The sequence below is a fragment of the Protopterus annectens genome, chromosome 13.part0 (assembly GCF_019279795.1).
Source record: "Protopterus annectens isolate FY-2018-M chromosome 13.part0, PAN1.0, whole genome shotgun sequence".
NCBI classification, from domain to species: domain Eukaryota; kingdom Metazoa; phylum Chordata; order Ceratodontiformes; family Protopteridae; genus Protopterus; species Protopterus annectens.
The window spans coordinates 1316775920-1316848008 of record NC_056747.1 but is presented as its reverse complement, the minus strand read 5'-3'; the positions used below and the strand labels follow the sequence as shown (position 1 = coordinate 1316848008).

At 38.6% G+C, this 72089-nt stretch overlaps 1 protein-coding gene across 1 annotated transcript; it reads right to left on the bottom strand.

Moving 5' to 3' along the window:
* Positions 1–60369: 60369 nt before the first annotated feature.
* LOC122788059 (paired mesoderm homeobox protein 2-like) lies at positions 60370–68694 on the bottom strand. Its single transcript, XM_044054980.1, has 2 exons — positions 68480–68694; positions 60370–60981 (listed from the first exon to the last, which is right to left on the bottom strand). Exons 1-2 carry the CDS (start codon positions 68692–68694, stop codon positions 60477–60479), a joined length of 720 nt encoding a protein of 239 aa, XP_043910915.1. The 3' UTR covers positions 60370–60476.
* Positions 68695–72089: the final 3395 nt, after the last annotated feature.

Sequence of the window (72089 nt, the reverse complement as noted above, 5' to 3'; positions counted from 1 at the left end):
GTGTATCTCAGTTGCAATCATGTACTTACTCCACATCTGTTTACCCAGCTTGTCATGTGTCTTTTTATAGTGTTCTTTTTATAATGGAGTACATCAATAATTGATTGCATGTGTCCTACTCTGTGCTTCAGAGATGCTAATTACAACATACACAGCTGAACTGCATGGTAATTGTCCAGTTCTGCAGAGCTACTCCACAAGATATAAATGCAGTCATACTGTCTCCATTTCCTCTCTTTGTTTTTTTTTTATTTTTTTTGTGGATTGAGATAATACAGCAGTACAGACACAAAGTAGGCACAAATAGATTGTCATTACCTGCTTTTTTTTGAATACATCTGTCTGTAATAGAGACTGAAGACACTGCTGCTGCTGGCAATAGCCATACACAGAGAAGGTAAACATTTGTTAGGGTGCATAGACCCTGGATGAACCAAGCCAGCTCTTTCAGCATTGACTCACACACACAGACAAGTTCAGGAAACCATCCCAGTGGAAAGTAAGGTATGTGTTTAAATCATATTTGTAGTCACTGGTATATTTCACAGAGTTGGAAGGGGGTATGTTTGGTGTCTTACAGACATCACCATCCATGATGATTAAAACATCACTGAATGATATGTTACAACATAACAAATGTAAACATTATTTCTGAGTATGTATTCAGAGGAATGCTAGAATTATATCATGTATTACAGTATCCTGTTAATGTGTACCTTACATTGGAGTCATGTACGCATGACAGCAAGAAATAGGGAACAGGATAGGATGTACAATAACCATGAGGTGTACAACTCTAACTGTCAAGGTATGTTGAACAGCATGTGTATCATCTGCTACGTGTGCTGGCAAAGCTGCCAGTTAACATGAATCCCATATGTGGCCCATCTACCAAATGCTCAAGATGTGTGCTTGGTGCATATCTCACAGGTTCACATAGGGGTGGATGCCTTGGATTCACACCTACAAAATAACAGTCAATGCTTGTTCATGCTAACCAACATGGCTTTACTTATGTGATGACTGAATAACACTTAATATTCTTAAACATTGTAAAGGCAATACTACAGAATTGTTTTACACATGCTCAGTACAGCAGTACTGTTCAGATGATTACTAACTGACCAAGGAACACACAATGGACAGTGTCGTATATTTGAAAACAAGAATCATAACAGCCTGTGTAAGGAGAAAGTGAATTTTATTCAATGTTGAACGTTAAACTATGTGTACATCTAACATGAACTACTTCAAAATAAATTTACATTCCTGGCTGAAACTGCTTGTGTGCTGAATGACTGCTACTACAGTGGTATATGTGAGAACAACAGCTTTAAGGCAATCATGCATTATTCTGATCTACATTGCATGTTGTTCTGGATAGCACATATATGTAGGTATATTCCCTGTGTGCTGACAAACTGGACTGTATATATCACAAATTATAATTATTTTATGCATGTTATCACTTCATTGTCTTATATTGAGCCTGTACAAACCTTACAATAAATAGAAATGTAGCCACAGCCTATGTAATTTCTGCTGTGCTGCAAGGGGTTAAGTGTCACTTAGAAGTTCAGCGGGTCCTAGATTCGAATACAAGTAATGCAGCCTTGTTGTTTTGTAATGTGTCTTCATTATAGCTAGCAATGCAATGACTCCAAGGCATATATATACATATATATATATATATATATATATATATATATATATATATATATATCTACATTCTTGTTGTGGGAACACCTGTGATTATAGGACTGTCATAGATAAGATTCAGGGTTGTAAGACATCAGTATCCTGTCCTTTTTAATGGTGTCCCACTTCACATGATAAATGTTAGTAGTTGAGCTAGTATGTCCTATATAATACATTGTCATGATGGATGAGGCAGTTTTCATAATAATATCTGTATTATTTCACATATTGTGTGTAATTAGGTTTGCGCAAGCACGTTGCCTGTTTTTGCGTAAAGGTAAGCAGCTTGCATAATTTTCAAATGTTGGAGACCGCAACATTATGCATGTGAATAGTGGGTAAAGATAGATGAAGACTGCCAGCCTAGCCAGATAGAGTTTTGCACATAATTCTGTCATTTGTAAATATGAATGTGAACTACAGGTTTGTTCTCTTAAATGTAAAGAAATAGTGTTACATGTGGAACTGGGACAACAGTGCACTCTACTGACCAAAGTAAAGTGGGTGGTGACCCTTTGATGTAGACAGTGGTGCCGAAAGGTCTAGATGAAGAAATTCTTTCTATTGTTTTAACCAAGAGTTAAATTGCTAGATTTAAACATGCAAATATATTTTTATTGTTCTGCTTCCTGACCAGCTGTAAGATAACAAAAGGAGATGTTAAGAATATAAATGCAGTTTCTGTTAACCTGGAAACACAGGGAAATGTGAAGAATGATGTAATGTGTAGCCTGGGAACCCCAGGAAAGTGTGAAAAATGATGTAATGTGAATCAGAACTGCAATTTCAATTTAAACAGAGAGAACCAGAGATTATTAAGCATTTTTGTCTTGATCATCCAACTCATTATCACTCTGCTTGTGTTCTATATATAAGTTATTTTAGAAGTGTGTTTTTTCTTAGAAATAGCTAGAAACTAGAAAGATTAGACTAAGTGTTTTTCTGTGATGTCAGAACTGTACTACTGAATTATTTAAGTATTTCTCTGTGATCTCTGAACTCTAGACAAGTACTGTGTAGTAAACAGTATTGTCTTGTATTTTTAATTATTTATTATTAAATATTTGAAAACCTTTCAACTGTGGCTGTTTTGTGTAGAGATAATTTAAGGTCTTAAGAGTACTTGCATGCCTTTGTTAAAATTGTACAAAGCCACTCCAATAGCTTTAGCCCTGGACGATACTACCAATTGGTTAATAATATTGCACAGTAATAATTGGACACCCTTTTAAGGGCCTTTGGGTAGCTGATAAATATTAGCTGGGTGGTGGCAGTGATTACTACCGTATAGTCTGGGTAAAAGGGGCACAGCTGGAGAACCTGTGCCAGCCTTCCCCAGAAGTGTCTGTGTGGTTGTATAAACTCTTATCTCAAAGCGTGTTTGTCAGCTACTTCGGCAGGGACACAAAGCACTGGTTGAACAGAGAGGGTGCTGAAGATTTTAGCTTGCCCAGCTGGCTGAGATCTGGACATTATAGCTGTGTCAGTGGGGAGTCTTACTGGGGACCTGGAGAGCAAGGGAGCGACCAGCCACGGACTGACTGTGATATCTGTGTGCTCTTAAGGGAAATTGTACTTTACTGTGTGCATTTGTTATCCTTTCCTCCTATATAAGAAGCCCCTCACTGGTGTTAGTGGTGAGAATTGAGGTTCCTTGATTGCTGGGCCAGGGCATGGGCATCACACTGCATTCTCAGTATCTGTTATAACTGTAATTGGCAGAAAAACACACTGTACATTGGTGTTCATCTGGTTTCACTTTATAATCCCAAAATACTGAACTATCAAAACTCAGTATCTTGATACTGTAAAGCCTAAAACTTCAAAGCCAGAAACCTCAAAAGTGGGAAATTTGAAATTGCGACTCCCCACATACATACTCCACACACAATCACCTTCCTCCCTACACTACAAACCAACATAACAAAACAACCACATGTCTGGACCCTACATATAAGCAGGGAGGGAAGCCCCCTGCACTCGTCATGTGGGGTGCTGCACTCCTCACACCCCCAATACTTATATATACTAACTCTGTGGTGACACTAAGAACACAAACACACAAAAACACCAATACAAATTCTACATTCCCCCTGCACAAACACACATAACATACGTACAAATACCACCAATCTCAACACTTACACACTCACAATCTTACCTACCTACTTTAACCCACACCTCAAAACTCCAAACACACTCACACACACTAAAATCCTTAACGAAAACCGCTACTAAAACATTGGTTACCTGAATCTCCAGCTACAGCCAAATACCAGATTGCACATTACAAATGCAGGGAATCCCATATCACATATGCACCTCCACAGCCACAGATTCGACAGTTCCACATGTTTCGACACTTCGGTCTCAAGCTACCAAAGTCTGATATTTCAGTAGTCTGAGATTCTGAAGTGTAACTGTTCATTCGGAGGAAAAATGGCTGGCATTCAGGGTGAAGAATTGAAATTTCATTTTCAAAAGTTGGGTGTGCAGGAGTCTAAACTATTTGTTGGACTCCTACTGAATGATTATGGTGCCCAGCCATTGCAGGACCACTACCATGGATCAGATTACAAATCAGATGCATGCAATAGTTTGGCCCAGTATTTATCCACTGTTACCAGTATTCCCCGCACTGGAGAACAGTGTAAAAATCACTATCAAGACCTCAGGATGAGGAAGAGATATACCCTCAGACATTGGACAGATGAATGTAGGACTGATGGTGCTCCACAGAAGTGTGAGTATCACTTACAGGCAATGCTTGAATGATGTAGCAGCTGTATCTGTTTCTGATTGCTGATCTTAATGTGTTTGCATGTCTTCCACATCTAATGAGGAGAAAATAGTAAATGTGCAAGCCTATGAGGGAAGACTGAGAAGTATGAAAGATGGAAGCGGTTTGTATGCTTCAAAAAAGTAGTGGCATTTTACAATTAGGAGCAAATTCAGCTTATTGTGCTAAACACTTGTATCACTGTGAGTATACATTTGTCCATTGTAAGGCAATAGTGAGTATGCATTTATAAAAACAGTTCAGTATTACAGAGTAGATAGGGGTTGTCATTTAGAACACTACACTTCCAAGCTATACAGGACACATTTAATTTGATATACATATTGCATTGTAAATCATTACATATACACTAGGGACACCAAGAGCATGCTGCAAATTGTTATCATTATAACAGTGAACATGTAGTTATAACAGTATAAAAGGTAAGAGTGCTAGCATTCTGGTGTATCCCAAATGGAAAGTACACTACTATTACATTGGTCACTGCTTGTGTTTCGGATAACACACTCCACAAATGTAAGGGCAACTCTTTGCAATAATGTTTTAGGTTGTCTACAGTAACACTGAGTACTGTTACATAATCATAATGATTGCAGTACAGGTGCAGACCTCTATACCTGTGCCCCAGATGTCCTGCTGTCAACTGTAAACACTGTACATGCAACATGCGTATGTTCAAGATATGCAAGCATGAATGACTGCTGCATGTAATCTGATCTGTAGTATTTTGTGTCTGTGTTAGCAACAGGGTAGTATTCAACTTAATAAAGGCATTTATTAGCATTTGGTCTTGTTATATGTGAAATGTAACATAATATAGTACATTACTTGTAGAAAGCTTTGCATATTCTCTGTGCAGTTACTAATGTTCTCTTCTTTTTTTCTCTCTCCCCACCCCATATCTTTTTTTCATTTTGTTTTATTATATCATTATTATATTATATTTGTAATCATATTTGCCATTATAATTTGTTTTGAAAATGTTTATGTAAATGTAACTTTGTACATTATTCTATGTTATGTTTATTTAATTATTTGATTTTCATTTTCATTTCATACTATTACTACAACACAGAATGGTAGGACTGCTCCCCTGGAATGCCTACACCCGCTTCACCATCTACATCATCGAGGCCCAGCATGTCTGGGCTGCAGCCTTGCAGCACCCCACCCTGACAGCCCCTGCCCTAGCTCCACCCTCAGTTAAGTCTGCCCAAGACGCTAGTCACCTGAGCTGAACTTCCAGGTTTGGTGGATATGATTGTGTGCCATATGCTTGGTGCACGATGACACCGAGTGGAGACACTGTTCCCCATTGTCATAATGAATAACACAAGGAGGCACAGACTTCAGACATAGTAGCCATTGGCACAGTGAGGTGACAATGATGACAGTCCCTTGGGTGGGGACTTGATTCTCACAGTCCCCAAACATGACGTCCATAGGCTCTTGATTGTTCCACCCCCACCCCAACCAAAGTGTACACCCCTCTCTTCCCTCTCTTGCATCCTTCCCTGACCCTGTCTTTGTCTTGTATGTCTTGTCTGTCTACAAATGCTTCCACACTTTCACAAAGTGCCTGCCTCAGACTTGCCTATGTTTCTCCTCCATCATTCTACTCTCTCCTTTAAAAAAAGGGCACATGTCCCTAAAAAAAATGTCATCCCATTTGTAGCTCTCCATTTCTCAGAAGTGTATACTTGACACACCTAATTTGGTCCAATTGGCTTCACTAGGCAATTATGTTGCTGTCTCCCCTCTCTTTGGACTTGACAATCCAAATACATCTTAAAATGTGTACATGTGCCAAGTGTTTAATGTTGAAGAAATGGATAGCTATGGTTCTTCCCTGCATCCTTCCTGCACATTCCTACCTCCCTGTCACTTTGTTTTTCCCCCTGCTTACTCCTCATTTCACCACATTCCTTTCTTCCCCATTTCTTTTCTTTACAGAAGTATTGCAGGGTGAGTGTGATGCACAGCATAGCTCCACAATGGTAAAGGCAGAGACGAGCTTATTCACTTATTTTGTATGGATTTTCCAGTCGATGGTACATTATACACATAAATGCTTAAATAAGAAAAAAATAGGTTGCTGTAAAACATCATTGCAAACTGTCAACACATACGCAAATAAAAACAAATTAAAGAATAACATGATGCTATTTGTGAACCTGGTACCATCTGGACTGTAAATGTTTGCCAAGATCCTGATTTAATGAGCTAAACTAGGGGAAAACTACAGATGACATTTAATGAAGCACAAGTGTTTATATAGGTATGGATACATACCAATTAGCAGTATGTTTTGATTATGCTTTAAATTAGTTGATACCCAAATTACTGTGTGGCCCTGTGTGTTAAAATAGTGATATTTTAGTTTGCATTGAAGCCTATTGCACTGGTTTCCATGTTTTGTGTTACCACTTCTTCATGTTCATGTAATGTGCACACCAGCCCTCAAAGACAGCATAAGACACAATAAATGGGGCAGATGTGACAGAGGAATCAGGGTGACAGTTCAGGTAATTACCTTGTAACAGGCTTAAAGCATTGCATGTGAAACAGCATGTGTTTCCCAACAGTAGCAGCAATGTAAACATTGAGATACATTTGAAATGGTCTGTGCCGGCTATCATCATGCACACACTTTAAAACAAATACATTGTTTTGAGCGATGCTACCTGACATACACCTGTTACAAATCTGTGAAAACACTAAGTTCCAAAAAGTGCAGTTCCACCTTGAGGTCAATTATATCAGCTGTAATTTTTCAATAATATGAAAATGTGTGCATACCCTGGATTAGAACCCAGGACCATCTGTACTCTAATCTGATGCCCTACACATATCCCCAATGCGTTTTGTAGGTGCAAGTGATGGAAACTGTATAATAATGCATTCTTACCTTGCTGAGCAATGCTACGTGATGTCCAGCATCATGCAAATGCACTTAATTGGTAGAATACAAGTATTACTATATATTTTTTAGAATGTTGTTGTGTCTTTCAGCTTTTCCCGGTTAGGGGTCGCCACAGCAGAACTCTGGTCCACTAATGATTGGCAGTATATTTTTATGTACCGAGTTGCCAGCTCTGACGCACAACCTTCAACGAAGGTACGCCCATTCATGCATGTCTCCATACAGAAGACGCTTTAGCTGAGAATCGAACAGGACAATGTCTTACTGTGAGGTGACAATGCTACCGCAGCAACACTATATATTTGTTAGAATATAGCTGCTTATTAGCTCACTCTGTGACTTGACAGGTTAATGCATTGTTGCGGAGGTTCAATGGTACATAGTTCAAAATAGGGTGGCAGCATAACTTTTATAAGTGTGTAGTACAGTTTTATATATATTCCCATATAGTACTGCCACTTAATATTACTCAGCAATGGTGAACATCATGCACCATTGTGCAATAATTCTTTAAAGAAAAGAAAAGAGGATAATAGGACAGTGGTGAAATAGGGAGCGAATGGGGAAAAATAAAGTGGCAGGAAGGTAGAAATGTGCAGGAAGGGTGTACAGAAAAAACATATTTTTTTAGGGACAGGTGCCCTTTTTAATTTTAAAGGAGAGAGTGGAATGTTGGAGAGAAACATAGGCAAGTTTGAGGCAGGCAAGTTAGGAAGGTGAAGAAGCATTTCCAGATAGAAAAGACATGCAAGACAAGGACAGGGTTGGTGAAGGACACAAAGGATTTGAACACCTTGGTTGGGGTGGGGTAACTGAAGTCTCATGGACATCAGCATGGTAAAAGTGTGACTCAAGTCCTCACCCATTGGACTGTCAGTACTGTTCTTTCACTGTGCCTTTGGCTGCAGCGGTCAATGTCTTTGCCTACGGTCTGTTTGCCATACATGGATAGACAACATGTTTGCCATCTGCTGTAGGTGTAGGTTTGTGCCCACAGTCTGGTAAACAATCTTATGCACCACATCTAGCAACTCCACATGGGTGATGTAAGCACCCACCTCTGCTCCTGGGGGAATGCACACCTGGCCCTTAGGGCAGATCTACCTGTGGGTCCAGGTAAGATAGGGGCAGTGGGGGGAGGGGTGCCACAATATGGCATCCCAGAAGTGCTGAGCCTTGGTGCTGCAGCTGGCGGAGCAAGCATAGGTGGATCACCAGGAACCGACCTACCCTGCTGTGTTGTAGTAATCAAGGATTTTACAAAAATAAATTATAACAAAAAGTATAAAAAAGGTTAAATAATATTAATGCCAAAGTTAAACACAAGATAAAATAATACATAATAAACAAATCATAAGAAGTAATGAAAAATGATACAATAAGGTAAAATATGATTAAAGATATAATATTATAATAAGTAGAAATACATCATAATAAAAATAAATAATGCATAAATAACAAAAAGAAAATATGGAGTGGGGTGAGAGAAAAAAGGATAACATTAGCAACTTCACACATTATACAACAAGCTTTCAAAAATAACATTATTGTCTTCTGTTACAGTCTACTTTAAACATTAACAACTGCTAGGAAATTCCTTTATTACTTAGACTACATGTACAGTGATTACACATGACAGCAGGCCACTGAAGCCGCAGGTGTGGAGATCTGTATTTCAAATGCTGTAATGATAAATACCTAACAGTACTGTAATTATAATTGAAGACAAGCTAACACAGTATTGTAATCAGATGATTTATATATTTGCCGAGTGTGTTATTAGAACCCACAAGCAGTGTATTATGTAATAATGTACTTTTCCATTGGAATACAACATAATGAAAACACTCTTTCATTTTACACTTTATAGACTCATGGTCACTGTTATCAGACCATACATCTCCATCTTTTAGGAACATATTGCAAATGTTGCTATTACAGACATGGTAAGTTGCATAGGATTTGTGTTAACATAACTTTTTGACACTCATTTATTCATTGACGTCTACATTAAATATTTGCCAGACAACTATCAACCCTAAAATGGCCAGGGCAAAACAATGATTCTTAAATCTAGATTTTCAACAGATGTAAGTACTATTGAAATGTACTGTACAGATATGCATTTCCAAAATTATAAAAAAAATGATGATATAGCTATTAATTCATCCATAACTGTTAAGGCTGCAATAAGGGTGCTCTATATAATTATTCTTACTTACCACATGCTTGTTTCATCCTCTCCAGTTGCCTAGCATGGGACCTCACATTCAAGGCCCTCTCTTCTGCAGCTGTGGAAAAAGGGTAAAGAAAAAGCAATTATAAATACCAGTGTTTACCATTCCAAGCTTGAGTATTTTCAGGTGATACATATAAATCATACTTACACATCACCAGGGTGTTCCCCGCCTGGCAATCCCTGATCCACTGAGCAAGGGTATCCCTCTTTCTCCTATAGAGGTCATCATAGTGGTGATAACACTGTTCACCAGTGCGAGAGATACCAGTTGCACTGGTAAGTGCCCTTTCCAAACTATCCCAGGCTTCCCTTTATATTGGGTGCCAGTATAGTTCTCCTGAAACAGGTGTGAGGCATGATCCCTGACTAGGAGCCCAGTAAAATCTTTGGACTCCTGGACACCCTAGTGCTGTGTTTTAAAGTGCACACCTTCACCTGCTCCAGCTATTGCTGCACAAGCCGAACCTCAATGTATAAAGTGCAATTCCTGGCATTTCCCTTTTATATACAATGGTTTCCCACCACTTGCGCTTACTGAGAGTACACATTGTGTACAAGCTGATACAGTTGAAAATGGCACACACTGCTTACTATTACTCAGCCCTATAGTGTATAAATATATTTATGAAACAAAACCGATATTTGAAAAATGCTAAGCGGCATGCACCTTTTTCTACAATATTGGCAAAAACCTTCACAAATACAATTCCACCGTTATTTCTTTACATTACCAGTTTATTTGGATATGCTACAATGTCAAACCATCATGTACAAAATATGCATTCCCTGGAATAGAACTCAGGGCCATCTGCAACACTTAACTTGTGTCACCACGAGTGCAGTGACATCATCAATGTTGTTTTACTAGTTGTTATGCCTTTCAATGTATGAGTGTAAAGCAGCTTATGCTTACCTGTTTTGTGCATCATACAGCATTGCACACATATTTATGGAAAGCATCCTGCTTCTATTTTTATATGTCTGGGTCATGTCTGATTCATGGATGGTCCTGCTGTGCAAATCCAAAAAGCACCTGCAAGCTCCAGTGTGCATTGTGCAAACATGTGGGAAGACTAAAAAAATAAACATAAAAGGACACATGATGGGAGAAGATTTGTGGATTTCCGACAGTCATTCAGGATGGATGGATGGACTGCAATCTTTTTTGCTGTTGTGTGACAAGGGCGGACCATTGATGCTTACATGGATTCATTCTCTGTGCTGTTCTGCAAAGTTTCATGTCCAGTGTTACTGGGATGTGCCATACAACCTGCAGTACATGCTACCAACTGCACTTCATGACTGTGCACATGGATACACTCCATGTGGGTTCTACACAGAACCTACACAGAGTTTATTGAGTCCTGGGGCTGGTCTTTCAGATAACTTATTCTATAGGTTTTTTATTTGTTTTAAGCTAAAAGTAATATGTTTAATTATAAGTAATAATCCATGTAAGATTAGTTAGAAAGAGTAGATACTTATAGATAGTTCAGTGATTTTAACACTGGTTCTTTAAGAGCACATTGAGCATTAGACAGAATGTGATTTTGTTTAATTAGATTTAGGTAAAATATTTCTACTACAATATAGATTAAACCTCAAAATTCATTTCCTTCAACACATGATACACCCACTATGCTTTGTAACTGCTGTTGAAACCTTTGCAACAGTCCCAATCAATATGCCTGCTGAAGTGGAAATAACTTAATTTAAAACTGAGTGTTATCGGCCATATGTAAGACATGACCCAAAAAATGAAGATAATTAATATGGTATGTTTCTTGAACATAGTCTTATTTGTTTACATTGTCAAAATATCTTGCTGAAATGTTTTTGACAGCATCTGCCCTAATGCATTATCAGATGAAGAGTGAATAACTGAACTCCAGCTATACAGTCATAATCATTTGTAATTTTGGAAAATGTAGAATCTAACAAAAATGCCTTTAACTGCTTTGGATGTTGGCAAATAAAAGATGTTATTCTAAGTTGCTTCTTCTACTGCTATTCTTTGTTTTTCAGCAATGGCCCTAAATAAATAAATAAATTAGGGCAAATTGTATCTACATTTTCAACTTATACTATTAGTTTCCATTTTAGATATCACTAATCAGTTAATATCCTTTAGCATGCATTGCTAAAGACACAGAGCTAGCCTCATAAGTAATGTATGACTTCCTCAGAGCCTTCTGCAGATTAGACTCAGTCTGGCTTTTGCTGCTGAAAACAGCAAAGTTCAATTTATATATATATATATATATATATATATATATATATATATATATATGGATTCACTTCATAACATTGAAATATCAAAATACTGAAACTCAAAACACTGAAACCAAAATACTGAAAGCTCAAAATACTGAATACTCAAAATTGAAACTCAAAATACTGAAAACACATATGTCGAAACTCAGCTTAAACAACATAAATCATAACAATTTCCAAATATGCGGGGCAAGCACTGCACTGTGGGGACTGCCCCCACCCCTGCTAATTAAATATATCAACTCCAAGATTGCACATAGTGTAGTTAAGTGCAATCTTGGAGTAAATATATAATTAGTAGGGGGTGCAGCCCCCACGGGAGGTGCAGGGGCTTGCCCTGCATATATTTGGTAGAAATTGTTATGATTTATGTTGTTTAAGCTGAGTTTACGCATAATATGTGTTTTCAGTATTTTGAGTTTCAGTATTTTGAGTATTCAGTATTTTGAGCTTTCAGTATTTTGGTCTTCAGTATTATGAAGTTTTGTCATTTTCAGTATTATGAAGTTTCAGTGTTATGAAGTGAATCCATATATATATATATATATATATATATATATATATATATATATATATATATATATATATTTATATATATATACCTACATTTTGTTGTGGTAACACCTGTGATTATAGGACTGTCATGGCTAAGATTCAGGGTTGTAAGACATCAGAATCCTGTCCTTTTTAATAGTGTCCCACTTCACATGATAAATGTTAGTAGTTGAGCTAGTGTGCTCTATATAATACATTGTCATGATGGATGAGGCAGTTTGCATAATAATATCTGTATTATTTCACATATTGTGTGTAATTAGCTTTGCGCTAGCACGTTGCCTGTTTTTGCGTCAAGGTAAGCAGCTCGCATCATTTTCAAATGTTGGAGACTGCAACGTTATGCATGTGAAGAGTGGGTAAAGATAGATAAAGGCTGCCAGCCTAGCCAGATAGAATTTTGCACATAATTCTGTCATTTGTAAATATGAATGTGAACTACAGGTTTGTTCTCTTAAATGTAAAGAAATAGTGTTACATGTGGAACGGGGAAAAATGTGACAACAGTGCACTCTACTGACCAAAGTAAAGTGGGTGGTGACCCTTTGATGTAGACAGTGGTGCCGAAGGGTCTAGATTAACAAAATCTTTCTATTGTTTTAACCAAGAGTTAAATTGCTAGATTTAAGCATGCAAATATATTTTTATTGCTCTGCTTCCTGACCAGCTGTAAGATAACAAAAGGAGATGTTAAGAATGTAAATGCAGTTTCTGTTAACCTGGGAACACAGGGAAGTGTGAAGAATGATGTAATGTGTAGCCTGGGAACCCCAGGAAAGTGTGAAGAATGATGTAATGTGAATCAGAACTGCAATTTCAATTTAAACAGAGAGAACCAGAGATTATTAAGCATTTTGTCTTGACCATGCAACTCATTATCACTCTGCCTGTGTTCTATATGTAAGTTATTTTAGAAGTGTGTTTTTTCTTAGACATAGCTAGAAACAAGAAAGATTAGACTAAGTGTTTTCTGTGATGTCAGAACTATACTACTGAATTAATTTAAGTATTTCTCTGTGATCTCTGAACTCTTGACAAGTACTGTGTAGTAAAAAGTATTGTCTTGTATTTTTAATTATTTATTATTAAATATTTTAAAACCTTTCAACTGTGGCTGTTTTGTGTAGAGATAATTTAAGGTCTTAAGAGTACTTGCATGCCTTTGTTAAAATTGTACAAAGCCACTCCTATAGCTTTAGCCCTGGACGATACTACCAATTGGATAATAATATTGCACAGTAATAATTGGACACCCTTTTAAGGGCCTTTGGGTAGCTGATAAATATTAGCTGGGTGGTGGCAGTGATTACTACCATATAGTCTGGGTAAAAGGGGCACAGCTGGAGAACCTGTGCCAGCCTTCCCCAGAAGTGTATGTGTGGTTGTATAAACTCTTATCTCAAAGCATGTGTGTGTCAACTACTTCAGCAGGGACACAAAGCACTGGTTGAACAGAGAGGGTGCTGAAGATTTTAGCTTGCCCTGCTGGCTGAGATCTGAATATTATAGCTGTGTCAGTGGGGAGTCTTACTGGGGACCTGGAGAGCAAGGGAGCGACCAGCCATGGACTGACTGTGATCTCTGTGTGCTCTTAAGGGAAATTGCACTTTACTGTGTGCATTTGTTATCCTTTCCTCCTATATAAGAAGCCCCTCACTGGTGTTAGTGGTGAGGATTGAGGTTCCCTGATTGCTGGGCCAGGGCATAGGCATCACACTGCATTCTCAGTATCTGTTATAACTGTAATTGGCAGGAAAACACACTGTACATTGGTGTTCATCCAGTTTCACTTTATAATCCCAAAATACTGAACTATCAAAACTCAGTATATTGAGACTGTAAAGCCTAAAACTTAAAAACCAGAAACCTCAAAAGCGGGAAATTTGAAATTGCGACTGCCCACATACACACTCCACACACAATCACACAATCACCTTCCTCCCTACACTACAAACCAACACAATAAAACAACCACGTGTGGGCCCTACATATAAGCAGGGGGGTAAGCCCTCCTGCACTCACCATGTGGGGTGCTGCACCCCTCACACCCCCAATATTTATATATACTAACTCTGTGGTTACACTAAGAACACAAACACACAAAAACACCACTAGTCATTCTACATTCATCCTGCACAAACACACATCACATACGTACAAATACCACCAATCTCAACACTTACACACTCACAATTTTACCTACCTACCCTAACCCACACCTCAAAACTCCAAACACACTCATACACACTAAAATCCTTAACTACAACCGCTACTAAAACATCAGCTACCTGAATCTCCAGCTACATCCAAATACCAGATTGCACATTACAAATTCAGGGAATCCCACATCACATATGCACCTCCACAATCACAGATTTGACAGTTCCACATTTGGCATTCTGCACTTGCACAAAAGTGCAGTTTTGACACTTCGGTCTCAAGCTACTGAAGTCTGATATTTTAGTAGTCTGAGATTCTGAAGTGTAACCGTTCATTCGGAGTAAAGATGGCTGGCATTCAGGGTGAAGTATTGAAATTTCATTTTCAAAGGTTGGGTGTGCAGGAGTCTAAACTATTTGTTGGACTCCTACTGAATGATTATGGTGCCCAGTCATTGCAGGACCACTACCATGGATCAGATTACAAATCAGATGCATGCAATAGTTTGGCCCAGTATTTGTCCACTGTTACCAGTATTCCCCGCACTGGAGAACAGTGTACAAATCACTATCAAGACCTCAGGATGAGGAAGAGAGATACCTTCAGACATTGGCCAGATGAATGTAGGACTGATGGTGTTCCACAGAAGTGTGAGTATCACTTACAGGCAATGCTTGAATGATGAAGCAGCTGTATATGTTTCTGATTGCTGATCTTAATGTGTTTGCATGTCTTCCACATCTAATGAGGAGAAAATAGTAAATGTGCAAGCCTATGAGGGAAGACTGAGAAGTATGAAAGATGGAAGCGCTATGTATGCTTCAAAAAAGTAGTGGTATTTTACAATTTGGAGCAAATTCAGCTTATTGTGCTAAACACTTGTATCACTGTGAGTATACATTTGTCCATTGTAAGGCAATAGTGAGTATGCATTTATGAAAACAGTCCTGTATTACAGAGTGGATAGGGGTTGTCATTTAGAACACTACACTTCCAAGCTATACAGGACACATTTCATTTGATATACATATTGCATTGCAAATCATTACATATACACTAGGGACACTAAGAGCATGCTGCAAATTGTTATCATTATAACAGTGAACATGTAGTTTTAACAGTTTAAAAGGTAAGAGTGCTGGCATTCTGGTGTATCCCAAATGGAAAGTACACTACTATTACTTTGGTCACTGCTTGTGTTTCGGATAACACACTCCACAAATATAAGGGCAACTCTTTGCAATAATGTTTTAGGTTGTCTGCAGTAGCATTGAGTACTGTTACATAATCATAATGATCGCAGTACAGGTGCAGACCTCTATGCCTGTGCCCCAGATGTCCTGCTGTCAAGTGTAAACACTGTACATGCAACATGCTTATGTTCAAGAAATGCAAGCATGAATGATTGCTGGATGGAATCTGATCTGCAGTATTGTGTGTCTGTGTTAGCAACAGGGTAGTATTCAACTTAATAAAGGCATTTATTAGCATTTGGTCTTGTTATATGTGAAATGTAACATAATATAGTACATTACTTGTAGAAAGCTTTGCATATTCTCTGTGCAGTTACTAATGTTCTCTTCTTTTTTTCTCTCATCCCACCCCATATCTTTTTTGCATTTTGTTTTATTATATCATTATTATATTATATTTGTAATCATATTTGCCATTATAATTTGTTGTGAAAATGTTTATGTAAATGTAACTTTGTACATTATTCTATGTTATGTTTATTTAATTATTTGATTTTCATTTTCATTTCATACTACTACTACAACACAGAAGGGTAGGACTCCTCCCCCTGGAATGCCTACACTCCCTTCACCATCTACATCATCGAGGCCCAGCATGTCTGGCTGCAGCCTTGCAGCACCCCACCCTGACAGCCCCTGCCCTAGCTCCACCCTCAGTTAAGTCTGCTCCAGATGCTAGTCACCTGAGCTGAACTGCCAGGTTTGGTGCATATGATTGTGTGCCATATGCTTGTTGCATGATGACACTGAGTGGAGACACTGTTCTCCATTGTCATAATGAATAACACAAGGAGACGCAGACTTCAGACACAGTAGCCATTGGCACAGTGAGGTGACAATGATGACAGTCCCTTGGGTGGGGACTTGATTCTCACAGTCCCCAAACATGACGTCCATAGGCTCTTGATTTTTTCCACCCCCACCTCAATCAAAGTGTTCACCCCTCTCTTGCATCCTTCCCTGACCCTCTCTTTGTCTTGTATGTCTTGTCTGTCTACAAATGCTTCCACACTTTCACAGTGTGCCTGCCTCAGACTTGTCTAGGTTTCTCCTCCAACATTCTACTCTCTCATTTAAAAAAAGGGCACCTGTCCTTAAAAAAAAAATCATCCCATTCGTAGCTCTCCATTTCTCAGATGTGTATACTTGACACACCTAATTTGGCCCAATTGGCTTCACAAGGCAATTATGTTGCTGTCTCCCCTCCCTCTGGACTTGACAATCGAAATACATCTTAAAATGTATACATATGCCAAGTGTTTAATGTTGAAGAAATGGATAGCTATGGTTCTTCCCTGCATCCTTCCTGCACATTCCTACCTTCCTGTCACTTTGTTTTTCCCCCTGCTTGCTCCTCATTTCACCACATTCCTTTCTTCCCCATTTCTTTTCTTTACAGAAGTATTGCAGGGTGAGTGTGATGCACAGCATAGCTCCACAATGGCAAAGGCAGAGAGGAGCTTATTCACTTATTTTGTATGGATTTTCCAGTCGATGGTACATACTGCACATAAATGCTTAAATAAGAAAAAATAGGTTGCTGTAAAACATCATTGCAAGCTGTCAACACATATGCAAAGAAAAACAAATTAAAGAATAACATGATGCTATTTTTGAACCTGGTACCATCTGGACCATCCTGGTTAAATGTGAGCCAAGATCCTGATTTAATGATTGGCTAAACTGAAGTTGCCAGCTCTGATGCACAACCTTCAACTTCTCAGTAAGAAGCTGAGATCCCTCATAAAATAACAAAAACAAAAAGTAACACTGCTGTCCAAAGGTCCAGATTTTGAAATCGTAAATAAGTATGTAGAAAAAACACAAAGCTGGACCACCACGACGAAACGATAAGACTTTTAATCCAGTAAAAAATTGATAAGCGCTTTCATGTACACACATATGGAGATCTGAAGAAGCATACTCAGTGTGCTTAAATAGTGATATTTTAGTTTGCATTGAAGCCTATGGCACTGGTTTTCAAGTTTTGTGTTACCACTTCTTCATGTTCATGCAATGTGCGCACCAGCCCTCAAAGACAGCATAAGACACAATAAATGGGGCAGATGTGACAGAGAAATCAGGGTGACAGTTCAGGTAATTACCTTGTAACAGGCTTAAAGCATTGCATGTGAAACAGCATGTGTTTCCTAACAGTAGCAGTAATGTAAACATTGAGATACATTTGAAATGGTCTGTGCCGGCTATCATCATGCACACACTTTAAAACAAATACATTGTTTTGAGCGATGTTACCTGATATACACCTGTTACGAATCTGTGAAAACACTAAGTTCCAAAAAGTGCAGTTCCACCTTGAGGTCAATTATGTCAGCTGTAATTTCTCAATAATATGAAAATGTGTGCATACCCTGGATTAGAACCCAGGACCATCGGTACTCCAATCTGATGCCCTACACATATCTCCAATGTGTTTTGTAGGTGCAAGTGAAGGAAACAGCATAATAATGCATTCTTACCTTGCTGAGCAATGCTACGCGATGTCCAGCATCATGCAAATGCATGTAATTGGTAGAATACAAGAATTACTATATATTTTTTAGAAGGTTGTGTCTTTCGGCTTTTCCCGGTTAGGGGTCGCCACAGCAGAACTCCTGTCCGCTAATGATTGGCAGTAGATTTTTATGTACTGAGTTGCCAGCTCTGACGCACAACCTTCAACGAAGGTTCACGCATGTCTCCACACAGAAGACGCTTTAGCTGAGAATCGAACAGGACAATGTCTTACTGTGAGGTGATAACGCTACCACAGCACCACTATATATTTGTTTGAATATAGCTGCTTATTAGCAGACTCTGTGACTTGACAGGTTAATGCATTGTTGTGGAGGTTCAATGGTACATAGTTCAAAATAGGGTAACAGCATAACTTTTATAAGTGTGTAGTACAGTTTTATATATATTTCCATATAGTACTGCCACTTAATATTACTCAGCAATGGTGAACATCATGCACCATTGTGCAATAATTCTTTAAAGAAAAGAAAAGAGGATAATAGGACAGTGGTGAAATAGGGAGCGAATGGGGAAAAATAAAGTGGCAGGAAGGTAGAAATGTGCAGGAAGAGTGTAGGGAAGAACCATTTTTTTAAGGACAGGTGCCCTTTTTAATTTTAAAGGAGAGAGTGGAATGTTGGAGAGAAACATAGGCAAGTTGAGGCAGGTAAGTTAGGAAGGTGAAGAAGCATTTCCAGATAGACAAGACATGCAAGACAAGGACAGGGTTGGTAAAGGACACAAAGGAGTTGAACACCTTGGTTGGGGTGGGGTAACTGAAGTCCCATGGACATCACCATGGTAAAAGTGTGACTCAAGTCCTCATCCATTGGACTGTCAGCACTGATCTTTCACTGTGCCTCTGGCTGCAGTGGTCAATGTCTTGGTCTATGGTCTGTTTGCCATACAAGGATAGACAAAATGTTCGCCATCTGTTGTAGGTGTAGGTTTGTGCCCACAGTCTGGTAAACAATCTTATGCACCACATCTGGCAACTGCGCATGGGTGATGTAAGCACCCACCTCTGCTCCTGGGGGAATGCACACCTGGCCCTTAGGGCAGATCTACCTGTGGGTCCAGGTAAGATAGGGGCAGTGGGGGGAGGGGTGCCACCATATGGCAGCCCAGAAGTGTTGAGCCTTGGTGCTGCAGCTGGTGGAGAAAGCATAGGTGAATCACCAGGATCCAACCTACTCTGCTGTGTTGTAGTGATCAAGGATTTTACAAAAATAAATTATAACAAAAAGTATAAAAAAGGTTAAATAATATTAATGCCAAAGTTAAACACAAGATAAAATAATACATAATAAACAAATCATAAGAAGTAATGAAAAATGATACAATAAGGTAAATATGATTAAAGATATAATATTATAATAAGTAGAAATACATCATAATAAAAATAAATAATACATAAATAACAAAAAGAAGATATCGGGTGGGGTGGGAGAAAAAAGGATAACATTAGCAACTTCACACATTATACAACAAGCTTTCATAAATAACTTTATTGTCTTCTTTTACAGTCTACTTTAAACATTAACAACTGCTAGGAAATTCCTTTATTACTTGGACTACACGTACAGTGATTACACATGACAGCAGGCCACTGAAGCTGCAGGTGTGGAGGTCTGTATTTCAAATGTTGTAATGATAAATACCTAACAGTACTGTAATTATAATTGAAGACAAGCTAACACAGTATTGTAATCAGATGATTTATATATTTGCCGAGTGTGTTATTAGAACCCACAAGCAGTGTCGTATGTAATAATGTACTTTTCCATTGGAATACAACATAATGAAAACACTCTTTCATTTTACACTTTATAGACTCATGGTCACTGTTATCAGACCATACCTCTCCATCTTTTAGGACCATATTGCAAATGTTGCTATTACAGACATGGTAAGTTGCATAGGATTTGTGTTAACATAACTTTTTGACACTCATTTATTCATTGACGTCTACATTAAATATTTGCCAGATAACTATCAACCCTAAAATGACCAGGGCAAAACAGTGATTTTTAAATCTAGATTTTCAACAGATATAAGTATTATTGAAATGTACTGTACAGATATGCATTTCCAAAATTATAACAAAGTGTGATATAGCTATTAATTAATCCATAACTGTTAAGGCTGGAATAAGGGTGCTCTATATAATTATTCTTACTTACCACATGCTTGTTTCGTCCTCTCCAGTCACCTAGCATGGGACCTCACATTCAAGGCCCTCTCTTCTGCAACTGTGGAAAAAGGGAAAAGAAAAAGCAATTATGAATACCAGTGTTTACCATTCCAAGCTTGAGTATTTTCAGGTGATACATATAAATCATACTTACACATCACCAGGGTGTTCCCCGTCTGGCAATCCCTGATCCACTGAGCAAGGGTATCACTTTTTCTCCTACAGAGGTCATCATAGTGGTGATGACACTGTTCACCAGTGCAGGAGATACCAGTTGCAATGGTAAGTGCCCTTGCTAAACTATCCCAGGCTTCCCTTTATATTGGGTGCCAGTATAGTTTTCCTGAAACAGGTGTGAGGCATGATCCCTAACTAGGAGCCCAGTAAAAACTTTGGACTCCTGGACACCCTAGTGCTGTTTTCTAAAGTGCACACCTTCACCTGCTCCAGCTATTACTGCACAAGTCGAACCTCAATGAATAAAGTGCAATTCCTGGCATTTCCCTTTTATATACAATGGTTTCCCACCACCTGCGCTTACTGAGAGTACACATTGTGTACAAGCTGATACAGTTGAAAATGGCACACACTGCTTACTATTACTCAGCCCAATAGTGTATAAATATATTTATGAAACAAAACCGATATTTGAGCAATGCTAAGCGGTATGCACCTTTTTCTACAATATTGGCAAAAACCTTCACCTAGACAATTCCATGGTTATTTCTTTACATTACCAGTTTATTTGGATATGCTAGAATGTCAAACCATCATGTACAAAATATGCATTCCCTGGAATAGAACTCATGGCCATCTGCAACACTTAACCTGTGTCACGACGAGTGCAGTGACATCATCAATGTTGTTTTACTAGTTGTTATGCCTTTCAATGTATGAGTGTAAAGCAGCTTATGCTTACCTGTTTTGTGCGTCATACAGCATTGCACCCTTATATTTATGGAAAGCATCCTGCTTCTATTTTTAGATGTCTGGGTCATGTCTGATTCATGGATGGTCCTGCTGTGCAAATCCAAAAAGCACCTGCAAGCTCCAGTGTGCATTGTGCAAACATGTGGGAAGACTAAAAAAATAAACATAAAAGGACACATGATGGGAGAAGATTTGTGGATTTCAGACAGTCATTTGGGATGGATGGATGGATGTACTGCATTCTCTTCTGCTGCTGTGTGACGAGGGTGGACCATTGATGCTTACATGGATTCATTCTCTGTGCTGTTCTGCGAAGTTTCATGTCCAGTGTTACTGGGATGTGCCACGTAACCTCTGGTAAGTGCACTGCACATCATAAATATGCAGTACATGCTACTAACTGCACTTCATGACTGTGCACATGGATACACTCCATGTGGGTTGTACACAGAACCTACACAGAGTTTATTGAGTCCTGGGGCTGGTCTTTCAGATAACTTATTCTACAGCTTTTTTTATTTGTTTTAAGCTAAAAGTAATATGTTTCATTATAAGTAATAATCCATGCAAGATTAGTTAGAAAGAGTAGATACTTATAGATAGTTCAGTGATTTTAGCACTGGTTCTTTAAGAGCACCTTGAGCATTAGACAGAATGTGATTTTGTTTAATTAGATTTAGGGAAAATATTTCTACTACAATATAGATTAAACCTCGAAATTCATTTCCTTCAACACATGATACACCCACTATGCTTTGTAACTGCTGTAGAAACCTTTGCAACAGTCACAATCAATATGCCTGCTGAAGTAGAAATAACTTAATTTAAAACTGAGTGTTATTGGCCATATGTAAGACATGCCCCAGAAAATGAAGATAATTAATATGGTATGTTTCTTGAACATAGTCTTATTTGCTTACATTGTCAAAATATCTTGCTGAAATGTTTTTGACAGCATCTGCCCTAATGCATTATCAGATGAAGAGTGAATAACTGAACTCCAGCTATACAGTCATAATCATTTGTAATTGTGTAAAATGTAGAATCTAACAAAAATGCCTTTAACTGCTTTGGATGTTGGCAAATAAAAGATGCTGTTCTAAGTTGCTTCTTCTACTGCTATTCTTTGTTTTTCAGCAATGGCCCTAAATAAATAAATAAATTAGGGCAAATTGTATCTACATTTTCAACTACTACTACTAGTTTCCATTTTAGATATCACTAATCAGTTAATATACTTTAGCATGCATTGCTAAAGGCACAAAGCTAGCCTAATAAGTAATGTATGACTTGCCTCAGAGCCTTCTGCAGATTAGACTCAGTCTGGCTTTTGCTGCTGAAAACAGCAAAGTTCAATTTTTACATGCATTGCATTTTGTTTGCCACCTAATCGGTAACATTTCAGCTTATTACTGTCCCTTTGTCTACCTGCAGAGGCCTGCAGGAACTAACTGAGACAGAATATCCGAGTGCCAGAAAAAATGCTTCAGCTTGACAATTAGTGCAGAAGGTTAAATCTCTAAGCTGTTAACAATCTACATTTTGTAGCCAAGGGCACAAGGTTTGATCCCTTTGACCTTCCTTTGTTTAATGTACAACTTAGAGAAAATCACTTAACTAGACTGTATGCATTCTAGGGTTACCCCTCAAGAGGGACATGTTCAACTTAAATGATAAATGCAAAAAACAAAATTCTGGCTCTTGTCTCATGACCTTTAAAAGTTGCCAGAAGAAGATTAGTGAAAGACATAAATATAATCTATATATATCCCTGGCTTACAAGGCAGCAGAAAACCCCACACTTATAAATCTCCTGCTTATTAGTAAGTCAGACAGTACCAGAAATACAAGGTGCAGGGACCTGAATTTTGTCTGTGACTTAAACAAAATATACTGGATAGGCAGGTATGTGTCCCAGAGACTGCCCCTCCTATGGAACAGGCTTCCCATTCATGTGAAGCTGAGTTCATCTATTACCTAGTTTAAGTGCAACCTAGACAAGTGAATGGGGAACAGGAAATTTACACCTGGCCTGGCACGCATGTCCCTTATGGACAGAATTATCTTATTAATGCCTGGTCCTAAATGCCCTATTTTGTTACAAGAAATCCTTATTCTTTTGGGAAAACTTGGTTAGGCTTAGAAAGGTCCCACAAGTAGTTATCTCACTAACAATCTATGAATCTATGAATCCATAATGGCACATAGCACACTGTTACTAAATGTTAGGTCTCATAATATCTCAAGCAAATTTACAAACAACATACAGCTTTCTTTTTTTGGCATTGCTTGAAGCATAGTGACATAGAGATTATTATTTTGGGTTGAATTCAACTGTTTTCAGCAGTCTGTTTCTCACATTTTATCCCATATGGTCAATGGTATTACGTCTTGCAAAGTATCATATGTAATAACTACATTTCAAAATTGGAATTATCATGCAGTTTTCCTTCATGCATTTCTCTAATATACATACTAAACTGTACTGTTAATGATGATTGAAATACATGTCCACATAAAAGAATCAGCAACAGAAGGCAGTGAACATATTACAATTTATCATGTCATGGCAATTTCAAATTGTTAGTGAAAATATATATACTCTGTAATGCATAATAAATAATGCAGTATATTTTATGTTGGCTGGGGATAGTACATCTATATTAAATGGTACTGAACAGCATGGCCTTTTAATTACTGCCCTTTACAAGGAATCCTGCCATAGGTATATGTTAGCATCCAGACATGACAACTGATGGGCAAGATGACCACTGAATATTTGTGAGTGTTGTACTATCCACATTAGGTATGACCATCCCCTTTATGCTTTTCATAGATGACAGTGGTGGACCCATCATGGTCTCTTGTAACATTAGTATTTATAATATTAAGTCAGAAAATGCTATCATAATAACTCCACCTTAGGAAGAGGGGTTCACATAATGGTTAAGGGGTTTGCCTCACAGACACCAGGTACAGGGTGGGTTTGATTCTCACCTTTAAAGAGAAATCGGCTAGGCTTAAAATGGCCTACAAGGGCAGCTAGACTAGTGCTTGCTTATGATATCTAACTGTTCATCTAGTCATTCAAATCTTATGATAGCTTGTCTTGCTGAAAATATTAAAGCTATAAGGAAAGTGAGAGATACTAGTGCCAAACCCTATTTTTCCACCAAATAACTAAGTTAAATGAGACAATAGTGCCACAAGATTCTGGTAAGGATATGAAGTTGAGAATACCCATGTTTTATGCAAGTGACAATGTTAGGTATCAGAGAGTTATTGAGAGACACTGGAACATTCTAATGACTGAGGAAAGTCTTATGGGAATTTTAGATACCAAACCAAGGTTTATATTTGAAAAGATAACATCCCTTAAGAACCGTCTTTGCTACCCTAAAACTCATAGAATTGAGAGAGTAGATGAGAACATTTCCCTGTGGCAAATGTGCTGCTTACAAGTATATAAATACTACCAATGTATTTTTACATCCTGATCAATAGAAATAATATACATTTAATATATATACAACCTGTAGTTCAAAACACATAATTTATTTAGCGACTTGCACAGTGTGTGCTAAATTTTATGCTGGAAAAACAGATAGAGCCCTGCAGGATCACATAAAAGAACATGTTTATCATATTAGTAAGGGCAGCCAAAATAGTGCCCTTTCTAAGCATGTCTTGGAGACATATTTGACATACACATTTTATTTATAGCTATTGGTAGAGTGTTTGAGAGTGCCAGATGTGATGATATTAGAAATACTACTGAACAATTGAAAGCCAAATGGATAATCAGGCTCAGAAGCGATTATGGGCATGGGTTGAATGACAGGTTGCCCATTAAACCTAAACTAAAGAGTAGACGCATACGCAGATGAAGCAGCAGTACTTTGTATAGAGTATTTGCGTAGTTACTGTTTTAAAAAAAGTTTATACTCATATTAGATATATTGTTTTTATTTATTTTATATATTTTTAGTTAGTGTGCATAATGCTATGTATTGTTAGGACTGCGCCCCTTTTAGAGTTAAGTGAAATGTATCATGTGATTTGTTTATGAGAGGATTTAATGCAGTCTTTTTTATTCTTGTTTGTATCTGATGAAGCAGTATAACCTGTGAAAGTGCTTATACCTTTGTGAATAAAGAGATTAGAAGAACTGGAGCAGTCTGACGTTTTTGGGTTCACTTGTGTACTTTGAATTTAAAGAATAGATTGTGTTATAAAGAACAAAAACAGAATTTAGATCATATTATCAGTAACAAAAAAGGTGCGCATAAATGTAATAGTTGTCAATATTGCAATTATATATATATATATATATATATATATATATATATATATATATATATATATATATATATATATACACAGATAAAAGCATTAACTATCCAGTCAAGAAAAGTGATTTTTTATGACAGTGTATGGTACTTGTGACACCAATAATTTGGTCTACATGGCAGTATGCCAACAGCATAAACACTTCTATATAGGTAAAATTAACAGAAAACTTAAATAATGCATATGTGATTATTTGTCTGAGATACATAGAAGCTGAGACAAATGTGTTGTACAAACAAATTAAGGAGGCAAATGATACATGTAAGTTAAAGTTTTAACATTACAAGTTATTTTAGAAAAAAATTAGAGAAGGTGATTTGAGAAATTATGCCGAAAGAGAGGAGAATAGATACATAGTGAGATTAAGAGCTTGAGCACATCCAGGCTTAAATGAAGCATTCACTATTAAATCCATTTTAAAGGACTTAAGAAACAGAATTAAGTAAATGCACCTTTAAATTCTAATTGCTGAGAGTTAATTCATTGTCACATGATTCATCAGTGACTTGTAGCTTTGTATAAAAAAGATTTTCACTTACCTGTTACGTCTTTTTGACTGATGAAGCTATTTTTAGTGAAAGTATTACTTGTGTTTTTAAAGTTTTTGACTGTGTTGTAAGTTCCTTATTGGTAATGGTGCTGCCAGTTTGCTGGTATTTTTATGTACTTATTCGTAGCAAACTTGCCTTTACCTAAGTGGCAGAACGTCTTTTCTCTGTTTAAACTCATCTTTCCAATCAGCACTTCTCTGTACATTTTCAAAAACACCCTCCCTGCTTCCACCCATCTCCTTAAGGTAGTCTCTCAGGGCTGCATTCTGGCTCCTTTTCTTTTTTCTGTTTTCATTAGTAAACTGCCACTTGATCTCCCTCACTTCTCTCTCATATTTTATGCTAATCGCACGGTCTTATTTCACTCCAGCCTGGCCCCCTCAGCCATACAGCAACATCTGCAAGGAGACTTCCTTCCTCTTATCAAATTGTTTAATAACAAAATGCTAATTCTGAACACTTCCAAAACTAAAACAGTGCTGTTTGGTACTTTCCTAAGTGGCATAATAACTCTCACTCTCTTCTTATCCATGACCATCTTGACAACACCATTAATCAAGTCATCTCCTTCAAATGTGACTTGATCCTGCACTTAACTGTGATCTTCACCTGGAGCAAATATGGAAGAAAATTAATTCTCTCCTATTTTAATTCTATAAAATGTCCCCCTGTCTCTCTAGACCATCCAAGAGTGTCACAGACAAAGGCCTTCTACTAATACTCTTCTACAAACTATAAGCAACTCTGTCTTTCATTTCACTACCCCCTCCTAGAAATGGGCATCATTGCATCACACTTAATAAAGTTGATTGGTTACCTGTCCAACAATGTGCCGACCTGTGTCTTACATCCTAACTCTATACACTCTATACACTCTTCAATGAATACTCATGTCCTTCCCTCACCTCCAACCTATTTAGATGACCTTCCAGTTACAAACTAAGAAGTCTTAACCATTCTGGTTCACTTTTTCAATGCCATAGAACCAGACTTCATTGCACTAGCCATGCCTTCTCCATCTTTGGCCACTGAACTCTCGGAATCACTCCATACTAATTTTAAAGACCACATCTCATACCTCTCATTCTATGCTCAGTTTAAAGATCATCTCAAGTGCAAGTCAGTTTATAAATGCTTTCCCTCTGGACAAATCACCTAATCCCTGACTCTCCTCTTCACCAGTCAGGCACCTTTGTTTTTTTTTCCCATTATTTTCCTAGATTGATATGTGACATCTCTTCCACATTGCATATATTGTATATAGTTAATTTCTGTTTGCTCGGACCTTTCTTTTGCTATCTTTTACACTTTGTGCTCTATCCCTACACTATTTAACTCTCTGCTTCTTTTTCTCATCTCCTTACTCTGAATATCTCTTCCTGTTATCCCTTATTCTGTGTACGTTGTTATTATTACTGTCATTAATTCATTGCTGTCTTCGCATAGCATTTTGTTTATATTCATAATACATCTTTTTAACTTGCTTCTCTACTATCATTCACATTTATCCAGGCCGTGATTGAAATCAGTCCATTTGGATCAGTGCTCCATCCTGGTTAACAAATTGTATAAATAAATAAATACACATCAAAGAAATTAAATATCATATAAGGTGATCTGCTGTGGCGACCCCTAACGGGAACAGCCGAAAGAAGATGATGATGATGATGATTCAAACTAATTGACATTCCATCTGCCAGGAATGGTGATCACATTTCCATTAAACTACTACAATTCCTTTTATTTCATACTGCATTAACTCTGACATTGCTGTAGGGACAGAATTTTGTAGCCAGCATGTTGATTGGCATGTATCGACATTGTCATATCACCATGTCCTGTGTGGTTTGTCCTGACTGTTGGTTGCATTGAGGTCTATAACTTATTATACTCTGAACATCTTAGGTCCTACCTGTTTAAAATGCAATCTGTGTCCTACTGTCCAGTTCACATACTCCACTCAGCCAGAGTGAGATTGTTAGTGATTCCCGGCATGTGCTATAAACATCTACCAGGAGTTCTTTTGTGTATCTGATGCGGAATCTGTGCAATTCCCTGCCACTCTGATTGATGGACAATGAGTCTGCAGCTCCTTTTTGAAGAACTCATAAGGGCTCTGGTTTGGTCAGCTCAATGGCTTCTCCTAAATTAATGTTAAGTAGTTTTATATTTTAGGTAGAATACAGTCTGCCTGTCTCTGTGTCTGCCTCCGTCTTTTTGATTCTCTCTTTCTTACACACACACACACACACACACACACACACACACACACACACACACACACACACACACACACACACACACAGTGTTTCCAGGGAGAGTCTAATGATACATTTCTAGTGTAAGGGATTTACAGTAACTTGTTGCTGGTTGTAGAGATCAATCCATCACACTAAGGACACAATTATTCTCCACACTTATAAATAAACCATCCATACTATAATCATTTGATAATGATGGCTACAGCAGTCATTCTTCAAGAGATAAATGCCAACAGTCTATAAGCTAAATCTATATGCATACCCTTTAACAAGTAAATAAACCAATAAAGGTTTTGGAATCAAATAATACATTTTTACATAAAATAAATACAATTAAGCAATCACTTTGAAACTTAAATATTCACACATCTATAAATATTTCCAATTAAACACAAATAAAAGGTTTAAACAAGATTCAGTTTAAAATGTAAAAAAAAAACACTAATCTGGTTTTGCTCTTACCAGTATCTGAAAGCTAAGTGAAATATATCTACCTGTGATTTTAGGAGCATTTAGAACCCACTGAAAACTTAAAGGCAATAAAGTCCAAATAGGAGCTGGAGCGCTCAGTCCATGAAATCTACTGTACTGTCTACAAGGCAAACACCAGCTGCTCTCAACTACTGAATTCTAAGTCTGAAAGAGTCATCGGTGCTGAATTTCCTGTTTAGTTTGGATTTCAGATGGTAGCTTTCTGTTTGTTCAGTGCTTCAGCTCTACAGGAAGCACAATCCATTTACGGTAATAGGTTTTGAAAGGGACTTTCAGTTTTAGAAGAGAAACCACAGAGATCTGCAATGTATGTATTTATAATAAGCTTAGCATTTTACTACACTTAAAAAAAAACAGTTACATAATTCTTATATGGATAATCCTCTTGACTGGTTTGACTATCCAGAACATGCTGAACCCACCGGTACATGAGGGACTGTAGTCTTATTTGAGCATGTTTTTTCATCCGAGTGAAAGAACGGCGGAACCATAGTATCAGCAAGCTATATAATAAAAGGAAAATAATTTTGACCAAATGTAAGAAAAATAATTCCCAGAATGTTAGGGCCCTTGTCACTGAAATAAAACAAAAAACTCTCTCCCCTCCATCTGTCCCTCAAGATATACCTGAAACTGGCTTACCTCCAGCTATCACACAAGTCCAAGTCTTAAAGTGCTATTGAAAGCTAAAAATACTGCATTGATGGGTCCTCACGGTATCCGTGGATGCATCTTAAATAGCATGAAGCACAGTTTAGCCATTCCCTAACATTATTGTTCAATCTCAGACACTGTACAGGTTTGTACCAAATGAATGTAAAACAGCCATTCCCATACGTAAAGGTGGACCTTACACAGACCCAGGCAATGGTAGACCAATAAGTCTGACAAGCCTCATATGCAAAGACATGGAAAGACTAATCATATAACTAATTAATAAGGACATAGGGAACCTCCAAATATTGGACCATCTCAGTTTGGATTTATGAAGGGCAGGTTGTGCTTACTCAGCTTGGTGGAACTTTTTTGAAAAGATCACCAAAGCAATGGATGAAGGCAACATGGTGCACCCAATTTAGTAAATTGACAGAACACCAGCTTTTGCATTAGCATGAATTTTCTAAAGGATACAATGTCTATCATTACGTAGCAATATCAGTACTCAGTGGTTTGTCAGAAACTCATAAATTTTATGAGGAACAGAACAAAAAAAAATTGAGACAAAAATCTGGGCATTCTGTCAAAGTCTGGAAAGTTGAGAGGTATGGTTAGGAGTAAAACTCCATTGGATGAGTATGAAATGAAGCTGCCTGGGAACAGGTGATATTATAACTAAATTGCACAAACAAATCATAGAGATAGAGTTGATATGTCCATCTGAAATCCTTAAATCCAGACTTGTTCAATGCAGGGGTGTTTGAGACTTTAAAGGGGAAGGTCACTAATTTATGGTCAGATTTAGCCAGGAATGGCAATACTGTTGGAATGGTACAGGGAGAGGCAACGTTGGTAAGAATGAGGTCCAAAATGTTTTGCCCCCATCCTTCTTGGAACGAGTATTATTTGTTCTAATGAATTATCATTTATTAAGTCCAAGAGTCTTTGAGCATGACCACTTTTTGAGGCTTAGGTGCACCATTCCGTTGATGAATAATTGAACTCACCCATCATAAAAGCATTTTTCTTTATGGATAAGTTATGGATCTTGGACAATCTGTCTTAAGGTGATATGGTTTTGTGCAAATATGTAAATGCCACTGCAGTATCCATTAGGGATGAATGCACACTGTGTGCTAAATCTGGGTAAGGAGGAAGTGAAATCTTTACAATGAAGTCAAATCTCAGTTATGGTACAGACCTCAGTACAGGCCTTAGTGTGTTCAAGTTGCAGGAGAGTCTCAAGATTATGAAATTTGTGACTGAGACTTCCGGGACTAATAAGGGAGACTTTGATACAGGTAGAAGTGGAATTTGAGTAATTGTATCTACTATATTCGGAAGTCCAGTAGCTAGATTTAACCAAAAAAGGCACAATGACGGAACCAAAGTCTTTGGCCAGTAAGCATGAGCCATTGAGCAAGAGTTGAAAGTCATCTAGCACGTTGGCCATCTATCAGCTCATCCTGGACTGGTTCATTCTGGTCAACTCCCACCAGAATGGCACCAACATTTTAACTAATTGTTGAAACCAATTATCCATTCTTGTATTTAGACATTATTCTCGGTGAAGGCAGGATTCCACTCAGGACCAGACAGAGTCATCCCTGTATTTGACACACACACACACACACACACACACACACACACACACACACACACACACACACACACACACACACACATATAGTGAGATTCAAATGCATGCATCCCTGAACGTCCCTCAAGGCTAAGGTTCACAAGTCATTTACACTGATGTGGGATGCTACTACATCATATTCCTATCTGTCTGGTATGAGGAACAGTGGATCCTGGTGCCAGAGACACAACTAACTGTCATCCAGTCCTTGCCCAGCCTCATAAGCATGGAGTTAGTGTGCCTGGCAATGGAGTAACCAATTACTAGAACATGTGTGCTCATACTCATGGCCATAGTGGCAATAGCTGGTTTGCATTCTGCAAACAAGTGACTGTTTAATATGTGGGAAGACAGTAATATCATGTTAGACTTCTGCTGAGATGTTTTCTTCTAGTTCTGGCAGAATTGTGAGGCAACTTTTTGACAGCCTCAGCACATGTTTGTTTGGGACATTCACATACAGCAGTGGGATGTAATCATGTGGTGTTCACAGACCATGTTTTCAGGTGAGAAAGTGGTTTCCATGTTTTGTAATTACTTACACTTCTCTGAGATTTTATTATGTATGGCAAGAAACAGTTCATTTTCTGTGAAGATTTGGCAGTTCCTGCACTGTCTGACATCATAGCTATGAAGTTGGCAACATAAGTGATACAAGCTGATTGGTCTTCCCCATCAGTCAAGTGGGTCTATGTTTTAAGAGGTAGAAATGCCACCAGGTTAGTAGTTTAGTCAATAGGTACAACGGATCTTATGAGCAAGAAGTTACAATAGAGTAACTGCAAGAGGTTACAATAGAGTAACTGGAAGAGATTACAATAGAGTACCTGCAAGAGGTTACAATAGAGTAACTGCAGGTTACAATAGAGTAACTGCAAGAGGTTACAATAGAGTAACTGCAAGAGGTTACAATAGAATAACTGGAAGAGGATACAATAGAGTAACTGGAAGAGGTTACAATAGAGTAACTGCAAGAGGTTACAATAGAGTAACTGGAAGAGGTTACAATAGAGTAACTGCAAGAGGTTACAATAGAGTAACTGCAAGAGGTTACAATAGAGTATCTGGAAGAGGATACAATAGAGTAACTGGAAGAGGTTACAATAGAGTAACTGGAAGAGGATACAATAGAGTAACTGGAAGAGGTTACAATAGAGTAACTGCAAGAGGTTACAATAGAGTAACTGGAAGAGGTTACAATAGAGTAACTGGAAGGGGATACAATAGAGTAACTGGAAGAGGTTACAATAGAGTAACTGGAAGAGGTTACAATAGAGTAACTGGAAGAGGATACAATAGAGTAACTGGAAGAGGTTACAATAGAGTAAATGGAAGAGGTTACAATAGAGTAACTGCAAGAGGTTACAATAGAGTAACTGGAAGAGGTTACAATAGAGTAACTGCAAGAGGATACAGTAGAGTAACTGCAAGAGGTTACAATAGAGTAACTGGAAGAGGTTACAATAGAGTAACTGCAAGAGGTTACAATAGAGTAACTGCAAGAGGTTACAATAGAGTAACTATAAGAGGTTACAATAGCCAAAGTAGTAAAGACAGTAGTGAAACCAACATCTAAAATAAGCTTAAAGCAAAAGCAGGCTAAGAATAACAGCAATATGCATGAACTAGTAATAACGGCTGCTACAACAACAGCTATGAGACACCAGCCTAGAGATAACTGCACAGTAGATATGAGACACCAGCCTAGAGATAACTGCACAGTATCAATAGTTAAAGGACACACTGGCAGCTATAACAACCACAACAGAAGGGCTGACAGTGCACTGGAGTAAATCAAGAAATAATTTCAAAACAAGATTACATAAAGCACAGTATCAGTACATAGCTGTCATTTCATCTAACTACTATAAGTAGCCTTTATGTGGGACTTTGTGACAGTAATATAGACTGTTTCCAGATAGTGCAGAAATCTTCAGCCAGTCTACTTACTGGTACATCCTGATGCCAACATATTAGAAGTATGTTGTGGAGGTTGCACTGGCTACTGGTCAATTATTGGCATACACATTGGCATCAGTCCCCCTTTTTCCCATTTTTATGTTTTTTAAAATCTTGACGTTGATATACTTAGCCATTTAAGATTCTGATCCTGCATACTAAGGGAGGTTATAGTGTCTCATTGACCACCACAGGTGTTACATTCTGAATTTCAGAGGCTAGTGGTAGTTCCTCAGACTGCTGGAAACATCTGATTATCTCTCATTGGCTTACTGAACACTGGACATGCTAAATCTACTGTCATGGTGGCTGTGGGAACAGCATCGCTTGGCCTTATTCCACACATCTCCTAAGACATTTCTGTTGTCGCTTTGCCTTCTTCCACACATCTCCTAAGACATTTCTGTTATCGCTTGGCCTTCTTCCACACATCTCCTAAGACATTTCTGTTATCGCTTTGCCTTCTTCCACACATCTCCTAAGACATTTCTGTTATCGCTTGGCCTTCTTCCACACATCTCCTAAGACATTTCTGTTATCGCTTTGCCTTCTTCCACACATCTCCTAAGACATTTCTGTTATCGCTTTGCCTTCTTCCACACATCTCCTAAGACATTTCTGTTATCGCTTTGCCTTCTTCCACACATCTCCTAAGACATTTCTGTTATCGCTTTGCCTTCTTCCACACATCTCCTAAGACATTTCTGTTATCGCTTGCCTTCTTCCACACATCTCCTAAGACATTTCTGTTATCGCTTTGCCTTCTTCCACACATCTCCTAAGACATTTCTGTTATCGCTTGGCCTTCTTCCACACATCTCCTAAGACATTTCTGTTATCGCTTTGCCTTCTTCCACACATCTCCTAAGACATTTCTGTTATCGCTTTGCCTTCTTCCACACATCTCCTAAGACATTTCTGTTATCGCTTTGCCTTCTTCCACACATCTCCTAAGACATTTCTGTTATCGCTTTGCCTTCTTCCACACATCTCCTAAGACATTTCTGTTATCGCTTTGCCTTCTTCCACACATCTCCTAAGACATTTCTGTTATCACTTTGCCTTCTTCCACACATCTCCTAAGACATTTCTGCTTGGGCTGGCTTTCAGAGATAACAAGGAAGGCTATAGTCATTATTTGTTTTAATGATCATGGCTCACATATAAACAATTTTTGGCAGAAGCATTGTTTTAAATTATCAATTTTATACTGCATTTTATTTTTCATTAATGCATTTATATTGATTTTATTGTTCAGTGCATTGCAAGATATTAATTTGTATTCTTAATTATTGTAACTCAGTGAGCATGTAACTGGTACTTTGATTTTAAAGCACCTAAATAAAGTTGAACATTTGCTCACTACAGCAAATATACTGAAGTTTAATAATATTAGTGTTCCAACCTGGTATACTGTAGGCAAATGCAAGCCAAATAGGCAAGCTTAGTGCTTGTGCATGGTAATCTGCTTGTTTATTTTATTTAAAATCTGGTCTATATTTTTAGCCAGGGTTAACTATACTATGAAAATGTTTCAACTTAATTAATCTATTGTTATAAGCAGTTGTATATTTACATCATCTTAGTGTCCTCCTTTAGAGAAAAGATAATTATATTGATTCTTGGCTTTTAGATAGTGGGAGCACCAAGGTCCAAAGCCTGATACTGCATTCCTTAAAGATATCTGATGTCTTAGGGATTTCCACTATGTCTGTGTATGCGTGTTTGTGTATGTATATATATATATATATATATATATATATATATATATATATATATATATATATCTTTAGATCGATATAAATTATTATTTTCATCCATTGAGGATATTGGGGTTCAAACACCAGTGTCGTCAAGGGATTTTCCACTATCTCTGTCAGGGTTGTGTGTTGGTTAATCTCAATCTGCTTCATAAATTTTAGTACTGCCCTCTGTTCATTAGTCCTTGGTCAGTGAATGTCCTTTGGATTATGCAAATTCTAGGGTGAAGTCTGTGGTGTGTAAAGGACCTTTTACAGACAGGTATTTATCATGACTAAAGCTCACTGAGATATGGAGGAAGGGTCTGTTGTTTCTGTTTTCATCAAACCTCAGAGCATATATAGCCTCTGATTGGAAGTCTCCTTCTGTTGTTATATCAAAGCATTTACATTGACTTTCTCACAGGGGCAGGCTGTGTTTGCAAATTAATACACACTGACCTTTTATTATGCAGATTTGCAGAAGGTTTGCAAAACATCATGTTTCCCACTGCAGATAAATTATATTCAGGTTATACCCATTACATTCATTATTTTCCTTATTTATATATTTGTTGTCAGGTTACATTTGATAATTTTTAACAATTTTAGATACTTGATAGTGTACATTATATCTGGGATATATTTCTTTGTAATCTTTTTGATCTCTCATACAGTGTATATATTATTTTATTTCCCTTTCTTTTTTGAGGAGTGTGGCATTTGTGTTGTCCTCTTGTTTGTTGCTGTGTTATATTGTTTAATAAATTGTTCCCCCAAAAGTCTGAAAATAGGCAAATTGGAGAAAGGGAGTGGTTATAAAGGCACATAAATAAGACAAACTGATGGTAAACATTTAATTGCCAAAAGGACTCCAGAGAATGCACCCCCTTTCCTGTGGCAAAAAAATAGAAAATATCAACATGAGGCTCAATGGCAATCAAGTTTTGTGAAGGCCAGTAAGTCATAAAATTGGTACTCAGGCCAGGGGAAACCATGAACTTCTGGATGCAACAAAACGGCATTGAAAATATCTGTCTTCAGATAATGGTATTGTAATCATTGAAAACACCATCCTTATGTCATATACAGACAAATCTTCTACACAAATTGAGTTCTTGTATAGTTAGTCTTAAATACTCATTCTAAAATGCTTGTTGTAGTTTATTTGTAACTCCAGTAACACTTAATAAATTCCAAAACTGTTTTGACAGTGTGATACACTAAAATTAACAAAAGAAAAAACTAGTATGTGAAGACTTCAATATTAATTGGGAGAGAATCTTGGTCACAGCTTCAGAAATGACCTCATGGGCTTGGATTTGACTCACCTTGTCGTTGATTGCCAACAGACCCATCATCGCTTCCTTAAGATTAATATGATTAAGTCTAAACTGTATGACACTATTAGCTCAAGAATGGAACTGCTCATATACAAAATGAATGAAACATGAGTACCCTAAGAATATATATTAACATATATTACCACTACATAAGATTACAGGATAAAGTGTTTGAATACAGGATGTAAAAACATACAACCTCAGCAAAACATGCATATGCAACATGTCTTGAGGACATGTCTTTGTGGATTTAAGGGGAAATCTCAACAGTATTGCTGGGGACCATTGTATCCATGACTTTGTCAGAACAAGAAAGCTCAAGAAAATTCATTCATTCATGATCCATCTTCCACCTCTCAGTTACTGTCCCATCATGCTCTATACATTAAGGTGTGGTGCGCATGGCATGCAGAAAGTGCATACTGACTGCACAAATGTTCATGCATTTAATTTACCTTGTTCTGACCAGTGTGTTAATACTGCTATCAATGCACTGATACTGAACAGATATACACCCATGCATTTAAATGCATTTTAACACTCATACTGTCCTATCATGATACTCATCAATGCATGATGTCATAACATGCTTTTATCTTGGCTTGCTTATTTGAAGGTAGTTAAGATATTTATTGACAGTGATGAAAATAATCAAACATCAATGAATTTAAATAAACATGACTACTACTTTATGTGTATGAATAGTATTGTGTGTAGTTGTTTTGCTACAATTTTTTATGATACTTAATTGATAACACACACACAGCACACTCGTGCATTGTCCCTGGCAATCTTTATTTGCTTATAGTATATTATGTCACATATCTGTGCATTATTTGTTGCCATTTTTGATAAATCTGTAGCTTCTAGCATCAGATGATAGTCTTTCTACTCCATGACAAGAAAAACAACTCATGGCTTTCCTATACTATCCCACTCCTTGTATGATGTCCCAGACTGGACACTGTACTTATGTTGTGTTTTTTTGTAAACACTAATTGCAGAGAAAGTGTTAAATTGTTACTTTAGTACTGCCTCCCCATAAGGAAACATATCAGCATTCCTTTGACTATCGGCATTACCCTGTCTTTTTTTAATTTCTCCAAGTCTTTTGGGTTTCTAATACCATGATGGGAATGGACCCCATTCCTTAGTCAAAGTATGATTAAAGTTCATGAAATTAGTATTGTTTCAATCTTTGATGTTAGCCAGATGTGCTCTTCATAGCACCAGCAATGTGCTCAGTAATGACTTCTTCTGCAGTTCATATTGAGTTAAATGAATCAGTAACATATCTAAGTATGATTGTAAATTCTTTTTTACAAGACCCGTTGCTGCTACTACTATTGGAAATGTCTGGGTATCCCTCTTTCACTTTGCCCTTGTTTCTGCTTGCAAATCTTGGTATTTTATGACTTTGTGTCTGTCTTTATGTAAGGCGCTGTAGTCACTGTGTGTAGCAATTTCATTGATCATGGCTACTTTTGTTTTCTTTTTATGGACTACTAAATCTGTTTTTCTCACATCTAATTTTTGAATTGCTGGTAATGGATGATCCCATGTGATATAAACTTTAGTATTTTCTATAATGCTTTATGGCTCATGTTTCCAGTGTTTTTCGACTACTTCAATATTATAAAGTTTGCACAATCCCCACTGCAACAGTTTTGCCACATTATTATGCCTTTCAGTTTACTGTCCTTCTGTCATTAGTATGTCACAACCAGCAGCAAGGTCTGCAACTGTTTCCAGTTCTGTTTTACAAAACCTAATTTATCTGTTTCTCCCACATGTTCAGTGGACTTTGTATACCAACATGTACATAGTCCACTGTCTTGGCCAGCCCTTATTAACCTTTCATCTTTTGGTTTAAATTCGCCTCCCCTTAACTATTCCTGCATTAGATCCTTATCAACATGAGTTTGTTCCAGGAGTTTTCTATACTTGTAACTATATTTATGCATTTTCCAAATTTCTTGCCTTTTCATCTGATCCTTCACCTTATATTCTTTCTTTTGTTTATTGGCACATTCAGTTTATCCCTGTTTTTTATCTACTTCTGGTCTGATTTCCATTCCCACTTGATACCAATATGCCTCTGCTGAACTAAACAGGGAAGTTATCTTAGACTTATTTTCCTCATGTTTTCAAACTATCGCTACATTTAGGTCTTGTGAGGTCAGCAGATATGTATGCAGTCCCAAGACTGCAGATCTATACATGTAATCAATTTCAAGGAGGCCCATACCTCCTTCAGAATGAGCAATATGTAGACTTGGTATACACTGATTTTTTAGCAATCATTTGATAAGCATGAAATATCCTTCTTGTTTTCCTGTCCAACTTATCCAACAACTTTTTGGGCCAGTCAAGTCACTCTAAAACTGTTAAGTTAGGACAGGAAAAGCAAACCGGTTTATAGCTTGGACTTTGTTCCTAGATGTCAGCACTGTTTTCAGTATTCATTTTAGTCTTCTGAAATATTTTTACTAAGTTTTATTTGCATTTTTTCATGTTTTATTGTTGACCCTTCACTTCCCAAATATTTATACACTCCCTCTTGCTCAAGTTCTCTTATATCACTTTCCTGTCCCAGGCTGATGTTTTCCTGGTGCTGCAGTTTTCCTCCTTTAAAGCTGCTGTTGCACATTTATCAAGACCAAATGACATTCTTCTATCATCTGAAAAAGTTTTGACCAATTACAGTTGTGCTTTCAGATCCTTATATGATGAAATATACAGCTTTAAATCATTCACAAAAAGAAGATGAGCTTTACACTTTGCTGCTTTCTGGGAGCCAAATTGTAGCCATGACCTAATCCATTAAGCAGACAGTTTAATGGATTAAGGGAAACAAAAGAGCAGTGGTGACAAAGAGTCACCCTGGAATACCCCCCTTTGAATTTTTATTCCTGGAATAATAATTTGTCCTTTATCATGGCTTAACGCCAAACTGGTTTGCCACTGTTTTATGGTCGCTGTAATGTTATCAATCAGTGTAGGGTGTTCCCTGCCCATGTGTCTAACCAGTGAGATATGTTTAACTGAAACATGGTTTCTGCTGTATTCCATGCCCAATGCCCAATCCTATTGGTGACTGAGAATCTAGAAATCAAAATTGACTTTCTACTGACTGATTCTAGTTAATGTCCATTATGAAACCAGGTTATTCCTTCTCTAGTATGAATACTTCTATGCAAAACTGCCATCAGTCTGTGGTGCTGACGTCTGTACTGAGATACATAATTACTCATGAAGCTTTAACAGTAACTGAAAAATGACTTTGTAACTCAGAATTCTTTTTTAACCCTAAAAAAAAAAAAAAAAAAACTATTAGTTTTTCCCTAAATCCCTCTCCAATGAAAAAACTAAATTTAAAGTCCTCTGTCTTGATAATACAATCACTGAAGTCACTTCTCATAGTAAATTATTGGGGATGATAGTGCATGCTAAACTGTGTTTAAGTACCATCTTCTTTTCCAGCACACAACTTTTTAATCCAACTGTGATACCATGCAATGACCACATCACATATCTGTACCAATGTATTATGGGCCAGCCAAGCCTGGTCCTTTAAGAAGCTCAGGTCATAATGCACCATATAATACCTTTCATCATGAATAGCTCATAACCGGCTTGTCTAGATATGAACATGACATTGCAAAGGTAATGCTCTTACATGGCTGGATGTGTCGTTTGTATTGGTAATACAAATTGTGAAGATTAACCAGTCATTTAGTCACTGATCTAACAAGTGTAGGTTGTTGAAGTTAGGAAACTTTCCAGGAAAGACATTTACACTAGAACAGTTTTGTTAGGTAACATTGATGATAACATGTAAATATGTTTGGGTGGCTAAGGATAATAGGAAATAATGTTACCTGTTCATCTTGACTGAGCATCAGCAAATAATGTAGCATGTCACTGCATGTTGTCTTATGTAATTTCTTAAATATGGTTGATATGCATATGTGCAGATATTGACAAGCTAACCAATGTGCATGTGTGAATGTGTGAGGCCACTTACAAGACTCAAAAATAAGGTGTTTTTCAAACATATGTAGGCAGTATTTGAGGACAAATTTTAACTCAGCTGTCATGGAAATATGACACAATGGTATTGCATCATATGAGTGTTTTGATCATTTGTTTTTGTCTTTTTGAACAATGTTCATAGGTTCATAACTTCATAGGTAGATACTAGGCTATCTGCCCTAGGGCATTTATAAGCCTAGCCAGAGTGTATTTGGCTTCCACCTCCCTATTAGATTAGCCTACTGTGCCTATGTAAAGTAGGTCACAGAAGGTACCCTTTTAAGATTAGTTTACTATGCCTCTGTCTAGCAGGGCACAGGAGAGATCCCAGGGGTGAAGTTGCGATTTCCCATCCACGTGTCCAAATTTTTCTTGAAGAGGGTCAGCGATGGGCTATGTCTAACATGAATTGGGATTCTATTCCAGAGTGAGGGGAGCCTCTGGGAAATGAATCTGTCCCTCCAGCATGTCCTATTTATTTTTGTGCTGAGGTTTAGGTCCCTGGAGTGTGTAGCTCTAAGGGACTTGGATTTTTTGAGGTGGAGCATGTCCATTAATTCTGGGTTTGACATGGCTTTGTACGTCAGGCATAGATCACCTCTGAGTAGGTGGTAAGCAACTGAGTAGAGCTGGAGTTTCTTTAGTCGAGCTGCATAGGACATCTGTTTGTAGCCCATGATCCTCTTGGTGAGGTACTTTTGGGGTCTCTCCAGTTGCTGCAGATGTCGGGTAAGGTACATCCCAAAAGGGGCATTGTATTCAATTATGGGTCTGATGAGTGACAGGTAGAGGGGCACAATGATGTCTCTTGATCTAGATGCGAACCCTTTCGTGATAAGGTGGGCTATATAGAAGGTCTTTCTAACCACTTTGGCAATGTGATTATCAAAGGAGAGATTACTATCTACGTTGATCCCCAAATCTCTAATTACTTCTTCCATACTTAATGGATTACCACCTATGTGGTAATTTGTGGGCACCTTGTTTTTCCCAAAGGGGATGACTATGCACTTTTTAGCATTTAGCTTGAGGCCGTGGTTCTGGCACCAAGCATCCGTCTCTGTGAGACCCTTTTGGAGGATGCTTGTGTCAGCTGGAGATTCGATTATGGCCCCCAGTTTGCAGTCATCTGTGAACTTTGTCAGCCATAATCCCCCCGTGTTAGCCTGAACCTCAGAGAAGTATATACCTAACAAGAGAGGTCCTAGAACTGAGCCCTGTGGGATGCCACTTGTAACTGGTTTGGATTCGGACATGGCACCTGTGATTCTGACCATGTGGGTTCTATCTCTGAGCCAGTTTGCAACCCATCTTGTGATATAGGGGTTGATATTTAAGCTGGTAAGCTTATTTATGATGCCCGAGTGGGGTATTGTGTCGAAGGCTTTTGAGAGGTCCAGGTAGGCTGTGTGGACTACCTTGCCCTCATCTATGGCTTTGGTAACTGTTTCAAAGAAATCAACTAGGTTTAAGAGGCAAGATCTGCCCTTAACAAAGCCTAATTGGGTAGGGTCCAGTGTCTGGAGGCTCCCAATGTCTTTGTTTATGAGTTCCATGATAATACACTCCATAGCTTTACAGACTAGACTAGTCAGGCTTATGGGGCGATAGTTTCTGGGGTCTGTTGTGGCACCACCTTTGTGGAGTGGGACCACTGTAGCTGTACGCCATTCTTTGGGTACATATCCTGTAGTAAGGCTAAGTTTGAACAGTGACTTAATGTGAGGGTTCAGTTCTTCTTGGCGCTCATGTAAGACACAGCCTGGGACACCGTCTGGTCCCATAGATGCTGTGTTTTTTGCTTTGGAGAGGGCAGCTTTCACCTGTGCATCTGTGATGTCAGGGAGGTTACATTCAGTTGGGATAGGCATTTGCTCCTTTGGGGGGAAAGGGGGGGAGAAGCTTGCATTGAATCTGCCTGCCAGGATGTTGGCTATGTCTGTAGGTTTGGTATATTTTGTACCGTTATGCAACAATTCAGAGCATACCTGGGAGTTTCCGCCCATGTTTCTGACATAACTAAGGAAGGCCTTGTGATTATCTTTAGTGTCTAGGGCAATTTTTCTTTCGACACTGGCCTTTGATGATTTTATGAGGGATCGAAGTTTCTTGCTAATACTAATCAGAGATGCCTTCCCTTTTTGGGATTTTGCTGTGTCATGTAGCAGCTTCCTCCTTCTATTGTATAGCTTATTTATGGCCGGGGTCCACCAGACTGGTCTCCTGTTTTTGGAGGAGTGAGTCTTGGTTTTATTTGGGCTAGCACGATCCATACATTCCTGCAGGTGCTCATAGAATGCATTTGTAAGGGATTCTGCGGATTGGGCTGTATTATCCTCTGGCCCAGGGGCTTTGAAGGATTCCACCTCAGTCTTGAGAAGTGCAAAGTTGGCTTTGGAGAAATTCTTTACAGTGATTTTCTTGGCTGGGGTTGGGGATGGGATATGGATGTCCAGGGAAATTTGTTTATGGTCTGATCTTACCAATGAGGGGTTTACCTCTGGTGTGGAACATAGAGTCCCCATGTTGGTGATGACCAGGTCCAATATGTTGTTCCCTCTTGTGGGAGTGGTGACCAGTTGTTCCATTGCGTTAGAGTTTATAAATTCAAGGAACCATTGGGCATGGGTGTTTGGGCTTGAGTAGTTTTCCCAGTCAATGTTTGGGTAGTTGAAGTCACCCAATAACATAGTGTTTGGAGAGACCTTCATATTCTCTAGTGTTCTCAGGAATGCCAAGTGGGGTTCCTGCAATAGGGAGGGTGTTCTGTAGCAGGCTACAAACTGTTTTGCCCGCTGTTAGTTGCACATGGATGTTTTCCTATGCTTCGTGCAGTGCCACTAACCTGGAGGTGTAGGTATCTTTGATGAATATAGATACTCCCCCTCCTTTTGTGCTTCGGTCCGAGTTTTGGGGCCGAAACGCATGGTATGAGTTATAACTTGGTAGTGCTTGGGTGCTCTCAGGAGCCTTGAACCAGGTTTCTGTTACTGCACAGACATCGATTTTCTCCATACTGAGGAGAGTCTCGAGTGTGTGCATCTTGAGGTTTAGACTTCTGGCATTGAGTAACATTACCTTTAGTTTTTTTTATCTTTGGGTTGAATATGGAGGTGGGTTTGCCCTTTGAGCCTTGCCTAAAAAAGGCACTATGGGGGTGGCAAGAGCCTTGGCCAGTATACAAAAGCCTAAGGGTGACAGGTGCAAGCCGTCCCTAGCGAAGCAACGTGGCTTGTCGAGCATGTCATCCCAGGCTGACAGACACTGGATCCCCTTTGAATGACACCAATACTTTAGCCAATTGTTGAAACTGATCATTTTGTCTTTATACTGTGGCATCATTCTTGGTGAGGGCAAGATGCTACTCAAGGTCAGGGACATACCAGCCTGGGCTACATGGTCAGAGAGCTCCTCTATGTCTCTTTTCATGTAATCCAGGGAGGTACATCTCAGGTCATTCACACCAGCATGGACAATGACGGAGTCATACTTGTACTTGGTTTGGAGTGACCTGAGTGCCTGCATTATGTGGCAGATCCTGGCACCCGACAGGCAGCTTACAGTGACCTTCTCCTTGTTCAATCAGGTGAGTGGGACGTCAATGTGCCGGACAATAGAGTCCCCTATAACAAGTGTATTTGGTGTGTCGTTTGGCCTTATGGGCTGTGACTGTGAGGCACACTGATTTTGTGAGATATGTGATTTGTGGGTATTGTTGAGGGGTGGCTGTTGCTTGGATATCTGCTTAGGAGGTCTTTGCTGTTTAGGCAGAATTTTATTTAGAGCCTCTGAGTATGTTTTTGTGTGTTTAAGTGTTGGGTATGCAGATGCAATAGGTCTGTGTGAGACTGGATTTGTGGTGTGGGTGGTTACCTTTTCCTCCTGACTGACTGTGTCAGTCTTGGATTGAGAGAGCTCTGCCTCCAGTTTGGCCATGCAACTGCATCTCTCACATGTATTAGAGTTTGTTGGAAGGAGGAGAGGGTTGTCTGTGTACATAAGGCAATTGTAACATTGTCTCAAAATTCCCAGATTCACCAGCTGGACTGGAAAGTAACCTTGAAACTGACCCTTGGACATACCAGATTAGTATAGGGAACTGTTTTTTTACTGATCAGATTAGGGAAGGGAACTGATTTTTCACTTGATCAGGAAGGACCAATCGGGAGACTAATACTTATGAGAAGTCAAGGAGGGTGTAGTGCTTTAGTTAGTTAGTGTTTCCTTATAAGAGATGAGCAAGTGCAGGGCTTTAGAAAGAGAACAGAATGATTACTTTGAGAGTTTGAACAGTTCTAAGGGAAAAAGTGAAGAGCAGACTTTGTGGAGCCTGGAATAGTTTAAACATGTTTAGGCAGTGCTGCCTGACGCTGCTCAGTGCACAAAACCGCGCAAAAAGAGAGTTGTAGGGTTTTAAGAGAGAGAGATCAAGGAGTTTAGAATTGACCCAAAATGGCCAATAAAACTACAGCTTCTAGGTAGTAACCACTCCTCCAGGGACAGGCAGGCTGTTCATTGTTAATCACTCCCACTGGTGAACACAGAGACTTCCCTTTATCCCAAGCAAGCACTGGCCTTCTAGAAACTTCCAAACAGTTCAGAACAGCAAATCTGTAACTGAACTTTCTTAACTTTCAGAAAGTGGGAAAAACGCAAGATTTTTTTTTTTTTTTTTCTTTTTGTTGTAGTTTAAAGGTAGCAGAGATGCACAAGCAGCAAAATAATCACAACAGTGCAATAAATGACCCCACACTTGAGTGCTAGGCCAAAATCAGGTAAAATGCAGTTTTTTAGAGAAAAAAAACGATTTTAAATTAAGTGCAACACAGGAAATGCAGTAAACAGGCTCTAGATGTGTTCCAAGTACTGTTACTGTTACAGATATAAACTTTAGCAAGCCAGAAAATGCCAAAAAGTAGGTGGCAAAGCAGTAAAACTTAACAAAAAATCAGAAGAAAATACTTAAAATCACAAAAGTGGCTCCTTTTCTTCTCTCAGCATTTTCTCCTCTTGGTAGGTGCTTCAGCAACAACTAGCAAGCCTGAAAAGACACCAAAACCATGAGGCAGCCTGGTTTTAAGAGAGAGAGATCAAGGAGTTTAGAATTGACCCAAAAGGTGTAAAAGTCACAGTTTTAGGGATAGCATAATAGGTTTTTCATATCAGGTTATATGTAATTGTTACCATACAGTGCAGAAAGTGCATTATTGTGGTGCTGTGGTATGACCTCACTTTGTAAAAACATGCCTTAATGTTTCTTTACAGCAGACCTACAAAATGAACAGCTGGGTATACAGAGGCAGGACTCCTGTGAAGAGATCTAGTGTGCTGTATTTCAGTAAGTGGACCAAGTTACAAGAACTCTCTAAAAATGGATAGATCAGCTTTTCTGCTAGAAACATCTAGATGTGACTATATAATCATGGAAATGCCTGGTTAGTTTGGAAGAATCATGGAGGGGATAAGCTGGTGATGTCTAAATCTTGATTCATGCTTTGTAAAGATACAGTACCAACATCTGGATAGACTCACCAATGTACAGGCAGACTAGAATACCCTGGAAGAAAAGATGTTGGATATTTGCTGATGTCAGTCCTGGATTATTTCTTTTGAGGTGTCCAGATGTATCAAAGTATCTTCAGATGTCACCATGCAATTACTCAGGCAACCTGTTGTGCCTGCTTAGAATATGGTCCCTGAGCCAGCTCCATCATGTGGCTACTCCTGTCGATACCATGTATCCTCAGGCATCACACTGCCAGATGAAACCTGACATGCTCCTTGGGGTAACAGGGTTTCTATTACGTGATCAAAGTTTTGAAACTTTGAACATAATAAAGTTGAATCCTTATGTTCAATGTTTCAAAACTTTGAGCATGTAAAAATAAAAATAAAGCTATCAGCTTTATTTAAATATTCTTATTTTTCTTTTAACTATTACACATACCATTTTTCAGTGGATGTCTGAGAGGTTCATAACCTTCTTGTGAAATACTAACCACAACAGCAAGAAACCTTTGATTGTCCCCACCACACCCTGGGTTCATATTACGTAGTCAAACTTTTACAAGTTCGAACGCTATATGGTTGAAACCACATGTTTGAACTTGTAAAAGTTTGAATATGTAAAAAAAAAAAAAGAAAAAAAAAAACTAACTGTTGTAATGGCAGCCCCCCCTGAATTATCACTTCGCGCCTTTAAATATATTAACAATGAGATTGCACTACAGTGCAGTATTTCTGCACTGTAGTGCGATCTCGGAGTTGGTATATTTAAAGAGTGGGGGGTGCAGGGGTGCTTGCCCCCTGCTTACAACAGTTAGTTATGTTTTTTCTTTTGTTATTTTTTTTTTTCAACCATATAGCGTTCAAACTTGTAAAAGTTTGACTACGTAATAGGAACCCGGGATGTGGTGGGGACAATCAAGGGTTTCTTGCTGTTGTGGTTACTATTTCACAAGAAGGTTATGAACCTCTCAGATATCTACTTAAAAATGGTATGTGTAATAGTTAAAAGAAAAATAATAATATTTAAATAAAGCTGATAGTTTATAATACATTTGCATGGTCTGTGAGGTCTAATACATCTGCATGGTCTGTGACGTTAGTTCAGTTGCATCACTTGCTATTGTAAAATTAATACATGTGCATAATTACTATACATTATAAAATACATAGACGGGATCTGTGGTGTTTGCATTTCATTTATCCAAGGATTAGACTAATTTCAAAACAAGGGTAACACACTTTGCCAACATGCTTGAACATAGTTATGCTAGAAAGCTGAACCATGTTCTCTGGACGGTACAGCGTCCATCTTGATATATAGTTCAACATATATGTGAGATGGCTGTTGCAAGAACTGATAACCTAGATATGTCTTATACAGTCTTGCAATGTTGGCAAATGGTGGGAAAATTCATTGTTTCACGTGTAAAATAAAATGTTTTCTGATACAGAAATTTTGTAAGAAGCTATGATGCTCATGTGTGCACACTGATGAGTCCGTTAGTATACCCTTTACATTACATGCATGTCTCATGCCATCTTTCTTCAGTTTAATGGGTTATTACTGGGCCCAAAATGGAGTTGCTTTATAGGCTTTCCCATTTATATACCCATAATATATGATCTTCTTCTTCTGGCTTTTCCCGGTTAGGGGTCGCCACAGCAGATCACCTGTCTGCTCATGATTGGCAGTGGAGTTTTTACAGTGTTGAGTTGCTAGCCTGGCACCCAACCTTCCACTGAAGGCACACACTCACACCTAGGGCCAATTTGGAGTGTCTAATCCACCTACAGCATGTCTTTGGGATGTGGGAGGAAACCAGAGCACCTGAAGGAAACCCACGCGACCACAGGGAGGACATGCAGACTCTGCACAGAAGGCACCCCAGCCGAGGATCGAACCAGAGAACCTCTTGCTGTGAGGCGACAATGCTAACCACTGCACCACCATGGCTGCCCCACCCATAATATATGATATTGTTTCTTTTCACAGGCTGGAAATCATAAACAACTTGTGTCATACACATCTGAAAGGTAGGGACAATTCAGAGAAGCAACTTATGCCACAAGGCATTGACATGCTCTGCCCATGAGGCAGTGAACGCAAATGACTGCATAAAGATATATGAATGAAACAGTGCAACTGAATGAGGCAAAAATAAAAGATGCAAATGCAAGTTGACAAAAGGGCATTGCAGTCCATAATTATATCTATAGCAGCTAGCACAGATCATCGTGTAACACTCCAGAAAGCCATAACATGCAGAATGTTTTGGAGTTTTATTTCTAAAGATGTTTGGAGAAGCAGAAGTCTGTCCTCAGCACATCTTCTTTGTACTAACCTTGGTTGGTGCTGACATGGGTTATACATCACAGCAGACTATGACAATGAAAAGCATTTAGGTAGCAGACCGCATGCTATAACATGGCAGACTATGAGGGCATAATAATGTGCATCTGATAATCACGTGTCATCAGCACATCTGTTGTGAAGGCTGCCAGCCTAGCCACATAGAATTTTATAGATAATTCTGTAATTTGTAAATATTAATGTAAACCACAGGCTTGTTGTCTTAAATGGTAAAAATAGTGTTGCATGTGGAACTGGAAAAAAATGTAACAACTGTGCACTCTACTGACTAAGTAAAGCATGTTGTGACCCTTTGCTGTTAAAACTCAGAGCCAGTGAGTCTACAGTGAGGCATCCTGCCTATTGTTGTAAGGCTAGAGTTAATAGCCAGAATTTGCATGCATAAATGTCCTTTATTGCTCTGGTTTCTGCCCAGAGGTGAAGAATATAAATGTAGTTTCTGTTAGCCTGGGAACCCAGTGAAGTGTAAAAAATGATGTAATGTGAACCAGGAATGAGATTTTAAAAACAGAGAATCAGAGAGCATTAAGCATTTTTATCATGACCATCCAACTCGCCATCAGTGTCTTGCTCTATATGTAAGTTGATTTTAGATTTGTGTTTTCTCTTAGAAATAGCTAGAAACTAGAAAGATTAGTCAAAGTGTTTTTCTGTGATGTCAGAACTGTACTACTGAACTGTGGCTGTTTTTGTAGAGATAATTTAAGCTCTTTAGAGTACTTGCATGCCTTTGGTAAAATTGTACAAAGCCACTCCAATAACTTTAGCCCTGGGCTATACTACCAATTGGATAATAATATTGCACAGTAATAATTGTACACCATTTTAAGGGCCTTTGAGTAGCTGATAAATATTAGTGGGTGGTGGCAGCTGGTACTACTGTATAGTCTGGGAAAAAGGGGCACAGCTGGAGAACCTGTGCCAGCCTTTCCCAGGAGTGTCTGTGCGGTTATATAAACTCTTCTCAACGTGTGTTTGTGTGTGTGTGTGTGTGTGTGTGTGTGTGTGTGTGTGTGTGTGTGTGTGTGTGTGTGTGTGTGTGTGTGTGAGAGCTACTTGGGCAGGGACACAAAGCACTGGTTGGACAGAGAGGGTGCTGGAGGTTTTAGCTTGCCCACTAGGCTGAGATCTCGACCCTATAGCTGCGCCAGTAGGGAGTTTTATTGGGGACCTGGAAAGGTAAAGATGCAACCAGCCCTGGACTGACTGTGATCTCTCTGTGCTCTTAAGGGAAATTGCACTTTACTGTGTGTATTTGTTATCCTTTCCTCCTATATGAGATGCCCCTCACTGGTATTAGTGGTGAGGATTGAGGCTCCTTGATTGCTGGGCCAGGGCATGGGTGTCACATCTAGGATAATACACAGTGTGCCTATCCCTGTGCAGACCAAGGTATGTGTAGGACTTAGCATTCTTGGTACTTGAACCTTTCAGTGACCATCGGGGATACGTTATGTATCACAGGCTTCAGCTGATGAACACTCATGGATCCCAACATTATGCTTCTACATATTGAAGAGTATATATGGTTCCCTAACACAGCAGAAAAATGAGATACACTATGCATGACTTCTATAATATCAGCTGCTTCTCTGAAATACTAGATGCCATAAAATACAGACACGTAGCAATAAAGGTACAACCTAGCACCCACTCACACAGATATGTGAACATATCACATAGATATGAGCTACCATTCCCTGAAATGCCAAGCCTGGTAAACCGAGGACATTATCAACAATATGTGTGCAGCACTCTGGAATGTCTCACAGTTCCTGTATGTAGAATATGTATGACCTGGATCATCACTTCCAGTAAGATGACTTCTTCCAGGGACATCTAGTGGGTAAATGTAGGCTCCTTGTGCAAAACTTTATGATGCACAGAAAACCATGCAAGTATCCAGTAACTCCTTTAAAACAATGCTTTGTGCATTGCAGGTGATGTTGGATATCGCCTTCAGCCCTCACTCATGAGTTCTCTTCTTTGTCCCAAAATTGATGCTGAAATATCATGCAACTCTGCCCATGATGAAATACAAATATCATTAAATCTATTTTACATTTTCTGAAGGCATATTTCTATTGCTTCGACACATTTAATGAGGAACTGCAATACACTCTGACACAGTCAATGAGTTGGTGTGTGTGCCGTTAGGTAATATATGATCATGCAGAAACAAACTGGTTAGTCGTATAACATGTTTGCATTACAACTCATACTATATAACACAGATCAGCAGAAAGAGGATAGGATATGGAGGTGGATGAAAATGACACACATACAGGAAGACTGTCAGTTAGGGAGCAAGGGACACAGTACAGGAGAGCATCAGTGAACCAAAGACATCTAGTCTACATCTTTGGGTCACTGCAATCATAAAGTGCCAATGCCATGTAGACTAAAGTTGATGATTACATTACTTTTGTCAGACTATGCTGGTTAGTGCAGTATCTGGTCACACTGTTCATCAGACATCACCTTTATACACTCAATCACCAACTTCCTTCACAGCGCAGAGCCTGAAGTCACTACATCTGACCATGTTACTGCAGGAGATCTGCCACATGACCCATCTCTCAAATGTTTTCACTGAGAATTTTGTCTTTGTACAATAGCCTGTGGTCACTACATCTGACTCGGATATCCCAAATGCTTTCACTATGAATGTTGTCAATATAAAATGTAAGCAAATTTTACATGACAAACCTTGCTGTGAATTAACTTCATATAGTCAAAAACACGCTTGCCTTGTGCTGGAAAGTAGCTGTAACATCCCCCCTCCTGTTGGTCTTTTGACTAATAAATTACTCTGTATATGCCAATTGCTTAGTCTCCCCAGATGTTAGGTTACTACATTCAGGAAATGATAGAAAAGCTGTTCTACTTTGTGCCTCTTTGCTAATTGCTTTGTATTGGCTATTAACTGATTACTGTCTGTTATAATTTGACCTGAGAGTGGGAACCTCCTATGCTTGGCTTCCCTTCACTCTTGTACCCTACTCCCATTTCACACCCACACCCTGTTAATCTACTTCCCACACACACATTTCAGTTGTGACTCATACACCCTAACACTCATCAAAATACCATACTGCTACCATAGAAACACTCCTGTTTCTTTTTACCTAATTCCAAACTTCAGTTTAATTTCTTTTTACCTAATTTCAATAGGTAGGGTAATTGCAATTAAAGTCTAATCAACTGCTGTTCACATCATCTAGTAATATTTTTTTCTTGTGGAACTGTATGGATATCCCAACGTGTTTAATCTTTTTGCACATTCCCAACTACCTTTCTCCCTCCCATACAGCTTTGCACTATATGCAATCATACTCGCACCCCTCTCTAACAGTACCTATCTATTCTGCATTGTCTCTTCTGCTTTTCCCAAATAAACTATCACTTCTTCCTGTTTCAACTACATCCTCATACTGTAGCCTTTTACACTCCTCTTTTCCTTACATTCCAGAGAAGACACCGGGGCAACCTAACTCTCTTCCCTCATAGGAAATGCTTCTTTCCTCCCTACCCACTACTAGATTTTAGACACCACCAGTAAATATCCTATTGCTCTGCAACTTCTTGTTTCCTTCTTGATCCCTACTTCCTCACTACCTGCCATCAATAAAATACAGATCCCTTTACTTAATCATTCTATCCCTCAGCTTATCCTCTAGTCTTCTCCGCCTACTGGGGCATGTCTCATCTTAGTATGACTCTAGAATAGCTGCTAACATTTCTCCAGTTCTGTCCCAATCACCCTGTCATGCTTCCTTCTTACACTCCCCACACATTGCTCCAAATCTATTTAATGACACCTCTCACCTTTACTCCAAATATAGACTGATTAACAATTTCAACTGAAACCAAAGCAAAATTAAGGGGAAAAATGCTCTTCAGACAAGTATCAATCTAGGAGGAGACATTCACTCTAATCCTGATACCACCTATCACAATGAACATCAAACCAATTCTTCTCCACACACTACTCTAACCACATAATGGTCAACCTCCAGCCCCACTAATCTATTTTTTCTGCCAAAATATTAGAAGTATAAGAAATAAAACTGCTGAACTATATGCCTGGATTGCCCAACATAAGTCTGATATTCTTGCTGTAACTGAAACTTGATTAAATCTAGATTAAACAACTCTGAAATTAGACCTTCTGGTTATACTGTCATCCATAATGACTGTATAAAGTGGAAAGGTGGTAGCATTGCTTTAATATTTCACAAGAACTACCATAATTTTCCTTACAATAAAGCAAAACCAAAATTTGATTTTACAGAGCTTTCTATTACTTTCCTAAAAATAAATAAATAAATATGTATTACTGTCCTTTACAACCATCCTTGCAACAGTACAGCTATATCGGTAGATATCCTACTTGGGATATCCATACAGTTCCACAAGAAAAAATATTACTAGATGACGTGAATAGCAGTTGATTATACTTTAATTGCAATTACCCTACCTATGTCATGCTCTTATATGGTTTCACACAACTAATTAATAGCCTCACACATATTATAGGAAGACATCAAATTTTCATTTAGACTGGATCCTAGTATCAGACCCTAGCAAATACTCCACCACAGGTGGAATGTCAGACTCTCTCAGCAATTATCTCCCAATCTATACAACCAGACATATTACACACCCACTAAAACAGCATGTTTATGAAACAAAATTGAACCTTTCCAAGCTTAACCCAGAAATGCTTATTACTACCCTATCATCTATTAAATGGAACTTACTAAAAATCCTCCCCTTAGATGATACTGTAAATGAATTCAGTACAACTTTCCTAAATATCTTAAATAGCTTTATGCCTCCTAGAAGGAAGAGACTAAAAGCAAATAATGTAATTTGGTTATCCAAAAAGAGTGGAATGCTGATACCGGATACAGAAAAGGCATGAAAAGACTGGTAACATATAAAACACCATAATATCTTGAAAACTTTACAATCACACTAAAAAGAAAATAAACAAAGACAAAAAAAACTATACTATAATAACTTTTAACATAATAGTAAACACAACCCTAAAAAATTCTGGACAGCAACTAAAGAAATCTTGTATCTCAGCCGAATATTCAGCCCTAACCCCTCTCCCAATAAGTCACCATTCAAAACCGCAATACAGTCCATCTCTTAATTTCATAGATATTATAGCATCTCTAATCAAGAATTCTACAACATCTAATCATAACTCTGCCCAGTAGTCACTTATCACCATATCCACTTTCACCTTCAGACTTGTACCCACATCCCATCCATATAAAACTACCCTTAACTCATTACAGCCAAGTGACGCCTCCAGGTGCTTCTGCAATTACATCCTCCTGAAGCGTCTAGGCATCAAATATCACTTGTTTAAATTTGCATTGATAATTCCAAAACCACAATTTATACAAAGTATTACATGATTTCATCTTAAAGCTTACGCAATGTCCTCTCTGAAGGAAGGTAAAGAGCTATTCATTTCTGTTCATATAGTTATTTATATTGTCAGAAATGTCATGTTTTTTTAAATATCCTGACAACAATGTAGTGCAGACAGAACTGCTTGTACTCTTATGAAAGCTCTCAGTTGGGGGAACAAAATGCTGCTGACAGTATGTGTGCAACTTGAGTGGTTGCTGAGATATTTTCAGTTGTTTACAAAAAATTACAGATTTAAAAGTTGCTGGTTTACTGTAACTTACAAAATCCAGTGCAAGACCTAGAACCTAAACAATGCTATCACTATAAAAATAGGTTGTGCAGAAGAGTTTACCATTTACATTTCTTTAATAACCCCTGTGGTTCCAGAGATATGAATGTTTGTTTGAAATATGAGGACATACTCCAGCCTTGAGCACAATAAATTCCCCCACCTCTGTCAGTCTTTCTGACCCTGGAGAGCTACACTGTGCGACAGATCTTTTTCAAGTGCAATCTTCCATGCCTTCTGCTTGGTACAATCAATCCTGTATATCATATGACACTGATTCCGGCTCATTGTATGCTTTGCCCACCTATATCATTGAAGCCCTGCAGCAAGGACTGCCATACAATGTTCTTCAAGCCTTGGATGTGGAAACATAATTGTCAAAATGAAAAATGTACAACCTTCCAGACAAATGCACATATCTGGGTGATATGGTCTGCACCTCCTAGAACCAAGAGATGTATAGGCCATGTTACCTGATGGCCTGTAGCATAATGTTTTTCTCAGGAATGCTGAAGTATTCTAGCCTCTGTCTTTCTTGATCTTGGGCATGCTGAATTTTATATAAACATATGCAGCAGTGCATACGCATTGTGTTTGTGAAGGATATGTTTGCAGATACTTTGAATGTGTTTGTTTCTCCCAGGCACATATTCACCATATACACACCCCACAAAATGGTCTTCTGACATGCTGCATGATAACATCACTGTGAACAATCCAGATCCAAAGTTTAACACTGTACACTAGCTTCCAAGCTGCATTCCCCTCCTCAAAAAATGTAGCCCCAACCATAGAAAATGCAAAACAGTTATTGATGTCTTTTCTAGATTTCTTAACTAGACAAGCACACTGGGCACAAGTGTCCCCTTTTCAGAGGCAGCACAGGGGTGCTGCCTGGATAACTGACTGGCTCAGTGTAACACAGTAGATTGATAGAGGTGGAAGGACTCAAACACTCTACCCTTGTCAAGAAGGAGCATCTCATTAATAGAGGAAAGCCTTAATCCTCTGTGCTAACTGCCATTTCGGCAACCAGGCATTGTGAGAAAAGAGCCATGTGACAAAAAATATAACCATAAAACATGATGTTTTAAACAATTTTAAGTTTAGCACATCTCAGACAATGTCCTTGCCAAGGTCAACAGAACACAACTTCACCATATATATAAACCTATTAAATCCAGCTACTGATCTTTCTAGCCTTTAATGTGGGAACATAATTGTAAAAAATTAAAATATATCCCTTTCTAAATAAATGCACATATCTGGGTGATATGGAATGTTTTCTAAATGCACTCACTTCAACTCCGAACTTCAAATTACTACATATCTTGCATCTGAAATACATACAAAATAGTAATGCATTCTCTAACATCACAGAATTATGCCTAGCTCTGTACCACATAGCCAAATGTTTGCCTGTAGCATGAATGTCTCTGGATTTCCTAATTAAGTGTTTGTACACCACAGTCTTTATACACAGCATGTGCATAGTTCCATAATGAGTCACATGATGTCAAGACTAGTGCATGATACCGTACATGGGCATTCACCACACAATTCAGCTGCAAGACTGTATGGAAAGCATTTCATGTAAGTGGATACTTATATGCATATCTGACATTTTGCATTGTCTCATAACGGTGTTTTCACTTCACAAAGATGTTTACCTGGATGACATCACTCACACTTAACCTGAAGAAATTGCCAACCTGCTAGCTCACAGATTTAGCAATAGTTTCACCCTCTGGCCCCACCAGCCATACCCCATAGCATTCTTGACACCAGTCCTCTACTGAGTACCTCCAAAGAACAGGTCATACAGGCACTTTCCAAGGCCAAAAATACGGCCACTATGGGACCAAATAACATCCCAGGCTGCTTATTAAACAATCTAAAACAAGATCTAGCAGACTCACTTTACAGTTTCTTTAACCACAGCCTGAGCACTGGATTTGTGCTGGCAAAGAACAAAACAGAAACAGTAATCCCCTTACACAAAGTGGGGACATCAACTGATCCTGGGAACTATAGATCCATTAGCCTGACCAGCCATATCTGCAAGACCATGGAAAGAATCATCTTGGACCTTATCATCCAAGATATAGGCAACCGTCAAACTCTTCACCCAATCTATTTGGCTTTGTCAAGGATAAACCTGGCAGACTTCTTTGAGAAAGTCACCAAAGCCCTGGATGTGGAGAAAGTGGTACATAAAGCGTTTGTCATAATTCCCTACTCAGGGAACATTGAGAAACTCTCCCAGCTGGGAATTAACCCATTCTTCACTAGATGGATAGCCAATTGGCTTTCCAATAGAGTGTACTGTAAAAGTTGGGGAGTCCACTTCCACCAGTAGACCAGTTACCAGTGGTGTACCACAAGGATCTGTACTGGGCAACCCAGCTGTTTGGAATCTATTTTTCTGAAGTCCAGGCAAAGGTAGATGACCTGTGGCTTACCAAGTTTGAAGATGGCTGCAAACTGGGTGCAATCATAGAGTCCCCCAATAATGTCAACAAATTACAGAAGAGATTGACACAGAAAAAGGAGTGGTGCCAAAGCCACGGACTTAAAATAAACGCAAAAAATGCCCTTTGGCAAAGAAGTAGCATTTGCTATTTACTATATATACAGCACCTCTCTAAGCTCAAACACACTGGTATAAGACTTGGGAATGCTGGTTGATTACAATCTAAGCTTCAATCACCATGTGTCTATAGTGGTAAGGAAAGCCTTCTACTCTGCAAATTTCATAAATAAGGGCATGGTATCCAAGACCAAGGAGGTCATAACTCAGCTGTACTTAACCCTTATCAGACCACTAATTGAGTACAGTGCTCCATTCTGTATGCACCTCACCAGAAACCTGCAGCAGTTGGAGAGCCCACAGATGTTTCTAACCAAGAGAATTCAGGGCTTCCAAGACATGACCTACATGGAAAGACTGAAAGCCCTGTCACTGTACTCTGTACCATACAGGCTGCTGAGAGGTGACCTGTGGCCTGTCTTACAGAACTGTCTCTGACTCTGCTCTAATAGAAATGCTGCATATCCCCAAATCAAATGTGGCAAGAATCATTTGCTCCAGGGATACTAATCTAGCCTGTGACATTAACAGAACGTGTTGGAGAAACAAATATACCTCCCAGATATTGACGCTCCTCTGGAATAAGCTCCCACTTCATGTGAAGCACAGCTCCTCAATGACCATATTTAAGAGCAACCTTGAAAATTGGATGGGTAACCATAAATTTGACCTGGCACTGGCATCTATGGCCATCATGCATACCTTGTAACCGCTTATAGCAAGAAATCTGGACAAAGCCATTAATAAAAGTGGGATAAAGGCCCAAAAATTGGGACAATTTTTAAATACTGCTCTTACAATGTTAGAAAATTGAGAGAATAATAGGCTTTGCATTAGCATTAGCATGAATTTTCTGAAGGGCATGAAGTCTGAAACTCAATCATCTGTCATTATTTTCTAACTTCACTCTGCAATGATTTGCCACCACTTTGCCAGAAAACCACAATTCTATGAAAAATGGACCAAAATTATGAGGCAAAAATCTGGACATTCTGCAAAAATTTGTACAACTGAGAGGTATGCCCTCATGGACAGGAGCAATCGGTGCTGGTCAAAGAATCACTCTGCAAACATTGAACATCTAACTATGGTCAACTAGGGTACTTATTTATTTATGTTTTACATGACTAGGCTTGCAAAGACCCTAGTCCATTAGCCTAGTAACCTCCTATGAGCATATGAACTTATAATAATCACAGTATAAATTAAACATTCATTGAATTCCAGAGTGGAGTAAAGAGTTTGAAATATAACATTTAATTTTTATTAGTCAGATATACTATTGTTTCATAGATCAACTTCTGGGCGCATCTGCCTTCTGAATCAAATTTAAGCAGGCAAATTGTTCATATAAATCTTTCTATCTGCACCTTGTAGTGTTAATAATGTTATTTCAATAACAATAACAATAAAAAATAAATAAATAAATAAATAAAATAACAGAAACAGATTAAACCAGCAGTATAAATTGCATCACTAAAATCAGCTGTGCTGTAACTTCGGATTCCAAGCTACATAGTTTTGCCTCTTGTTTTCTGAAAATCACAGTTGCCACATATAGACCTGCATTTCATCTTTTTAACCACACTATGTATTATTATTTATAGTCATCTTTGTTAACATCACCCCAAATGAAATACATTAACTGAGCCCTTCATATCACTTGCTTCTACCGATTCAGTGCACAATAAAGGAGCTGCAAATTTCAGCTGTGAGTATATAAGATGGCATGCAGTGAAAATTAAACATGAATGTGATAGCTGTTACCTGTCATGAAGCACATCAGGAATTCTTAAACTTTCTTTCAGGAAAATCATGACACCTGCAAAATATGGATCCAGAATTCAGTATGAATGTTGATGTGAAGAAAATGAGTTTTAATCAAGTCTTGACTAATATGCCTACATTAAATATTTTAGTTCAGTAAATTTTACATTTGGACCACACATTTTCTCTGCAGTCTCTTTCCTTTGATATCAATTGAATGGAAGTGACATTCAGCAGGACTAATCAGTGCTGTGAATTTTATTTTCCATCTTGTAGAATCTCAGTTGCCTAGTGGAGTATGTGTGCTCTCACAGATTCAGAAATATCGCCTTGTTATGTGTGACCTATAGTGCCAGTAGGATCATTGCAGGTGACTGTTTAATGACAGCATATGAAACAAGTCGAAATAAAAAACGTATCTGTGTAATGATTTTATATCATGAGATAGGCACCCTACTTTCAAGGTACTATATGATCTTCTTCTTCTTCTTTCGGCTTTTCCCGGTTAGGGGTCACCACAGTGGATCACCTGTCCGCTCATGATTGGCAGTGGAGTTTTACAGTGTCGAGTTGCCAGCCCGTTGCCCAACCTTCCACAGAAGGCACACACACACACACACACACACACACACACACACACACACACACACACACACTCACACCTAGGGCCAATTTAGAGTGTGCAATTCACCTGCAGCATGTTTTTGGGATATGGGAGGAAACCAGAGCACCCAGAGGAAACCCATGCAACCACAGGGAGGACATGCAGACTCTGCACAGAAGGCACCCCAGCTGAGGATTGAACCGGAGAACCTCTTGTTGTGAGGTGGCAGTGCTAACAGAGAAGACATCTTGCATAAGTTCACAAATTTCTTTACTGTTTCCTTATGTATAGGTGGTGCATGCTTGTGTGTGTGTGTGTGTGTGTGTGTGTGTGTGTGTGTGTGTGTGTGTGTGTGTGTGTGTGTGTGTGTGTGTATACATGCATGTACATGTATGCATGAATATATAATTATTCAGCTTGGTGTACACTAGTGGAAAAATGGAGAGCCTCATTCTTATTGAGAAATTGAGTATTCTCCATTTTTCCACTACTGTGTGACCTCAAAGTTCATATGTGTACTTAACACACACACACACACACACACACACACACACACACACACACACACACACACACACACACACACACACACACATGTGCATGCTCGCACATACACACAGTTCTAAAAGCTCTTCCTTAAACAGCTAACTTACTAATTTTATTTTAAAACATGTGCACCAGCAAATTAATAAGGATATATTTCAAATCTTAGTCATTTGTTCCCCAGAACTATATGGATCTGCATTAAATGAGGCACATGTAAACTGTTTAGAAGCTATTGCTACAGGAAAAACCCTCAATGGAAAAAGGCAAATTCTGGCTTAAAATGACTCCAATATCTGGTTCTAATTTTGCTTGAAAAAATGCTGTGACTATTTTCCTTGGTCATTTGAGACCAGAAACAGTTGCTACTTTTCAAAGGGAATTCTGAAATATTCCCTGAATATCTTGCAAGTATAAACATTTCATTATCAAAATACAATACTTTTTGTCTCTTAAGGTATTTGGTGTAGTCGTGTGCAAAAAGTCACTTGGAGCAATATTAAACTAACTTCTTAACACAAACAATTCTGCATAAAATCTACTAGTTTAACAAAGTCCATCTTCAGTAGACTTGTACAACAATTACAAAGTATTACAAAGATGTGCTCTGCTGAACACGGGAGGGAAAAAGACAGAGGGGCAAAACAGTCTCTTATTATGGCATATCAAATGCAGGCAAGTTCCATAGGCAGACATTTCTTCATTGTTTTAGAGCTCCCAAGTCCTGAAAAGGGCTAGAAACACCAGCTTCTTTGGTTGATTTATTTTTCATTTTAATATTCCAAACAAGTTATACCCCAGTTCAGTGTGGTGTGTACCAGTTCACAATGGGTACTTGGTTCTGATGAAGGCTGAATTCCTTGGCTTTAAGCCGTAGGCTTGCAATGCTGTTAACCATGTTCATTCCCTGGGGGGTTGTAGTTGATGCAGATGATGTGTATGATGGAGCTGTGCTGTAGGGTGAAGATGAGGTCCATGGCAGATACTCAGGGTTCAGTGGTGTAAGGAGCTGTTCAATGGATGCTTCTTGGCTGTAGGACTTGAGAAGTGAAGCAGACCTACTGGCCAGCATTGCTCGCTCATTCCGATGAAATTTTGCTCTTTGATTCTGAAACCAAACCTGGACCTGGGCTTCACTGAGACTGACATGCCTTGATAGGTCCTCTCCTACAAAGGCATCTGGGTAATGTGTTCGTTCAAAGACACGTTCCAAAGCTTGTAACTGGCTGCTGTTAAATGTGGTCCTATAGCGTCTCTGTTTTTTCTTCCTTTTTGACATACTCTGATCTGGGCTCAGACTTGCACCTCTCAAATGTCCAGATTTTTACAGAATGTCCAGATTCTGACTCATATTTTTGTCCTGTTTTCTCACAAAATTGTCATTTTCTGGGAAATCACTGGTAAACCATTAAGGACTGTTATCTGTGGCTTTCTCCAGATTTCTTGTTCTGAGAAGTGGAAAGGTATGCATAAGCCAATCAGTAGCAGTATTGTCATGGGGTGCTGCTTCACTGCCTCTACTCAACCTGCAGTGCTCCTCAAGGTACTATATGATATAATTCAATAAAGTTTTTATTTTGTTTTTGCATAATGGCAAATTAAAAAAGGGTGCAGTTTAAATGGAAATGGAAGAACTTCAGTCTCTAAATATTATAGTAAGAAAACTGAACTGGAAAATTAGGATTTCTGATATATATTCAAAAGGGAAAAAAGTCAAAACTATTAAAGTCAAGTTCTGAGTGGTTCATATCTATCTATCTATCTATCTATCTATCTATCTATCTATCTATCTATCTATCTATCTATCTCTTTCTCTCTCTCCATATATAAATATATAGGTTTACTATCATAATTTTGAGCATGTTTGTTGTGAGTACTTACGTACTCAAAAAACATTGTCGAAAGTTATAATAGCAACCGAGAAAAAGAACAAATGAAAAAAAATTTCGACAAGGAGATTCAGGTCATAGCCTGCTATAGGTCCCCAACCATGTCCCAAGACTCTCACTCCACATTCCTAAGCACCCTGAAGAATATTAGGGTCCAACCTAACACTCATACTAGGTGACTTCAACTACCCCTCCATCAACTGGGAAAACTACTGATGCACTAATACACTGGCCCAATGCTTCCTGGAATTCATCAATTCCAGTGCCCTGGTCCAGCTTATTCTTACCCCCACTAGTGGAAGCAACATCCTTGACCTGGTTATTACTAACATGGACAACAGTTGCTCTACACCAATAGTCAATTCCTCCCTGGTTAGATCTGACCACAAAACACACCATGGAAATCCACATCTCACCCACACCCCCCGCCAAGGTAACCACCGTGAAAAACTTCTCCAAAGCTGACTTTGGGCTCCTAAAAACAGAGGTGGCTAACTTCACGACATCCATGTCAATGGAAAATAGATGCATGACTGCTGAATCATACACCAATGCACTGTACAAACATACATAAATGCATGAAACTAGCCATACCCAATAGAACCAAGTCGCTCTCTTCCAAAAAAAGGAAGCCAATCTGGTGGTCCCCTGCCATTAATAAACTCTACAACAGAAGGAAGAAACTGTTGCAGCAAAAGGTGAAGTCCCAAGACTGGAAAAACTCCCTTATTAGCCTCAACAAAAAGTTGAGATCCCTCATCAAAACCTCTAAAGCCAGCTATGAAGGCAGAATTGCAGCAGACACTAAAAAGAACCACAAAGCCTTCTATAGTTATATCAAGAATCTCCAAGACATACCCAGGTTTGCTCTGAGTTACTGTACAATTGTACCTCCTATACTGAGCCAACAGATATTGCCAACATACTGGCCAACAGATTCAGTGCTAACTTTACCTCTTTCACCCCCTAAAGTGCTAATCACAATACCAGAGGAATGCCAGGCACCCAGCATTACTGCAGCACAGGTTAAAGCTGCATTGTCCAAGGCCAATAATACAGCTTCCATGGGATCCAGAAATATCCCTGGATGTGTTCTACATGAACTACAAAGTGAACTGGCACCACATCTGTGTGTTCTGTTCAATCACAGCCTCACCTCAGGCTTTGTCCTTACCGAATGGCGCACTGCTACAGTCATCCCTCTCCATAAAAGGGGGGTAACTACAGACCCTGGGAGTTATTGCCCCATTAGCCTGATGAGTCTGATATGTAAAGCTATGGAGCGCAACATCATGGACCTAATTAACAAGGATATAGGGAATCTCCAAACTCTAGAGCCCATGCAATTTGGTTTTGTGAAAGGTAGATCATGCCTGCTCAACCTGGTTGACTTCTTTGAGTCAGTCACCAGACCTGTGGATGAGGGCAAGGCAGTTCATACAGCCTACCTTGATCTGACCAAGACATTTGATACCATTCCCCACTCAGGAATTATTGATAGACTCACCAAACCAGGCATAAACCCCTATATCACTAGGTGGGTTGCAAACTGGCTCACAGAACCCAAAGTGTGAAAGTAGTAGACTCCAAGTCAGACTGCCAACCAATCACAAGTGGAGTCCCACAGGGATTGGTCCTGGGTCCTCTCCTGTTTGGCATATACTTCTCAGAAGTCCAGGCCAACATGGAGGGACTCTGGCTGACCAAGGTCAAAGATGACTGCAAGCTAGGAGCCATTATTAACTCCCCAAGTGATGTAGACATCCTACAGAAAGGCCTCACTGAGACCAATGACTTAAGCTTAATTCCATAAAATGCATCATCATTCCCTTTGGGAAAAACTCAGTTCCCACTAATTACCACGTCAATGGGAGCCCACTGAAAACTGAAGGTGCCACATTGCCACTGTGGTCAGAAAGTCCTTCTATGTGACACATCTCATTACCAAGGGTTTTGCATCCAGGAAGAAAGAGGTCATCATCGCTCTGTACTCTTCCCTCATTAGGCCAGTCATCGAGTATAATGCCCCATTTGGCATGTACCTCACTAGACACATGCAACAGCTGGAAAGGCCACAAAGTACCTCACATCTGGTGCCATACAACACACATTTTGCAGGGGGACAAGCACCCCTGCACCCCCCCAGCCCTGCTACTTATATATACAAACTTTGAGATTGCCCTACAGTGAGATAAAGGATACATTACCTGATCCCCACTATAGTGCGATCTCCACTCGGTATGCCAAATTCACAACAGCGAAGCCACAATACCATTTGCTGTTGTGCATTCAGCATGCTTTTTTTCGCACCTACAAACCTGTGCAAACTTAATTTCAAATATCTGTTGTCGCACACTTCAGCTGCAACATTTTGATGATACACCAGGTATATATATATATATATATATATATATATATATATATATATATATATATATATATATATATATGTGTGTGTGTGTATGTATGTAGTGTATCAGTTTATCGTGATTTGCTTCAGCTGTTCAAGCTGTACTGGCCCAGGTTACTCTGTAACTGCTAGCTCTCTACTTATTGTGGTGATCTATACAGGCCTGAAAGAATGTGTATAACTGCTGGCTGTGGTCAGCAAGTAATGAAAAAATACCTACAATTATTTGTATACTTTAAAGAGTATTGTTGTTTTTTTCCAAGACAGAGCAACTTCACAATGATTCTAAAATATAACTATGAGAAGTGTGTGGGAGGGTGAAGCCTTCTATAAGAGGAGGTTGCTACACTCAAAAATGGGAGTCTATATTACCAAATCAAAAAGTCAAGTAATCGAATGGCATTAACATCGAAAATGCCATTTATCAAAGTCACAACCCCCCCCCCCACTAATTATATATACCAACTCCAAGATTGCACTACAGTGAAGAAAGGGCAAATTTTCTGATCTTCACTGTACCACAGTCTCACTATAAACACCTCAATGAACGGCAGTTTGATGTGAAATTCTGTTTAATTACATGACTTTTCGATTTGGTGATATAGACCCCAAAAATGGTTATTTTTAGGTTTTTTTTTTGTTTGTTTTCATAATCCCCTGCTATCTCTAATACTCTGCTCTCCTGGTCACTTATATGGCCTATTCATTCACTAGAGGAAGTAGGCCTGGCTAAATGTCATTCATTTATTCTTCTTGGATAACAGCCGTGTGACCTGGTAATGGGAGACATCATCTATGCATCATAAATAGGTGATCCTCTACCAAGCCTGTAATAGGTGCTCCTCTACCAAGCCTGTTACAGAGTGGGTTACAAGCTCTATAATGACTGTGTTCTACTGCATGGTAGTCACATCGTAAAGGACACATGTTGCTAAGGGTAATACACCTGCATGCCTTGACATGTTGGCATTGCACCAACCATTGCCACCATCTTCACATAAAGATGGGTGAGCTGGCATCAGCCACTCACTCTCAGTATACCTCATCCAGTCACGCCAACACGTGAAGCACTAGTCAAATATGGGTTTTCTGTGGGGTGTCAGGACTCATCTTCTATGCCATGAGGCCATAGGGCATTGCTTAGTTTGAATTTTTGCATGTTTCCATGAATTCCTGACAAAATGTGCTAAGTTTCTGTGTACACAAGGTGATGAGTTTTGTGGTGAAATGCACAAACTATTCTGGTTCGAGGTTGTAAGATTTGTGGTAACAATGTAAGATCGAAGTTTTGAAACTGAATATTTTGAATGGAGATTGCTCTAGAGGAAGGTACGGGAAATTTACTGTTTTCATCACTGTAATGCAATCTCAGAGCTGGTATGTTTATTTAGCAGGGGTGTGGGGGTCTGCAGGGCAGCTTGTGCCCCTGCAAAGACATAAAAAAAAAATTGTTTTTATTTTTTTATTAGAATTTCAAAGTTTAAAAACTTTGAACTTGTGAAGTGGAGCTATATATATATATATATATATATATATATATATATATATATATATATATATATATGTATATATATATATATATATATATATATATATATATATATATATATATATATATATATATATATATATATATATATATATATATATATTCATGTTTATATCTATATAACCTGGACAGTGAATATCCAAATTATGCTAGAATGTTATTTCTTTGTTGTGAAAATACTGTTATATTGCAGAAATTCTGATTTGCTATGAAATACTGTTAAATGCTGAGTTGCAGCAACAAAGATTAATTTAGGGTATATTTAGAAATGCAGTTCAAGGGAAGAGCTCAGAACAACATGTAAGAGGCTTCTGCTTCTTCATGGAAAGGAAGCCTTATAGTAAAGAACAAATCTCTCAGTACTTATGGGTTAAAATGTTAACAAGAAAAGAGAGTGTCCTATTGCAATGTCAACACTCATAGCAGCAAGTGCCAATACATAGAAAAAAGAGCCCCAACACTGCAGGAGGTGAGCAAATATTGGAAATCACTCTTCTCCTTTCATTTTTGCAGGTGACAATCCCCCTTCACTCCCAATGGGGAGGTAATTCCACACCCCTGAATTTATATATACTTACTTAGAGATCACGATACTTTAGAGAAAATGCAATATTTTGAGAAATAGCAATCTCAGGCTTAGTCTATATGAGCCAATTTTCAGCCATTCAGTCATTGGCATTACAAGACTCTCTAAAGCAAGCTACCACATTTCAAATATTAATAGAAGAGACATTTGAGTCTCAGTGTAGTATTGTGGCCATGTGGCCACATGTCATTACTCTTGGTAGATATCATCTGATAAAGTTAGTGTATGACTGTCCCTTCAACAGTGTTGATCATCAAGAACCAAAGTTCATACCACTGGGTGGCTAGTCCTGCAGCAGTTGTTCATCCATACTACACACAAGTATGCATGCACACTCACATCTATAGCCAGTTTAAAGTGTCCAGTCCATCTACTGGATATCTTTGGAATGTGGGAGGAAACTGGAGCACCTAGGAGAAACTCAGACAAACACAGGGAGGACAGGCAGACTCCACACAGAAAGCACACCAGCCAAGAGTTGAACCAGGGAACACCTTGCTGTCTGGTGACTATGCTATCCACTGTACTACTATGCCATAATGCCTAGATGACCCGAGTTTAATTAGTGCCTCAGGCATGGAAGGAGCTTGCATGGGGGAAACAGGAGAGAGAAGCTGGTGATGGCTCGCCCACTTTAGGGTAGGGGATCATGACCTTATCCATAGTAGAGGTCCCAAAGATGCCTGACCAAGGAAATCAACGGCCCTAAATCTTTCAGTTATCCAGATAGATTACCAGAGCCCTTGTTATACTCATCAGTTTACAGGCTGCTGTGAGATGAGCTGTGTCTGACCTTTCAAGCCATGTAACACCCAAGCTTATTTCACCTTCACCTTCTTTGCAAAACTAGCAGCTCTACAAACATCCACATGAGAGATATACATCTGCACTGACAAATAAGAAACACTCACTGGAAAGATACAGTCTTAATAGTTCAACAGAGTGCTATTTTGACTTCCATTAAGGCTAGTTTTGGTGACCGATTGAGTAGACACAAACTTATACCAGCACTGTAATGAACAGTCCTGCTTGATTTGGGGGAGTAAACACTATTAACCACCTCAAAAAGGTGGCAAGAACTTTTATGTGTGTACTTAAAGGTGTATACAGTTAGGCAGGCTATGGTCCTCCTGATCACTTGCCTACAATAATTCCTACATTCCTGGTTAGGCAGGCTGTGGGCCACATGATCACTTGCCTACAATAATTCCTATGTTCCTGGTTAGGCAGGCTGTGGGCCTCATGATCACTTGCCTACAATAATTCCTATGTTCCTGGTTAGGCAGGCTGTGGGCCTCATGATCACTTGCCTACAAGAATTCCTACATTCCTGTTTAGGCAGGCTGTGGGCCTCATGATCACTTGCCTACAATAATTCCTACATTCCTGGTTAGGCAGGCTGTGGGCCTCATGATCACTTGCCTACAATAATTCCTATGTTCCTGGTTTGGCAGGCTGTGGGCCTCATGATCACTTGCCTATGACAATTCCTATGTTCCTGTGTTCTCTCTGCTATAAGAATGCACTCTATAATGGAACCTCTATTCCCTATGAATTTGAATATTTACTGTAGCAATTAATTCATAAACATTTCCATCTCCAGCTCTTCTATTATTTCATTTATTCCATTAAATCTTAGATTATATCTTCTGGTTCTACTTTCCTGGCTATCCAACTTTTTACTCTGTTTCTTTGTAAGCATCTACATCTGTCTTATTTTTTCCATTACTGTCCAATATTTCTGCTATCTGTCTGTCTGTCTCTCTCTCTCTCTGCAGCTTTTTCTTTCTCTAAGTTCATATATGATACTAGGTTAATGTCCCCAGAGGGCCTTTTAAACCTAGCCATGCTTTCCAAGGATATATGACAAGTTTTGATATGCTGGGGTTATTTTAAGGAGTATATGTGGGCTTGGACCTGGATGCTCAGGCATACATAAGTGCCAGACCAGTGGTAAATTTCTGATTCCACATCCAGTGGTCCAAGTGACTTAGGTTAAGCAAGAACTCTGCTTCACATGGATATCAAGCCTGTTCCACTCGGGTCTCCACTGAAAATGGGCCACAAGCCCAGTTGGATCAACCCGGTTAACAAATGTCAATAAATAAAATAATAAATAATATTTATGTTACAAATGAGGTTTAAGTCCATAGATTAGATAATTTTGATGCTATTTGTTTTTCAGATGTGCAACAGGTCCATCAGAGTGGGATCAAAGGATTTTTTTGTAGGCCAGGCATAGATCTCCTCTCAGCAGTCTGTAGGAGACCAAGTACAGGGATAGAGCTTGTGGCTCATGTAGGAATTGTTGTTTACACACTGTATTCTTTTTGTTTAGAACCTCTGAGGACACTCCAATTGTTGCACGTGCCTGGTCAGGTACATATTAAAGGGGGCATTGCTCTCAATGATTGCACTGCTAACAGTGGAGTACAGTGGAACAAAGTCATCCTTGAATGCATATGCCATACCCTTTCTTATAATTTGCACAGGCCAAGTACTGTCTCCATGTGTTACCAAATGCCTGACAACTGGAACTTCCTTTAAGGGTGTAATAGCAGCATAGTAGTTTTCAAGGGAAGCCATTTTCCCAAATTTATGAATTTATTTATCTTTTGCTATCCAGGTTAGTCCACTGGGCTGGTTGTCAATTTTCAGTGGAGACCAGAGGAGAAAAGCTCCACACAAAGAACAAATTACAGAGTTTTTATAGCAGTAATGAGAGTTTGGATACATAACTACCTACATTCATGCCATATATGAAATACGAGTACAAAGCAAAATATAGTCATGCAATAATGAAAATTAACAATTCATATAAATTCAACAAGGATAATAGCTAAATATTACAAAAAAAGTAGATTTACTATAGGTCAAAGAGAAAAGCCCTTAAAATCTAATTAAATGATTAAACCAAGTTGGTAGAGAGGAAGAAGAAAGTATTAAATAGAGTGGTAGAAGCATAGGGGTGAGAAGTAAAGTTAAGGAGAGTAAAGCTATCTGTTTGTGTTTTTGTAATAATATTGTATAATGTGATGCATTTACATGAGGAATTATGTGACCTGCATTGCACGGTATCTCTATAACCCACTTCTAAGATACTCTCCTAAACTACTTTTCTCTTATTTTCTCATTACAGTTTCTCTACTTAAAGAACGAGGGTATTCCCACACTTGAACATATCGCTGGGAATTTGCCACTATCAACACAATGCAACTGCACTATTCAAGCCTCTTACAAATATCTGAATGCTGTATATGTTATATTATCTATTGGTTTCAACTTTAATAGTTAAAACTAACATAGGTGTATGCACACTTGTTGGGCGCCATAACCTCACTCCCCCCTTATTCAACCCTTGTAGCTCATCGCTCAAACCACTTTCTCACACAAAATAAATGTAACAGTTTTACCAGTTTACTGCCTAGTAGATACATAGCCACAACACTCCATCTTCTTCTCTACACTGACCTGGAGCTGTGATTGTAAGTGGCTGATTGTTTTTGTTGTTGCTGCTGACTCCCCGGCCTTGAGGTTCTACTTACTCCATTCGACCTCTGCTTCACTCTAGGCTCACTCCACTCCTCTACTCTACTCCCATTCCCACCCACCCCTCTTTCTTTACATTTATACCTCCTGTTAATCTACCCATCCTCCTCCTTTGTCAATAGCAAAACTCATATCATTAACTACCCCTACTCTTCTCTCCCCACATCTCCACCCTTAACACAGAAATAATTGCCACTACAACCTATACCAAAAAAAAACTACTAATGTAAATTTCAATATGATTCACAAACTAAAACTCTTATTCATCTTTCTTGCTCTTACTACTTTACTATTCTTATTATCCCAACTCACCACCCCCACACCCAGTTAAATATAGTTCCACCTACATCTGCAACACTAGCCACACCTTTACAACCCAAACTATATAGATACTCCAACATCTCACCATCTGTATTAGTGAGCAGCACCCTACATCTAACCAAACCCCAAGCTTCTCCCACTAATACCAAAAACAATTAACTCAATACTTTCAGCATATACTTTTGATAAAGCACTCCAGCTATAAACAGTAATGAAGCATCTCCTTGCTTTATCACAGTGTGGAGATATCCATCCCAATCCTGGCCCAAAACAACTTCCAAAAAGCACTCAGTCATCTAAAAATCAAGATCTGTTTCTCATAACAGTTATTGCACGAAGCCTCTGTAACAAAATTATTGAATTCCAATCCTGGCTATGTCATCTTTCCCCAGATATAGTAACAATAACAGAAATCTTTAAAAAAATACATATATCTGACACCAAAATCCTCCCTTCAGGATACAACAGTCTTCATAATGATAGACTCCACAAAAAGGGGGAGGTGTAACCTTAATTTATCAAGACTCCTTAACAATAACAGTCCATTTCAAACCTGTCCCTACTTTCAATAACATTGTGATCCTAATTACATCCCTCCACATAAATCCTAATAAATAACTCTGTATTGCTGTTATTTACATTCTCCCAGGTAAAAAGAACCCATTTGGAAGATTTCCTATGCTGAACAAACCAAAATATATCTCAGGAAACTATTATTCTAGGTGACACTAACATTAATTGGTTAAACTTAACCTCCAAAGCTCCTGCTACCAGTATAAACCTACATAGTTTCATACAGCTGATCACAAAGCCTACTTGAACTTTAAATACCCAATCAGAACCTACATTAGATTGTATTCTAGTATCTCACCCCCACTACTACTCCAACACCGGCACCCTCCCAAACACCTTGAGTGACCAGTTACCTGTCTTCACCCATAGAACTCATACACAAATCTCCAAACCTCACTCATACAGAACTTCCAGGAACCTTGCTCACTTTGATCAAAATGTACTCATCAGTATCTTACGTGCTCAAAACTGGACTACAATAAAAGCTTTGCCCTTGGATGATGCTGTAAATTATTTAAAAAAAGTCTTTCTAAGTACATTAAATAGCTTAGATCCTATTCGCACCAAATGAACAAAGCTTAACCACGTACCCTGTCTAACAAAACAAAATAAGCAAACCCTCATCTCCAGAGACAGAGTCTGGAAAGAATGACAAAAATGTAGAACTCAGGCAAATGAACAAAATTATAAACAACTTCATAATACAGCAAACAAAAACCTAGTCATAAATGATAGGAAAACCTATTTCTTCTCATAACTATCCACCTAACAAAACAATCCAAAAAAATTCTGGAAATCTGTATCTTCCCTGCTTAATCCAAGAAACATTCAAAATCCATCACCCGTTCCCAACAAAGATCATCAGCAGATTGCTCAAATGTTTAATACCCATTTCACTGATACCATAAAAATAGTCAAGGATTCACCTACAAAAAGCAGTCCTAACTCCCAAAATACCACACAAATGAACCCCATATCTACCTCTATACACACTAGGGTTACCTCTGACAGTATCCCATCCACTCCATCCTTCTCACCTCAAACAGTACCTGCATCCTTAATTCTTACATTGCTAATCAAACTAAAGCCCTGCTCACTCTCCAGTGATAATTTACCACTGGATACTTAACTTGCAGCCAAAGCAATAACTTACTCTGTAACTATTCTTATTAATCGCTCAATCTCGAATGTTATATCCCCCAACCATGGAAAAAGTCTATTATATCTCCTTTACACAAAGGTGGCAATACACACGAACTCTCAAATTACCATCCAATCTCCATACTCTCTCTAGAAAAGTGCATACAAACCCAGCTAGTAAATAATATCACTAACAATAACCTCCTAGCTCATACTCAGCATGGTTTCTGTCCTGGACATAGCACAATCACAGCTTTACTCTCCTTCACTGATACTGTGAATAAAGCTCTACATGCCAGACTTTCAACTTTAGTACTCCTATCAGACCCATCAAAGGCTTTTGATACAGTATCACACACTAAGTTATTGCAACAATTAGAAAAACTAGGATGCTCCCC

Excerpts from the sequence above, each read along its gene's own strand:
- LOC122788059 (XM_044054980.1), bottom strand. The coding sequence starts at position 68,694 with ATGGCTTCCCTTGAAAACTACTATGCTGCTATTACACCCTTAAAGGAA. Across the intron at positions 60,982-68,479 it reads TTTAATATGTACCTGACCAG|AGGTGCAAGTCTGAGCCCAG; the intron begins GCACGTGCAACA and ends TGGACATTTGAG.